The following is a 72089-nucleotide window of genomic DNA, read 5'->3' on the forward strand; positions in this document are numbered from 1 at the left end:
TGTGCAGAGTGTCCTACTGTGACACATTTTCTTTGCCCATTTGTCTCCCTGTCCAAACCAGATCAGACTTCAAAACACGTTGACTCCACTTTTCCTCCCTTTCGTTACTCTATCCTCAAGGATTTCTGAGCAAATGTGTCCCTTCCGCTTCTTTACTAGACGTAAGAACACGTCTATGTTAGAGCAGGTATTTGCTGCACTAGTTAGACTCCAGTTCATCTTCCTGCTAATGTGTATCTTAGGAAGGTAGCAGGTGATTTATGAAGGGCTTGGACCCCTACCACTCACATAGCTTGAGGTTCTGTCTTCCAGCTTCGGCCTGTCCCAGACCTGGCTGCTGGACGCAACTGGGAAGTGAAGCAGAAGATGGAAGATCTCTCTCTCTCCTCCCTCCCTCTCTTTCTTCCTTTTTGCCTTTCAGATAAAATGAAAACAAATGAAAAAGTAAGAATAGAAAGTTAGCATTATTAAATAAAACCAAAAAACAATTGTTATATTTCTAGAAATCTGTTTTTTTTTAGTTGACACAGTAATTGTACATACTTATGGAGTATATATGTGTGTATGTTTCCAAACATATATACAATGTGTAATGATTCGATGAGGGTAATTGATATATCACCCTACACATATATAATTTCTTTGTGTTGGGAACATTAAAAAAAACTCCTACTAGGTATTTTGAAATATTCAATTAGTTGTTGTTAATCACAGTTATCTTCCTGGGCAATGCAACATTAGAATTTCCTCTTCAGTTGTACCCCTGGGTCCATTAACCATCCTTCCTGCTTGCCTTCTCGCCTCACATTCTTCCTTGGTTCTGGTAATCACCATTCTGCTATTTAATTCTATGAGGCCAACTTGTGTTTTATATGTATTTTTGGTAAGATTTATTTGAAAAAGCAGAGTGACAGAGAGAGAGGGATAGACAGAGAGGCAAAATGAGATCTTCCATCTGTTGGTTCATTCTCCAAATGGTCACAATGGCTGGGGTTGGGCCAGGCTGAAGCCAGGAGCCTGGAGCTCTATGAGGTCTCCCACTGTGTGGCAGGGTCTCAAGCACTTGGACTATCTTCAACTGCTTGCCCAGGTGCATTAGCAGGAAGTTGGGTGGCAAGTGGAACATCCAGATCTTGATCTAACACTCCTATGAGATGCTGGTGTCATTTTTTAAAAAGAGGGATTGATGGGAGAAGAATAGCTTCCGTTTGCTGGTTCCTTCATCAGATGGCTATAACTTTCAGGATCAGGCAAGAATGAAGCTGGGAGCATGGAACACCACTCATGTCTCCCATCTGAATGGCAGGGAGCCATCCGCTGTTGCCTTCTTGAAGGCATATGAGCAAGAAATGGGAACTGGGACTTGAATCCAGGTGCTCTAATATGGAAGGTGGGCATTTCAAGTGGTAGTCTTACCAGTGTGTCCTAAAGCCTGTTGCTGAGATGGACTTTTCAGCTTCCTCACAGGATGAGTCAGATCATGCAACATCTATCTTTCTGTGCCTGATTCTTTCATTTGATATGATGTCCTCCCATTTTTCCATGCGACAGTGTACAGTCACATAAACACACATTCCTTCATGGTCTCTGGTTCCTTTTTTTTATTCCTCATGTGTTATGCTCATCTGGGCTGCTGGTTTCTTATTTCCTCCTGGAAATGCCTTTTGTTGTTGTTATAAAAATTACATGAGTTCACTGACATAAAAGTCCATCCACAGGGTTATGCGGAGTCAAAAGTGGGAATGCTATTATTTCAGAGACAACTGCCCTCTTAGTCTGTTTTCTGTTTCTGCCAAACAAATACGTGAGCCTGGGTACACTGAAAAGGAATGTAAAGTCCCCAAACCCAGGAGCCCAGAATTCGTTCCAGATTCTTCCATAAGGGTGACAGGGACCCAAGTACTTTGAAATAACACTTACTTCTTCCTAGGGTATGCATTAGCAGGAAGTTGAAACTGGAAATCTGGGGACTTGAACCCAGACATTTGACATGGAGTGCAGCTCTTCTAAGCAGATTTTTAACCACTACATCAAGGGCCCACTCAAGCAATGTTATTTTTTATGTCATTTGTCCAATTTCTTTAAATGCTGAGTGTAAACCTTTGTCGTTTATTGCAAATATTTCTCCTCAGTTATTTTTAAGGATTTGTTTGAAAGGCAGAGTGACTAAGAGAGAGAAAATGAAAGAAAAAGAATCAGAATTTGTGTGAGGGGTTTTGGGTTGAATATGAAAAAAAACTAAGCAAACATGATTCTTATCAGTTGTTAGACATCAAAGAAAATGAAAGTAACTTTGATAACTGGAAATTTAGTACAAATAAATTTTCAAATGGCATATTTACTAACACCCTGTTACAATCTTTACTTTTCTGAATGTAACAAGATTTTATGGGTACAGGTAACAGAAGCTCAACTCTTCCTATCCTGAACACAAATCTAATTTCTCAGATGAGTTTTTGCTATGTTTCAGGCGCTGTGCTAGATATTGAGGATACAATGGTAAGCAAAGCGAGGAACATGGGTTGGAATTTAGCCCAGTGGTCTAAATCCCAGTAGGTTTGAATCCTATCTCTGAGTCTTGACTCCAGCTTGCTGCTAACAGACCCTGGAAGGAAGGAGTGGAGGTTCATCCTTGGGCTCCTCTTGTCCACATGGGAGATGTGGATGAAGTTCCCAGCTTCCTGCTTCCACTCTGGCCTACAATTTGGGAAATAAAGGATTGGATGGATGGGAAAACGTTTTTCCCTCTTTGCCTCTCATAAAAATGAAGTTTAAAGAATGAAGTCAAAAGTATAAAAAGAGGAATAAAATTTTTAAAGTAACATAAGGAATAGAATAATGTGGAATAAATTAAAATGTAAAATTCTACTTATTAGGATTTTAGAAGTAACTAAATCTGAGAAGAAGCAGGCTTTGTCCCAAAAACTAACTTGATGAAACATGAACCATAAAGCATTGCATGGGTTAAGCTAATAACTACTAGGCAGTGTCCAAGGTCTGGTCTTTGCTTTGTCTAATAAAGCTTACACGCACTTGCAAGGACACCACCAAATTCAGGATTATTAAAAAAAGAAAGCACAGTTGACAAACAATTATCCATGTTCCACTGACACGGCATTTCAAGCAGGACCAACAAATTTAGCCCTTCTGATACAGACAACGGGAAGCAGCGAGGAAACAAAAAAGGGTTGCTGTTTTTCTCTGAAGATGTAAATTCAAATACGTGTATTTGCAAATCCTGGCACACCATAAGTCTGTTGTCTTTCTCGCTGACCTAACAGCCTTACGTGTAAATCGATTGGTCTTAGCAGAGTCACATTGTTTCACTTCCTCTTCTGTGACTGCTTTTCCTGTAATCACTGCTCTGAAGCACAGTGAAGTGACATTTATTCCCTGGGAAGTGCTTGTGAATTGAATTGGAATTATCGCCATTATGACAAACTACTTCTGTAACCTATTTGCTTCTGACTATCAAGGGGTATATGTGTGTGAAGTCAGGGTTGGGCTTGTTCTCATGGAGCCTACAATATGGTGGATGAGATAGCTATTTGTATAATAATCACACAAATAATGGAGAATTACAAATGTGCCAATGGCAAAGAAGGATACACAGACTAGGAGAGATTATAGTCGATATAACTGAAGCTGTGATACTGAAAACTTGAGGAATGAGTAGAAAGTTATTACATGAAGAAGGATAGAACATTTCAGATTGAAGAGCTAGCGATCTCAGTGTCCCTGTTTTGCACAGGAGCAGGTCAGGAATGGAAATGACACTAGATTGCAGAGGAAGATTGGCACTGTAATATGAAGATGTCGAGATAGATGGGGACAGGACCACACAGGTCCCTGTAAGCCTTTTGACCTTTATTATTAGATCAGCAGAAAGCTACTCATGTACTTTAAGGTGAGAGTATAACAGAAACAGAGTCGGAGCTAGAATTGCTGTGCAGCAAGACCAGTTTGAAAGCCATTGTGGAGAATGATGATAACTTGGACTAATACGAAAGCAATCGAAACGAAGAGAAGAGGGAAGAGTTGAAAGCTAGAAAGACGTAAAACTGATGGGCAAGGAAGATAACAGGAGGGAAAGTTGCCCAAGATGACAGCTATGTCCCTGGAGAACGTAAACAGAAAGTAAAGAGAATATTAAAAGAGGTTTCATATCCGTGGTGGGAAATGTGAGTTGTGCTTTGGCTTGTGCTATGATCGGAATGTTTGTGTCTCTCCAAATTCTTGTTGAAACCTAATCCTCAATACAATAATGTGAAAGCAGGGACCTATAGGAAGGCTTTGCCCTCATGGATGGAATTGGTGCCATTATGAAAGGGCTTCAGGGAGTGAACCCATTTCTTCTGTGCCTTCTGCCAACTAAACACACAGCATTTGTGTCCTCTGAGGATGCAATCTTGCAAGAAGAGAGTGAGCCTTCGCCAGACACCAAATACACCAGTATTTTTAAGCTTGGACTTTCTAGCCTCCAGAATATTGAGAAATAAATTTCTATTATTTGAAACTTAGTCTGTGGCAATCTGTTAGAGCAGATGGAATAGATTAAGGCAATTTATCATGTTGGCAAATCATCATGAAGGCATGGGAATTAGGATTGGCGTCATGGAAAGTGGTTCTTTCTGACTGTTGTTCAGCATCTGAATCCACCTCCTACCATGATTACAGAATTTCCTACCTTACTAAGGTAAAATCAGCATCAACTGTTTGCAGCTACAGGTTTGGTTGATAGCAGAAGTTCAAGCAAGAGATAGGTATTTGTGCACTGGTTGTACTGGAAACAAGCACATGTGGTACAGAATAGATTGAGGATCCAGCCTGAAAGATTTATAAAATTTAATGCCTGTGTAAAAGGAGACAGAAATTTCTAGAGAACCATGCGCATTAGATTTAGTGACAAGAACAAATTCTGTGGCACACTGCGGTTGGAAGGAAGACGGGAGTAAACTGAAGAGGAGTCGGGGGAGACAGTGTGTTTTGAAAACTGTTTAGAAAACAGATTGCACAAGAAACTTGATGTTGACTCTTAGGACCTTTAATATTCAGGGAAATTTTTCTTCCCTTCCTCAGCTTTCTGCCTCCCTTCTTCCTCTCTCCTCTCTTCTTCCTCTCTCCTCTCTTCTTCCTCTCTCCTTGCTTCCCTTCCTTCTTGACTTCCTTTTTTAAACTCTTTTTCTGGTAGAGGCTTGACCACATTTAAACCTTATGATAGGGGTTTAATTCAATGGAAGAGATCTGGTCCATGTAAAAGAAGAGGGAAACTTGGCATTTTAACATTCCAGAGATGGCAAGAGGATATGTCACTAACAACACGGGTGAAAAAATTGACTTTAGGTATGAGGAAAGCTAGCTCTGCTGTTATGGAGAGAGAGAGAGAAAAGAAAGATGACAATGTCAAGAGGATGTGTTTCGTGGCTAAAATTTGAGGAAGTTGCATTCTGATAGCTTCTATAGTTCCTTTGTATTGTATGTTGGGAGTTACATTAAGGTTTTTTTAATAATTAGGTTAACTACATTCTGTAATGTCGAAGTTGTTTTGATTCTCATTTTTATATTTGAGACTACTGAAACTCATTTTAGAAACCTGACTACAGTTTTAATAGAACCAGAAGTTAAATCTGGATCTACCTGCCTTCAAAGACTATTTATTGAGTTGATTGGACACATCCAAAGGATATAGCAAAGAGCCAACAAGACTCTACGAATGATTATAATAGATGATGCAATCACTTTAGATGCCATGTTTTGATGTGTTGATTTGGGGAATGATTACTGTTTCACGGAGAGGTGGAGAAAAAGTTGGATTTGGACCAGGTTATGCTGGAAGGGTTGGACCAGGTTGATGAGAAAAGGTGGGTAAATTAAATATTGGTGTTAATTTTTAGTGTAATTAGCCTGAAAGTACAGACTTGGGAGACATAGCACAACAGTGATGCTAAAGCCATTATGAATGACTTACAGGAAGGAATATAGGGAGGGGCAGAGTTAAAGAAAAAATGTTGATAAGGGCCAGTGGTGATGGCTGAGAGGAAAAGAAACAGAAGAAATGTGGTCCAGGGGAGTGTTACAGGAGAGGCAGGATAAACTGAAAAGACCATTAGATGTGGAATGCAACTTGCTTTTTTCTGCAGGGATAGTGGTTACATTTAAGGGGTTGATTACAAGACTGGAGAGAACCTGTAGGCAGAAGACAGATTATAATGAATACGTTTAGCACTAAGAGAAAAAAAAAAGAGAAAGAAATATATGTAATTGACATGGACAGCAGGTGTTTCTTCAGATTCTGATTTTCATACATGGAGCAAAAGGCAACTCTAAGGAGAGTGTGTGTTTTGCTTTAGAGAAATATTTTTTTTCCAGAAAATAACTTGTTAGGATACATGTTCATTTGAGGTAATGTTCCATAATATTTCCAACAGAGCTCTGTATTTCATGAGGAGGAGGATTAAACGTATTTCAGTCTCCAGTAGATGGAGCATCTTTATTATTTTTGCAGAATATTTTCTTGGAGCACGATACATGGTAGGGGTGTCAGAATACAGGTACAATTATGTATATGATTAATTAAGATTAACATAGATGTGAGTTGACATGCAAATAATTTGATTTTCAGATCTCAGTAAGGTGGTGTTTTTAGATTTCTACAGTTATTTTGAAGGAGATCTAGCGTTATAGTGGATCAACTCCTGACCATCAAAATTTCCAGAGTTAACAGCAATACAGTTTCAGCCAAACTAAATAACTTTACTTTTGATATTAATTTCCTATGCTTTCCTAAAGAGGGGTAGTGAATTAATATAAACAAATTTAATAATAAGATTCATGGGCACCAGTGCTGTTGTGCAGCTGGTTAAGCTGAAACCTACAATGTTCGCAGCCCATATGGATGCCAGTTCAAGTTCTAGCTGCTCCGTTTCATATCCAGCTCCCTGTTAATATGTTTGAGAAGGCATTGAAAGATGGCCCAAGTCCTTGGGTCCCTGCACCCATGTGGGAAACACAGGAGAAGTTCCTGGCTCCTGGCTTCTGATTGGCCAGCTCTAGCTGTTGCGGTCACTTGGGGAGTGAACCAGCACATGGCAGATCTCCATCTCTATCTGTCTCTTCTTTGCTTTGTAAATCGATCATCCTTCCTCCCTGCCTCCCTCCATCCCTTCCACCTTTCTTCCCTCCCTCTCTCCACCACCTTTCCTTCCTCCCTTCTTTTTTTAAATTAGAAAAAAAAATTTTTTTTAAAGATTTATTTATCTTTATTGGAAAGTCAGAAACACAGAGAGGAGGAGAGACAGAGAGGAAAATTTTCCTTCTGATGATTAACTCCCTAAGCAGTTTGATGGCTCAATTAGCTAATCACCCCTTTGGAAGCACCAGGATTTCAAAGGGACTCCAGTTCGTATCCCGGCTGCTCCACTTTCCATCCAGTTCCCTGCTTGTGGTCTGGGAAAGCAGCAGAGGATGACACAAAACCTTGGAACCCTGCACCTGCATGGGATCCCAAACAATTTCCTGGCTTCTGGCTCCTGTCAGGTCAGCTCAGTTCCAGTCAATGTGGCCTTTTGGGGAGTGAATGAATGAATGGAAGAGTTTTCTGTCTCTGCTTTTGTCTGTAAATTTGCCTTTTAAATACAAATAAATAAATTTTAAAAAAAAGAAGCCATCCAAATGGAAAACAGATACCTTTAAAAAATTGTCTAACACCACTATCATCAGATCAGGAGTTACCTTATCACACCTAATAGAATGGCTATTCTCAAACAGGCAAAAGTTGAAGAGGACATAACCAAAAGGGAAAGTTGCACACTGTTGGTGGGAATGTCATTGGTATAACCATTACAGAAAATAGTAAGAAGGCTCCCTGTGTGAACGGGATTAGTGCCCTCCTGTGCTGTTTCTATAAACAAACTTGAGGCAAGGGAACAGAAATTAGAATTAGGACCACCATATGATTCAGCAAAATTACATATTCAGAAGATACAAAATTAGTATGAAATTTTATATCTTCTTATCTTTCGTATGTCAAAGAGATACCTACATTCCTATGTTTATTACGGCATAATTCATCACAGCCAAGACATGGACACAATCTTCGTCCCACTAATGGAGGGTCAGATGGAGCAAACGTGACACACACCCATACATGCATGGAATAGGGTTTGACTTTAAAAATGAAGGAACTGCTCCAAATGTGATGGTAGCAGGAGGCCGCGGCTTGGGAGATGTGAGGATGGGGAGGACGGAGAGGCACAAGACAGTGTTTCCATCAGAAGGATGAGTCAGGTCTAGAGCTCTAATGGACAGCGTGGGGACCATAACACACTGCACAAGTGTTTAAACTTTACAGAGGAGCTATTACATGTTCTCACCACCTACACACAGATGGTGACTGTATAAGGTGCTGCATCCATTATACAAATCAGTTTAATTATACGCATCATTTAAATATGTGCCTCATTAATATACAGCTCTATTACTTACATATCCATAAGCCTGGGGAAATAAATAGAATTAGATTTTACACAAATAAACACAAAAGGATCATTTGGCTTCATTCTTACATACCAACTGCTTTAGAGCAAATTGCGGTGTAAATGTGTCTAGTTGGTTGTAGAACTTAAAAAAAGGTCAAACTTTCTATTTTAACAATCCATAAAGCAACATAGTTTACAGTGACATGAGTTAATTTTTTAGATCATTTAGGATTAAAAATATTTCCACCAGAAATATACCACGGATAAAGGCACACCAGGGCATTTAGTTTTTCCTCCACTTTTAATTTGGACAAACAAAGCCTCAGGGCATACACTATCTCCATTTGTACCTTACAGCTTTTTTGGAAATAGAATAGTGTCAAAATATTTAATGAAAATGCAGCTGAATTTATACTTGGTGTTCAAGAAGTTTTTGAAAAAAAAAAACCCCTTTATTTTCATTATCGAGTCAAGCATCTACTGTCATGTTAAAGACGGCTAAAACTTTCTTTTTCTGTTCTCCAAAATATTTTTAAAACCGTGATTGGAAGAACGACTGATTTTCGATAAACCCCTGTCACCGGCGGTGGGGCTGCTGGAACCGCCGGGATTGGAAGGGCGGGTCGCGCACCCCGCCGGCCCCGCCCACCACGTGCTTGCGCGGCCGCGCCAGGGGGCGGGGCGAGGCGCGCTCGGCGGCAAGGTCTGTCGTCGAGTCCAGGGCGCCAGGGCCTGAGGGGCGGTCGGGAAGGAGACTGTGGCCGTTTGGGTCCTGAGGGTCTGTTACAGGTGGATGGGAGGGCGAGCTGGGCGGTGGAGGGTGGTTCTGAGGTAGAGACTGTGTGAGCGGGGAAGGAGGGAGGCGGTGACGGGCTCCCTCAGAGATGCGCCAGGGTCACGGTCGCGAACTTTCCTCGCCTCACGCCGTCGCGCGGCTCCGCGAGACACACTCGGTCGTTCAGGTTGTGGGCGCGTTCTGAGCTCGGGCTGAGGAGGATGGTGGACGGGAGGGGCGGCCGTGGCTCCGCGCTGGGGGGGCTAAGCGGGCTCCCCGAGACCCGAACTCGCCTCAAGGCGTGTTCAGGTGTGGCGAGTCGGTGGTCGCATTGGAAGCCTCGGGAGGGAGGCTGGCCAATCCAGGGATGGAAGCTGGTGGGCTTTTCCCTGGCTGGCGCCCTGGGAAGCTGACTGCGCGCGGGAGCATCTCCACTCGAGGGAGAGTGCGGAGATGTGTTATGATAAATCACAGGCTCTTGACAAATCCGAGTGTCCGCGGACCGTGGGGCTCTCGAAGGCTTAGAGCAGAAAAGCGCTTTGAGTGGAGTGGGACGTGGGGCCACGCGAGGCGGAGACCCCCACCCCCGCGGGTCGCTCCTAGTCCACGTGGTCCATAGCCTAGTGGGCAGCATCTGGGTGTAGATGGCTTAAGGAAAAAAAAATCCGTCCTTATAAATGTTTGTTTCTCCTCTTAGTATCCAGGATGAATGACAGCCTGTTTGTCAGTTTGGACAGGCTTTTGCTAGAATTTGGTAGGTATGAAATAGGACTATAAAATGAGGGGTGTAGGTTTTCATTTGACATTTAATGATGACGTCACAAAGAATTGTTTCGTCTTAGTTTTCCAGTATGAGCAAGACAAAAGTACCAAAGAAGATGTGATTCAGAGAATCAATAGTAAGTAGTTCTGCATAATAAGGATATTTTTGTCTTAACACTTTATGGGATATGAGATGATAGATGCCGACCGGGGACAGTAATTTCTGGTTGGCGTAACTTTTGTGCCAGTTTGCAGTAATGACTACCAATGAGCTGTTTGCCCTAGAAAAAAATAGTTGACTTAAGTCAAATTTTTCAGTAAGAAATTTCTGCATTCAGCATTTGATTATTTTGTGAGTGATTTTGCCTTAGAAAAAAATTTCTTGAGATACAGTATTTCAAATATTAAGTTATTTCAAATGTTTAAAAATTTTTTTTCTGTCTTTTGGAAATCACCAGAAATTAGGGACTCAGATTAATGAATGCCATGTTTCTTGGAGTAACAATCTTAAAAAAATAATAGTGAAATACCTTCACTAAATACAATATTTTAAGGTTCTACATATATGATATTGATTCTCAGTAGTTTAAAAGTTTGTCTTTAACGAGAATGAAGATTGTAAACATTTTCAAGAAATTGTAATTTTATTATGTTTACTAGTAACAAGTGAGTTAAAGGTGTATTTAATAAATTGATTAATAGAAATTTCATACTGATCAGAAAAGAAAGTCATACTATTGTGTTTACATGCTTATGTAAATAGTGTTTATATGAATTCATAGTGTAAGATACAATTGACCTTACATGTCATATAATGTAGCACTATTACATTAAAGATGAGGGACAAATCACATTTATTTCTTGTAAATCTCAAACAAATCCTTCTAGAACTAGGGTTAGTCTAGCCCTGATTCTTTGCTTTTTGGCGTTAGCTGTATGAATCACACTCTTCCTTTTTCTGCCTCTTTTATGTGACTTACAATACTTTAATTTATTTGAAATTTATGACTTCTAACCCAAGAAAGCAAACATTTCATCTTTCCAGAATGTTTTGAAGATATTAAAGAAAGCAGAGCAATTATTTGTAAGATACGTGAATCTATAAATACAACAGACGAAGAAATTGGCTATTACTGTAAGCATAGCAAGGACATTAAAGACAACTGTAGTAAGTAAGTATTTAAAGGAACTTTCAATAAATGTGATTCTTTTAATTAAGATTTTTGTATTTATAGATTAAGATGCCATTGCATTAAAATAATCTATATTATAAGTAAAATAATTAAGCCTTGTTGCTTGTCACTATGGAAAGGGTTTACAAGAGGTTCAAAAGAAAAATGAAGTTAGGGCTGAAGGATTTTTTTTTAAAGATTTATTTATTTTTATTACAAAGTCAGATATACAGAGAGGAGGAGAGACAGAGAGGAAGATCTTCCGTCCAATGGTTCACTCCCTAAGTGGCCACAACTGCTGGAGCTAAGCAAATCCAAAGCCAGGAGCCAGGAGCTCCTCCAGGTCTCCCACACAGGTGCAGGGTCCCATGACTTTGGACCGTCCTCGACTGCTTTCCCAGGCCACAAGCAGAGAGCTGGATGGGAAGTGGGGCTGCTGGGATTAGAACCGGCGCCCAAATGGGATCCCGGTGGGTTCAAGGCGAGGACCTTAACCACTACGCTGTTGCGCCAGGCCAGGGTCAAAGGATGTTGCTGATTAACATCCAGTTGATATAAATAAGCTCAGTATATAAAATAACTCTTACATAAATTTGAAATATTTTTGAAATTTTTTTTGTTTGAATCACAGTTGAACCACAGGAGAGCCAGAGAGGGTGATCTGCCATATGCTGGTTCACTCCCCAAATGTCCACAAATGGCTGGAGCTGAGCTGATCTGAAGCTAGGAGCCAGGAATTTCTTTCAGGTCTCCAACATGGGTGCAGGGTCCCAAGGCTTTGGGCCATCCTCCACTGCCTTCCCAGAACATAAGCAGGGAGCTGAATGGGAAGTAATGCAGCCAAAACTTGAACCAACACCCATAAATGATTTTGGCACTATTGTTCAATGGCACCAGCCCCAATTTAAAATAATCATCTTTTGAGTTTTCAAGATCTTTTATTTGTTTAAGGGAATAAAGCTTTATATTTGTCGTAATAGAAGATTTCGTTTGCAAAATCTCTGTTTCATTCCTTTGCCCATTTTCAAACTGGGATGTTTGTTTTCTTGTTAGTGAGTTGTTTGGGTTTTAATTCAGTCTTTTTTAAATGATAAGAAAGCACCAAAAGTAACCAATGGTGCCGGCATGGTGGCGAAGCAGACTACTTAAGGGTGCAGGTTTGTGTCCCTGCTGATCCACTTCCAAGCCTGCTCTCTGCTTAGGGCTTGGGAAAGCAGTGGAGAATGGCCCAAGTCCTGAACCTGCACCTGTGTGGGAGACCTGGAAGAAGCTCCTGGCTCCTGGCTTTGGATCGTCTCAGTTCTGGAGAGTCAAACAGTGGATGGATGATCTCTCTCTTCCCTCCCTCGCCCATCTGCTGACTTACTCTCCAGATGGCTGAAGCAGTCAGGGTTGGGCCAGGTGGAGCCAGGAACTTCTTCTGGGTTTTGGTCTTGAATAGCAGGTGCCGAAATACTTGGACCATCTTTTGCTACTTTTCCCAAGCCATTAGCAGAGTTGGATCAATAGTAGGACAGCCAGACCATGAAATGGCCCACATGTGGTATGCTCTTGTCACAGGTGGTGACTTAACCAGCTGTGCCACAGTGCTGCCCCCCTAATTAATTTGTTATGCTTATTAAAAAAAAACCTAGAGGACTTTATATGGAGATACTTATAGAAATTATCTTCTCAGTGAACATGTATTTTTGTGTGTAGACATGTTTCCTTTTTCTTTTGGAGAATATTCTCTAACGAAATAGCAGTTTGGTCTAACAAAACGAAGTACAAGTTCTGTGCAGTAATTGGTGAGCGAGGGATTTTGTGTAAAAAAAATCCTTACATATAATTTTCTTTGCTTCAAAAGTGAAAATGTATACTTCCTGAATCTGAACCACTTTTTTAAAAAGCTAGAATAAAAGGAATTATTTGATCTATGTTTAAATGAAAGCTAACATGGCAGACGATACTAGATTTTTCATATTGATTTTTTTTCAAATTACATAGTAGAATTGTGAAATAGATATGTAAGTTTATTCTGATTTTGCTATTCATTTTAGCTTTCGTTTTTAATTTCAGGAGAGTGTATTATCAAGTGCTTACAAGTTTTTTTTTTTTAAGTTTTTTTTTTTTTAAAGATTAATTCATTTTATTACAGCCAGATATACACAGAGGAGGAGAGACAGAGAGGAAGATCTTCCGTCTGATGATTCACTCCCCAAGTGAGCCGCAACGGGCCGGTGCGCGCCAATCCGATGCCGGGAACCTGGAACCTCTTCCGGGTCTCCCACGCGGGTGCAGGGTCCCAACACACTGGGCCGTCCTCGACTGCTTTCCCAGGCCACAAGCAGGGAGCTGGATGGGAAGTGGAGCTGCTGGGATTAGAACCGGCGCCCATATGGGATCCCGGGGCTTTCAAGGCGAGGACTTTTTAGCCGCTAGGCCACGCCACCGGGCCCCTTACAAGTTTTAAAGGGGAATTTTGTTTTCTTTAGCTTTTAACTCTTTGAAAGATCTTGGAAACATAATGATAGAAAGATAATGAGCAAGAATGTGTAGTAGACATGTCAGAGATACAGAGTCCAGCCACGCCTCGTTAGCTCTTTCCCTATAAAAAGATTTTTTTGGTGAAAATTAATGGCTATTAGTATTGAAAATAGGAATGATGAATGGTAATTAAACATAGATTGCAAATAGTAATTTATAAAGAATGATGTATTTATATGAAAGTACACGTGACAGTTAAAGGGAGAGATGGAGATCTGATCTGTGCTGTTTCACTCCCCAGGCAGCTGCAGTGGCCCGAGCAGAATGGCAGCTGCTTTCCAGTTTCCCATTTGGGTGCAGGGGTACAAACATTTGGGCTATGTTCTGCTTTCCTAGGCTCATTAGCGGGGAGCTGAATCAAAGTGGAGCAACTGAGACACAAACAGTGCCTGTATAGAAGGCTGGCACTGCAGGTGGCGGCTTTACCTGGGGGCCATGGTGCTAGCTCCAGGAATACTTTTCCTGACGTAAACTTGTCTTTAAATGATTGCGGTCATTTTTTTACTGTGTCAGTTTATTATTCTGAGATGCTAATTACAAATAATTTTTCTCATAGCTGGAAGCCAACATGCGATGTTTTTCATAAACATGAAGATTATATGCAGGACCAGTTTACTGTTTATCAAGAAACTGTTGAAAAAGACAAGTACAGTACAAATACTAATTTAGACTAATTCATTCCAGAAGTTAGTTTGGCATGTCTTATAAGAATATGAATTAGATGAAGTTTGTACACCACAGGAAGTTTTTTTTTTTAACTACATGTAGTTTGGACTGTTTGGGTACTATTAGAAATTATGTTTTTGATGTAAAGCTCTGTCTGGATATGATTAAATATTGCTTTAGATATAAACTGTTTTCTGGTAGCAATTATGGCAGAATCTTTCAATTAGTAATCTTTATGACTGAAATGTTTAGACATTTAGGGAATAATTATAGGATTAGCTTATGAAAATTTGAAATATTTTAAAGAGTATTTTATTTTTTTCAGACTGCTGACTTAGCAGGCTGGTTGTAAGCTAATAGGGAAACACTAGTCAATGTGTAGATTTATTTTACTATGTGTATAATCACATAGTCTTGCAAATTACATGTAATTAATGAGTATAGTTAAGGTAAGAGACGTCAAACAGCATTCAAGTTTAACTAAAAACTTCAATTTTTTAAATTAAATTTTTTTAATTGGAAAAGCAGATATACAGAGGAGGGGAGAGAATGAGAGGAAGATCTTTTATCCATTGTCTCACTCCCCAAGTGGCCGCAGCGGCTGCAGCTGAGCCGTTCTGAAGCCTAGAGCCTGGAACCTGGAACCTCATCCGGGTCTCCCACGCAGGTGCAGGGTCCCAAGACTTTGGGCCGTCTTTGACTGTCTTCCCAGGCCACAAGCAGAGAGCTGGATGGGAAGTGGAGCTTTCTGGGATTAGAGCCGGCTCCCATATGGGGTCCCAGTGTGTGCAAGACAAGGATTTAGACACTACGCTATCGCACTGGGCCCTGAAAAATGAATTTTTAAAAAATAATTTGAAGAGTTGCAGAGAAAGAGGGAAAGACAAAGAAAGAGAAATCTTGCATCTGCTTGTGCACTCTCTTCATGGCCACGACAGCCAGGGTTGTGCCAGGCCAGTCAGGATCTAGGAGCTACATCTGGGATCCTGTGATGGGTTAGACTAAAGCAATCAAATTTGTATCTCTCTCATAGTATTTAATGACTTCTCTGAGCTAGAGTCAAAACAGCTAACTTTAGTTTGTTGCTTTCATTGTTTAGTTCCTTTCTAAACAGGCCACATAGGTTAATTTGACTGATAACTCAATACTATGCATTTATAAAAGAAAATGAATAAATTTGTTGGTATCATGAATGAAAGAAGGAGGGCTATCAGCTACTTTGTTTCTTCTTCTAATCTCCCATTCCTGTCCCAGGCATTCCTGAAGGTTGGTGTTGTGGGAAACACATAATAATGGTTCTGGATCCATGATTTCATTATGCCTGGTTTTGTATTGGTAGAATGGATATGAATATGAAATATGAACAGAATCAATAAGGCACACTGTGGTCTTATTTGAAACTGGTGACCCAAGCTTTGCTTTCTTTAGATAATTTTCTGTTCTTTACACCATTTCAGTAAGTATTACATAAATGGGATCTTTTTAGATTTATTTATTTTTTATTTTTTTTATTACAAAGTCAGATATACAGAGAGGAAGAGAGGCAGAAAGATCTTCCCTCTGATGATTCACTCCCCAAGTGAGCGCAACAGCTGGTGCTGTGCTGATCTGAAGCCAGGAGCCAGGAACTTCTTCCAGGTCTCCCACATGGGTGCAGGGTCCCAAAGCTTTGGGCCGTCCTTGACTGCTTTCCCAGGCCACAAGCAGGGAGCTGGATGGGAAGTGGAGCTGCCTGGATTAGAACCGGTGCCCATATGGGATCCCGGGGCGTTCAAGGCGAGGGCTTTAAATGGGATCTTAATTAGCAATTGTATATTTAGAAGAATAGGAGCTGCTTTCTCTTGCTTAAGTGGACAGAGTTTAGTAGTATTGAAAGATTAAAACATTGTTAAGTATACATACTGGCCATTAAAGGCTGTTTTCTGTATCTTTCTTATTATGTGGATCATTTGCTTATACGTGCTCTTTTTTGTCTGAAAAGTTAATTGCTGTAATATACTTTAAGAAAGTAGAATGGCTTATCTAAGAATTAAAATATGAAGATGTATTTTCAAACAATTGTGAATATTAGGTTTTGAAGTTAAGTCTTTGATAAAAACTACATAAAAAGAGAATTCAAGAATAAAAGAACTAGATTGAAAAACTTCAGTGATTGGGCCCGGCGGCATGGCCTAGCGGCTAAAGTCCTCGCCTTGAAAGCCCCGGGATCCCATATGGGCGCCAGTTCTAATCCCGGCAGCTCCACTTCTCATCCAGCTCTCTGCTTGTGGCCTGTGAAAGCAGTTGAGGACGGCCCAAGGCTTTGGGACACTGCACCCGCGTGGGAGACCCAGAAGAGGTTCCAGGTTCCCGGCTTTGGATTGACGCGCACCAGCCCGTTGAGGCTCACTTGGGGAGTGAATCATCGGACGGAAGATCTTCCTCTCTGTCTCTCCTCCTCTCTGTATATCCGGCTTTCCAATAACAATAAATCTTTGAAAAAAAAAAAAAAGAAAAACTTCATTGATTTACCTCAGGGTTTACAAACTTTTTTGGCAAGAATTGAATAGATTTTGTGGTCCTTATTTTAATTACTCCACTTTGTTGTGATACAGGGAAATATTAGACAATGTATAAGTAAATGAGTTATCCAGTATAGACACTGAAATTTAACTTTTACATGATTTTAATTTTCCATGAAATACTTTTGATTTTTTCTAATTACCATTCTTTGCTCACAGATTATACAAAAATAGGTGTCAGATTAGATTAGGCTTATATGCCATAATAATTGATTCTTGCAGATCAAGTATAAGTTAAAAAAGTAAAAAGAGGTAATTATTTTTTGCAAGAATTAACTTCCCACTTAGCACGTGTAACTTAAGACATGAATATCCACCAATATTTGGGTTGAGCCAGAGCAGTTTCTCTAAATAATGCTAAGATTGTCTTTGTAAAGTATTTGTGGGGTGTGAGCAAAACTTAATCCAGAGTTGTAACGCACGGGGTGTGGCTTCATGGAATAATTGTAGCTAAAGCAAATTGAAGGAGATGAAGACTAACCCATGGTTTCAGAAGTAACTGAATTGGGACGAGCAGAAACTCAGAACCAAGCAAGAGTGAGGTTCAAGAAGTAGTAAGAGATTGAAAAAACCATATGCTGAGGTGATAATTAGGAAGAGAGTGTAAAGAGATGTTTCAGTTGGACTGATTGGATTTGTGACCTTGGAGAGGATAGTACCAATTTCTGGGAACTGAAGTTGGGTCGGAGTACTTAAGGAGTCGCTGAGTGAGGAAGAGTGGAGTTGAGAGGTGTGGAGAGTTGGAAACAGATCCAGTATTGAGAGAAGTAGGAGTAGGGAGATTTTTTTTTTTTACTTGCTTTGTATGGTTAATTTAGACTTTAGTAAGTGGTAATTATAAAACCTCTGTATCTACTCATGATAAATAGGCATCATTTCTTTTCATCTTAATAGAAAAATGTATCATAGTTATATGTGTGAGTATAAAGATGTCTTGAAGCAATACCAACTAAAATATGCAGAAGCACCCTATTCGCATGAGTATTATGAGAAGAAAAGAGAACATGAAGAAATTAAAAACAGAGTGTTGGCATGTTCTGAACAACTAAAAGTAAATGAAAATATTCTCATGGAATTTCTAGGTATTAACATTTTTATAATGTATTATTTTAATTATGATATTGTTATAATGAAAAATGTAATAAATCAGCCTGAACTGTGACTTTATTTTTCAGCGCCTGCTCCATTCCCATCACTTACTAAATGGACATTACACATGTATCCACAATAGTGTGTCTACTTATATCTTTTATTAGATAAGTATTCTGTATTTTGTTACAGGGCTTAATATCTAAGTGTCAGAATCAAGTTATTTTGGTGAGAATGATATGATAAATGTGGTTGGCATTGTGGCATAGTGAGTTAAACCACTGCCTGTAATGCTGGCGACCTAATGACTGTCAGTTTGAGCCCGAGTGCTTGGTGCCCTTGCTGCCCACATGAGAGACCCCGCTGGAGTTCCTGGCTCCTGGCTTTAGCCTGACCCGGATCCAGCTTTTGGGCCATTTGGGGAATAAATCAGCAGATGAAAAAATCTCTCCCTATCTCTGTGTGTATCTCCCTCTCTCAACTCTGCCTTTCAAGTAGTTTTTTGAATAAATTATATATGTGGCTTTAAAGTCGTGTGTCTTAACAACCAAATCCATGCAAAAGACATCCTGCACTGTCCTGCACTTTGTTTTCAAAGAAGGTTCAGTCAAAACAAGTGATTATTATTATTTGTTAGAATGGGGATTAGTAAGGTGAGTCATAATTATTCATTAGAAATTATTCTAGAGAAATTCATTTAGGGGGCCAGCATTGTGGCTTATCAAGTTAATCCTCCACCTGCAGTGCCTGCATCCTATTATGGTGCTGGTTTAGTCTGACTGACCCTCTTCTAATACACCTCCCTGCTTATGGGTCCAAGTCCTTGGGCTTCTGCACCCGCATGGGAGACCTGGAAAAAATTCCTTGCTTTGAGTCAACTTCAGCATTTGTGACCATTTGCGGAGTGAATCAGTGGAAGGAAGATCTCCCTGTCTCTCCTTCTGTCTGTAAATCTGCTTTTTAAATAAAAATAATTTTTTGACAATTATTTATTTTCCTAAACATGGGTGTAGGATCCCGAGGCTTTGGGCCATCCTCCTCTGATTCCTAGGTCATAAGCAGGGAGCTAGAAGGGAAGTGGAGCAACCAGGACATGAACCAGAACCCAGATGGCATGCTGGCGCTTGCAGACAGAGGGTTAGCTAACTGACCCATCAAGTCAGCCCCCAAAATAAATAAATGCTAAAAAAAGAAATCTATTCAGTACCTAACCCTGTGTCAGGCAGTACTGAGGAAGACATAGGACTTTGTAGAAAGGTGCTCGTGGTTTGGTAGAAGAGACAATGTGAGCAGCTCTGGTGGAGTACCACTGTAATATGTGCTTAGGTCGTTGTTAATTCATCTAAGTCTCACCTGTTTGCCAGAGAGATCTTTCCTGTTGATGAACTTGAAACTTTAATCCTCTCTCAGCCTCCGTAATCCCTTACATGCTTTCCTATCAGATTACAGCTCTGCTGTTTGTACTAAGTCGTCTTTATCCCTGATTTCTACCTTGCTTTCTGTGTGCTTCCTCCTGAACTGTCCTTTGGACCGCTGCTTGCTGGCTCATTTCAGTTTTAGCCTATTCTGTTTTTATCTACTTGCTGTGCTCCCACACATTAACTTCTCAGTGGGAAAGGCCAAAGGGGTGGTAGATGCTGAACATCCTGTAAGGGGAAAGCAGGAGATGGGGATTGATATTTGGTACTCTAGTCAAGTGCTCGGATTCCATGTCTGGCTCTCCTACCAGTTCTAACTTCTTACTAACGCACATCCCAAGAGGTAGCAGGGGAGTAACTGCATTCCTGCCACCTTCCTTGGGGATTCAAACTGAGTTTCAGCTTCCAGGTTTCAGCCTGGCCCCACCCTTGATGGAAGATCTTTCTCTTGTCTCTACCTTTCAATAAAATAAAAAAATAAAAAATAAAGAAAAAATGGAGGTAGAATGAATTGAAGAAATGGATTTAAATGTAGATGTAGCATTTTTTAATTGGTACTTTGATGATAACAGTTCATACAAGCTTTATAATTCATATAATTACTCACCTGAACTTTTGTGTTCCAACATATAAATTGTCTAATTTTGAGACTACATAGGAAAGATCTGATAATTTTGAAAAGCAGGGGACTCAACATTGTGGTGTAATGGGTTAGGCCACCACCTTGAAGGATTTGAGTCCCAGATGCTCCTTGTCCAGTGGAGCTCCCTGCTAGTGTGTCTGGAAAAGCAGTGCATTATGGCCCAAATCCTGTGTTCCTGCATCCACATGGGAGACCTGCATGAAGCTCCAGGCTCATGACTTCATCCTGGCCTAGCCCGAGGCTTTGTGGCCTTTTAGGGAGGGAGCCAGTGAATGTAAGACCTCTCTCCCTCTCTCTAAACTCTGCCTTTGCAATTAATAAAATAAGGCTTTTGTTTAAAAGGGCAGAGCAAACATGAGCATGCATGAGCACGTGCAAATGAGCACTTCCGTTCCCTGGTTCATTTCCCAAATGTCCACACATGGGAGATTGGGGCCCAGAATTGCATCCACGTCTCCCTTGTGGGTACTAAGGACCCAAGTCCTCGATCTACCACATGCTGCCTCTCAGAGTGATCAGCAACAAGAAGTTGGGTTTGTGATTGAAGCTGGGAATGTACCCCAGCACTCCCAAGAGACATCTTCAACAGCCTGGCCAAATGCTTCTCTTGTTTTTGAAGTTTTTGTACACTATTTCTATTCCAATCATCTGAAATTCTCCTCAACAGATGTTGAGATAGCTTAGCAGATTATTTTAGATTATAATCATGTAGGATATGTATTAATATCGGAGATTCTATTTGAAATTGATGTAAGTCTAATTCAAGGAGAAAATACAGGTGGAAGATTCACCTGTCTTCTGAGTTCTGCACTAATGAATAGAAGAAAAAAGAAATTGGGTAAATTTTATGTTGGCTTTGAAGCACAGCTAATCGGTACATGAAGTTTATTTAGACTTGAGTTAATTATGTTTAGTTAATCATGCAAAATGACACAGTGAGGTTGGTAAGAAGAACAAGGGGGTAAAAAATTACCTTGTGATAATGCTAGCAGAAAGAAGAAACCCTAACAATGATTTGGATCAAATATTATTTTAATCTCAATATTTAACAGAAGCAATAAATTATTAGTTTGTCATTAGTTTCTGTTTCCAGATATTGTTAGTATTGCTTGTTGTTACTGTGGAATATACATATAAAGTTACATGCTATTAGTTTTGAAATAGTCTATATAGTATAAATATAAAATTTATTTGCATGACATAGTTCCTTAACATAAAAAAAGAGTTAATCTGAGATGTAAAACCCAAGAAATTCTTAAGCATGCCAACAATTTTATCAAAATTTCGTCTGAATTGAAGAAAGAAGCAGAAGAACTGGAAATAGAAATCAATTATTTAAATCAGGTATACATTTGATTATATATTTTTAATATCTTAGCATATATGTGTAATGGAATGTTGGTTGCTAGTCTTACCACAGGTATAGTTGAGAGTCTAAGTATAGGGAAAGACTTAAGACAATGTATTTGCCTCAGATTATTATTGAAATCAGCTGTGATTTTGTATTCTGAATATATTCAACTTGAGTTTTAGAAAACAGTTTGGTTTTTTATGATGTTTGAAGAAAGAAGAAGAGGGGAAAAATAAAATCTTTAAAAAAGATATGTAACTTAGTAACAATTTAAATGCAGTAAGAGAGCTACAACTGTTTCTAAAAAAAAGAAATTGATCTAATCATGCAAAATCTATGAGTGTAGTTTACAATCTTTAGAGATGTATGCTAGAACATTATAGTCTTTGTGATATAGGTTACAATTACATCTAGCCTTTAAGATTTTTTTGATAATATCTTTAGTGCTGTCCACTGAGTTGTAGTTTTCATTCACATGGATGAGAACCGATCAAGTCACTTTCTAGTTTTGAGAAAAAAAAATTGAGTGTAATACTTAACATTTTGACTTTTATTTTTGGAAGTTCTTTTTTAGTATTTACTTATTTTTATTGGAGAGGCAGATTTACAAAGATACGGCAAGACAGAAAAATCTTCCATCTGCTGGTTTACTACACAAATGGCTGCAGTTTCCAGAGCTGAGCTAATCTGAAGCCAGGAGCCAAGAGTTTCTTCTGGGTCTCCCACATGAGTGCAGGGTCCCAAGGCTTTGGGCCGTCCTCAACTGCTTTCCCAGGCCACACGCAGGGAGCTGGAAGGAAAGTGGAGCTGCCAGGACATGAACTGGCACCCATATGAGATCCTGATGCTTTGCACGGGAGGATTAGCCAATTGAGGCATCATGCTAGGTCTGGAAATTCTATTAAAGATGATGTGTTTATCAACTTTTCTTGAATACCAAATGAAAAAAAAAAGAAGTACCAAGTGATAGAAGCATAATTTTACTAATGAGAATTGGCTTTTTAAAAATGGTGTTTTAAAGAAATATGGAAATAAACAGTTTATTTTGGTGTGAAAGTCTGAAATCCATGCATATTTTTCCATTCCTGTTTTTCATAAACGTTTCTGATGACCCTTCATATGCTTGAAGTTCAGGTTTCACTGACACCAAAATGAATGTTTTAATTATATTTTCTTGAACTGTTTAAAATTTTAGCCCATGTATTTGGTAATCAGTATCTACTTTTCTAAATACTATTCTTTTTTCCCAAATTAATGTTTGCTAATAGAATGTAAAGAAGAGTTAAAGAAATGTGATTTATTGCTTATTTTAACCCTGTTTTCAGCAGCTTTTGATAAGGGTGAATACTACTGAAACTATAAATTATGGGATTATATAGAGATCACATTTATTAGCTAACACACTGCTTGCAGGCAGTTGTTTTGCTCATTCATTTTTCTGTTTCATAGATTGCAAGACTCTATGAAAATAAGAATCTTTCAGAAACTCTGGAAGAAAAGATCAAAAGTGCGGAAAAGAGAAAGGAATTGAAAGAAAGGTAGGGTTAAACTTTAACACTGGGTTTTATGTGAGTAAAATATTCCTTATTCAAAGTTTGAATGTATTGTATCCCAAGCCACTAATATTTACAGAGTTTCTAGATATATTTTTTGTGTCGCCTCATCATGTTCATTTGTTATCAAGAATAACTGAAATATGATGAACTAATCCTCATGTTGGTTTTCCACAGTGTTGTTTGCCTGTAGTGAATCATAGCCCCAAAATTATTAAATGGAAAATTCCAGAAAAGAACAATGCAGAAATTTAAATTGTGCATGGCTCTGAATAGCTTACACCATCCAATTCTTTCAGCTCAGGATCATTCCTTTGTCTGGTGTATCCAGGTTGTATTTCGTGCCTTAATACTCCCACCTCTTGCCATACCACTCCCCCATGTTAACCATGAAATAGCCCCCTGATTGTCAGCTCGGTTGTCACTGTAACACCATGTTTGTGTTCAATTAGTCCTTATTTGACTTAATAATAATCCTAAAGTGGAACTTGGTCCCAGCTTGTATCTGCCAAATCAAAGCACAAAGTGCTTCCTTTTTTGAGTGAAAAAGGTAAAAGTTATTGACATAATAAGAAAGAAAAAAAATTGTGTCCTAATATTATTGATTTCTCTGGTAAAAACACACCTGTGAAATTGTGAAGAAAAGAAGAAATTCATGCTGATTTTGTTGTATCTCAGTCTGCAAGTGTGGCCATAGTGTGTGATAAGTGCTTAGTAAGGAAAAGAGGTTAAATTTGTGTATGTACAGGTATTCACTGAATCCTGGAACATGTCCATCAATGGCAAGCAGAAGGAGAGTTACTGCATTTTTATAGCATTTATTCTGTTTGAATTAGGAAAAATTTAACAAAATTGTTCTTTAAATAGAAAACGTATAAGAGATGTATATAGTACTTGTTTATTGGTCTCTGTATTCATACTAATTGATATGTTTCTGTGTATCTGTATAAATCATTTTTAACTCTGAAATACTAGTGTGGTTAAAATTTTTAATTAGGCAGAAGAAGGGGGTTTTGCAACAAGATTTTTCCTTCCTTTGGTTAACCATGTAAAAGGTCAGAGTTGTCAGGGCTATGCAGAGCAAAATCCAGGAGCCAGGAGTTGAATCTAGGTCTCTGAAGTGGGCTTCAGGAGTCCAGTTACTGTCCCAGGGCATGGATTAACAGGAATCTGGAATTGAGAGCAGAGCTGTAATTTAAGCCCAGACATTTTTCATGGGACGCTGTCATGTTTCATGACCCTTATGTTTTAAAAATAAAAATGGTATACTGGGGCAGGAGTTTGGTGCAGGAGTTATGGAAACATTTGGAGCTCAGGTGCATGAGTTAAGTCCCAAGGTACAGGTGATGGGTCAGACACTTAGACATTTCTGTGATGGGGAAGCATGTGTCTAGTTCTGTGCTTCTACCTTTGGTCTGGTGGCAGGTAAGCCAGCAGATGGAAGGCCTGTTTCTGTCTTTTTGCCTTTCAAAATACGTACATTATATATAAACCAATAATACCTTTAAGAAGTGTAGTATACTCAGAAGAACATTGGACTTTATCAGAAAAGAAATAGTTCTGACCTTGCTAACAATTTAATGTTATCGGGCAAGCCTTTAAATTATCAGCAAAGTGAGAGGTGCTTTAACCATACAGTATTAAATGTTCTTCTGGCCTTAAAATACATCAGCTTTTACTTAGCTAATATTTAATCCATTCTTCTCTTTAGGATTTTTGAAAAAGATGAACATGTGGTTGTATTGAATAAAATTCCTCAAAGCAGTAAATTATTTCTCCCTTATGAATCTCAGAAATTAGTAAGACCGATTAAGATACATTCTTCAGAACCAAGAGTTACAGGTACAGTATATTTATTATTCATAAACTTCATTTTCTTTGCAAACATATAGAAGAAGTAAAAACAGATATTGTGTTACATTTGGTATACAAGAACCTATATGGTCAAAGTATTGTATTCTTAGAGTAAATGCTTTGTTTTTCTCTTTGAAAAAGAAAATGTTCTTATTTGGTTGCACAGCTATCAGAAGAGGGTGAATAATTCTTGCACTTGAGGAATCATGTGTAAACAGTATGAGTTTAAGTGGGACTTGTGTTAATGGTATTTGTATATTGGTTACTACGATATCAGATTTTGTATGTGACTGTGGTTTCATAAAATGGGTTTACAAGTTAGATTTAATTACATTGGCTGTTTTCCCTCCAGCATTTATATCATCACTTTAACTTTGGGTAGCCATAAATGTAGTTTTGTTAGTTGGTTACTCTGTCATTTCACATTCTGATTGTACTAAGTTTTGTGTAGTGAGAAATTAAGAGGCAATCTGTAATTTTATAGTCACTATTTGTAATTTAATTCATGCAGTTCTGATTTTTAAATTATAAGGTTAAATGTTGGGGATGGTTTTTGATTCTGTCTCCAGAATTGATTTGAGGTAGTACTATTTAATAATCTAGATAAAAGCGAAGAAAGTTGTGTGAAGCAGTCAAAGCTTGCCAGTATTGACTTCAGACAAAAAGAAAATGATACACAGGTGGGTATTTACTTTTTACTAGCATAAATTAAATATTTTCTTATATTTAATGAAATAATAGATATACTAAGGAGTATACATGTGTGTGTAAATATTAAATCAACTACTATAAGCAACCTCAGTGTGAAAGTTTCAGTATGATGTTCTGAACATGATCTCCCCTCTTCTAGAAGTTTTCAGAAATATATGAAAAATACCAAGCCCTGTAGTTGGTAGATCAAAACCTAGGAGAAATCCCTGAAAGAAAAACAGGATTGAATTGAGAGAGAAATTATAGGTTGGGGCACGGTTAGGAGAAAACTATTCCATTATATAGAAGTCTAGTGATAATGAGTAGGGAGCTTGGTTGGGTTCCTGGATAGGAGTTAAGTTGGTTAACCTCTGTTCAATCTCCGTTTCCTCTTGCTTTTGATCAGGATCAGCAGGATGAGGACTGCCTGCAGATGAAAACAGTGAGTACGGGACCTGGGTGTGGGGGCAGGTGGGTGCCCTGGGGGGTTCTGGACGTGTGTGAAGAACGAAGGGCACCACCTGGGAAGGTAACTGCTGGTGTCGCACCACCTTTTTCCCCATCCTCCTGAACATAGTCCACGGGGAGTTCTCAATGGAAGGTGTAACTTTTTTTCATGAACTCATAACAGTAACCAAAACATCTAGTGAAACTTAAATCTAAGAATCGTTGTTTTTATTTACTCTAATGTAAAAGAGAAGTATCAAGCAAAAAGATAATCTCTCTACAAGAAACTGGTTTACTTGAAAAAATTCACAATACTTTCAAATTACTTTGGGGTTATTAAAAAATTAAAATGAAATTTACAAATGATTTGAATACTGTAAGTCAAACCTAGCAGAATGCAGTCAGTTGATCTTCAGAGGGAAACATGTATGTGAAAGCAGTGGTATTTGAAAATAAGAGGGACTGAGAACAGATTAGCTGAACTGGCCACTGAGAAAGTGTGAGTGATGCTGCCTGGCCCCGGGAGCACGGGGGATGGAGATGAAACGCTGCATTGTTTCCACTGCTCAAGTTCCTGGACTTTATACATACTTGGTAAGATCTAGTAAGGCAAATCATTTTAAGAAATTAGTAAAAATTCCTGAATTCATCAAGGACAGTAATAGTGAAAGAAAACAAATCATAAGTTAGTCTCAAGAATGGACAGTTGTAAAACTCCATAATAATTAGCAAAGTGAATTGAACAACATTATGTTACGAGAATAATTAACTTTGGTTCACCTAAGGAATACGGTTATGTTTGTGCATTAGGAAAGTCTGTCAACACAATTCACGATGTTAGTAGGTCAGTAAATATTTTAAATTAAAAATAGATGTTTTATAGTGATAAAGTGTAAAAGGTGAGGAAGGTGCACCTACATGTGGGCATTGTTCAGGAATAGAGTGGGTCGGTAAAGGAAAAGGCTGACCGACGGAAGAGAGTGGGGGCGTGCTTCAGTACCACACCTCCTCCAGATTCTGGAAAGAGAGAGCCACCATCGATGGTGTAGAAAGATTGACCGAAGCAGGAGACCTGTGCTTCCGGGGGGACTTTCTGGTAACACTGCTGTTGGGACACCCTTGTTCCTATGAGAGTGCCTGCAGTGAAGACTGAAGTGCCAGCCGCACCCAGGGCTCCTCCAGGCTCAGGCCAGCTCAGTGCTCCCACCAAAAATCCTGAATATTACGTAAGACTTCACACTGATACATTAAAAAATCTAGGTGAGATGGACATTTTTCTAAACAACATAAATTGCTAAATAGGCTGAAAAATAGAACATGAATAAATCAACAGAAAACCTGAAAGATAAGTAAATATCTATTTCCCTCTCTTCTTTCTTACTTTCCCTCTCCCTATGTTTTGGAATCGGTGGTTTAAGCAACTGGGGGTGCTTTAACTTCTCAGGAGGGATCTGACAATCTGGAAATGTTTCTATCATCAAAATGGGGAGGCGAGATGCTGCTTGACTGTAACGTATCTGAAGAAGAGCAGTTACAAAGAATTACCCCGTCATGTCAGTAGCATCTCATTTGAGACATTCTGGTCTGATTATTAAAAATAACACAGAAGCATCTTCCGAGGGGTCTAGGAGCCTAGGGGTGGCAGGGGAAGGAAGAAAATACTTCAGGATATTAAAGGGTTATTTATTTTGTTTCACATAAAAGTTATTTATTTAAGAAGGGGGACAGGGAAGAGAGAAACATGAACAGAAATCCCATTTAATGGTTCACTCTCCTAATGCCCCCAGCAAACACGTGTGCACGCACACACACACCTCCCCCTCCCACATAGTGGCAAATTAAGCCCTTGAAATTCCTGTTTTCACCCATCAAATTAGCAGCCATTAAAAGCTTTACACCATCAAGTAAGGATAGAGTGTGAGTGGTATAATTTGATACCACCACTTGGAAGAGTAGGTAACTACCTAAACATGCATATACTCAGCAGTTTCACTTCCTGGCATGTTCTCATATATATGGATAATTGTGCTAGGAGTCATGTACAGATATATACATTGTTTCAATGAATATCAACAGAGTAATAGCACTTTTTCTTTAAGGGAGATTGACACAATCTAAAAGTAAAATAAAATGACAGAATTAGGGCTGTTATTTTAATAAATAAGACACTTTTAATCTTGAGTCATAAAAATCAGGGATTCAAAATCTGCAGCAATACAGGGAGAATGGAAGACTTCAAATAAGCATTAATAAAGCAATAGTTTAGATACTAATATTAGATATTAGTATGTAATATTTAAATACTTAAAGAATTGAAATGGTGTTTTTCATATGCATTTTCTAAAAAAATTCAAGGGCAGGATCCCATATGAACAGCAGTTCAAATCCTTGCTGCTCCACTTCTGACTCTGAAAGAATGCCCAAGTGCTTGAATTCCTACTACCCATTTCGGAGAGCTAGACAGAGTTCCAGGCTCCTGGCTTCAACCTCACACAGATCTGCCAGTTGCAGCCATCTGGGATGTGAGGCAGCAGGTGGAGGACTCATTTCCTTGTGTCTGTTGGTCTCTTCTTTGTCTCTGAAACTCAGCTTTTCAAATACTTTTTTGTTTAAAGTTCGAGCTATAGTCGTTTTTGTTAAAAGATTAATTTATTTTATTGGGAAGGCAGATATACAGAGAGGAGAGAAAGAGAGGAAGATCTTCCATCCAATGATTCACTCCCTAAGTGAGCGCAACAGCCGGTGCTGCACCCATCCGAAGCCAGGAGCCAGGAACTTCTTTCCAGGTCTCCCATGCAGGTGCAGGGTCCCAAAGCTTTGGGCCGTCCTCGACTGCTTTCCCAGGCCACAAGCAGGGAGCTGGATGGAAAGTGAGGCTGCTGGGATTGGAACCCGCGCCCATATGGGATCACGGTGGGTTCAAGGCAAGGACCTTAACCATTATGCTATCGCGCCAGGCCCAAGCTATAGTCTTTTAATCTGTTGTTTTCCTATGTGCAGATTGAAACATTTTACAGGATAGAGGGGCACAAAAATCAGGTAATCAACTGAGAAAATGAAAAGATTGATTACATTACTATGTAAATGGATGGGATAATATTTTAAAAGGTTTAGTTTAAACTGTAGAAGTATAGCCACAAATAGTTATTACACTTGTCAAAAACATTAGATTCCTTGAGAGTCTTAAACTTCTCATTTTCCAGAATTTGGCTGTATGTTTTGTATGTAATAGGTTCAGTTGCCAGTATTGATAATGATGATGATGATGATGATGAGGATGAAGTTCATAAAATGAAAGGGCACTGAGTTATGACAAGTGAACCAGTTTAGCAAAGTCTGATACTTTTTTTCTTTCAGATATTTAATGACTCTGTGGTAAACAGCCATTCAAAAAGTTCACAAAATTTACTGCAGTTCAGGTATTTTTTAAAATAAGGAAATACCATAATTTCTGGGGCAGTTTATGAATATCTAATTAGAAAATTACTTAAAATGTATTTATTGCATTTTAGACTGCTGACTCCACAGAAGCATTCCAGCTGTAACCAGTGGTTTGAAAAGGAACATACGGGTAGGTACTGTGTACATGTTTTTCCCAAGTAGGGATAATAAATAATGTATAGGATTTTGTACTTTACAAATATTATTTGAATTGTTTATGTCTCTGTTTAACTTACTATGCAAGTGTGGCTTTAAAGCAAGTTTTTTTCTTAAAAAATGCAGTCATTGTAGAAAATTACAAAGGAACCAAAAATATTGTCACCAGCCTTCAATGACATGATATATATACTGATAAATGTTCTCTTTTTCTTCCTATGAGTATGTGTGGTTTGTTCATCTCGCTTCCTAAGTTTAAGTTATACCATGTACATAATTTTGCATCCTTTTTCACTTGATACACATTTGAGATATTTCCTCATATCATCAAGTAGATTTTATTTGTAATGTTCTGTTGTATAGATATGCTATAATTATCCAGCCATTCTCTCACAGTGTTTTGTCATTTCTAGTGTTTAAAACTTAAATAATACTACTATATTCTTTTACACTAATCTTTTTACTATCTTGGTCTGTTTGCTTTAAATAAAATCACATAAATTTACATAATATATATTTGAGTTTATTATTCTAAAATCAACTAGTTGTTAGAGCTTGTGACATACCCTTGAAGCTACTAACACTCTCTCCATATGTACATATGGATACATACAGCATACCTGTGTGCATACCTGCCCGTATATAGAAATATACACATGTATCTATGTAGAGTATGTTATACACATATTTTGGTAACCAAATAGTCCATGACAGTTATGCCATTGATTAGTTTTCACCACTTCTTTTCTGATTACTGACTTATTTTTAGGATGGAAAAGATGTTTCATTTGGTAGCATGAAAATTATGTAAATATATGCATATTAGGAGCAATCATATAACATATTGTGGCTTTATTTCTCTTAGTGTACCTGCCCAACACAATACACTTATTTCACTCAATTTTAATATCCTCTCTTCTTTCTCCTGAGAGAAAAACTTGTATTTTACATTTCCAGTTGATCTGTGCCATTGCTTATAATCCTTCTAATAAAAGGTGTAAGGAAGTTTACATATCTGACTTAGCTCTACCTGCTGTTTAACATACTTACATAGCTTTAAAAAAGATATAATTATTTTGGAAGAACATAGGATTCCTGAAGACTTTCTGAAATTTAATTTATTTGAAAGGGGTGAGAACGGGATAGAAGGATAGTGAGGAAAAGGTTGAGAGGAAGAGAGAAATCCCCTATCCACTGGTTCACTTCCCAGCTGCCACAAGCCGCTAGAGTTCTTAGCCTAAGCTGGGCTCAGCCCCAACTGTTAGAGGCATTTGTACAGTGAACCAGCAGATGAAAACTTACTCTCTTTATGTGTGTGTGTCTGGCTCTTAAAAATATCAACTCATAGAACTGCAAAATAAAACACCAGTGACATATCATTACATACCCACCAATTAAGCAAACTTTAAAAGTCTTCAATACTAAGAATTAATGGGAATATAGGACAAAACAAATTGTTATTAGTAAACTCATTTAATGAGATCAAAATTTAATTATAACTGGCTGATAATTTTGTGCAGAAAGAGTGAATGATTTCTTGAGGGCAGTTCAGGATGATCTCTTGTCACGATAACAATTTTGGCAAAATGTCGCATCTGTCAAAATGAGAGATACACTTATAACTTCATGATTCTGTTCCTAGTGTACATCCTGTGACAGTGCGTGTCAAAGAATGTTTATGGTATCATTGTTGGCAGTAGCCTCAAAGCAGAAACATTCCAAATGCTAATTTGCAGTGGAATGGATAGGCATGCCATATTGTGTTTTTACTGTGGAATATTTGATATCAGTAAGAATAAGAAATCTGTGTTTGGGATAATGTGGATGAACCTCAGAAGCATATGCTACGTGAAAAAGATGTAATGGCACATATTTTATTGTGCATTTTAAAATAGGGAAAAACAGTTGTTTCAGTGGTAAAACTACATAAATAAAGTTATTACAGAAAGTCAGCATCGTGATTATTCCTAAGGAGGAAGACAGAGATTTGGGGTCTTTTGAAGTGCTCATGATACTTTATTTCTTTAGCTGGGTGGTGGTTTTGTGAATGTTCCTTGTAATTTTGTTTAACTGTTTATATTATATTTTCTTATCCTTTTCTCACTGTAGTGGATTGAACTATTAAGTTGCCACTTTTGTAGGTTAAAACAGCCAAATACTGGTATTTTCATGATTCAACTAACATACGTTACAAGAAGAGATAATTTTTAAATATATTTTTATTTTGAATTTTGAATTATGTGGTACAGTTACGTAAAAGCTGAAATTTCCCCCCCAACTCCCACCCCCTAATAATTTGTTTTCAAAAAAACAGATGCTGAGTATGGAGATAAAGGGCCAGTGAGACAATTGAGAAAATCAAAATCTACTTCACAAGTAAGTTAAATGTTTCATTTCTAACTTCAAAGCTAAGCATCCCAATTTAAAACCTTCTGCATCCATTTAAATTTTAGATTTAGTACAATGAGGATTATCAATCTGAGATGTTTTTGGTTTGTTAATCAGGTTTCTGAGGATTCAGATTCCACTTCTCATATTAAAAATGAATCCACAAAATGTTTGTATGAAAATATATAAAATAGTATTATTGATACCTGATGGTATATGTGAAGACCACTACTAAAATGTAAATGATTTGTCATATGAATTCCAGACTAATGATTCCCATAAAAATCTCTTTGAACTATTTTTAGATTTTATGTATTTACTAATTTGAAAGGCAGAGAGAGAAAGGAAAAGAGAGAGAAAGTGGCGCTGTGGCATGCCAAGTTAAGACACTGCCTGTGATGCTGGCGTGGGATTTGGTGTAGTAAGCATATTTGTGTAGTCCCATCTCTGGCTACAAAATAATAATAAAGGAAAAGTGGTATTCAGATTCTTCATCTTTGTGGAGAAAATAGAATATTGAGTTCATAAGAGCAAAATGGTGCAAAAACATGCTAAGCCAGACAATAAGATTGGTTTTAAGATTTGAGTTACTTTTCCCTTTTAAGGAGGTGGTATATGCAATTTTTCAACCAGAGTATAATGTGGCAATTATAAAAGAAAAATCATTCCTAGTCATTTTTCTCTGTCAACTTTAGTATCTTCTGACTGTCATTCACACTGTTTGAGCTAGGAAGAGAACCTAGAGAAGTGAAATTAATTATTTTTCTGTTTCTAAGTAAATATATTAACATCACTTTTATCAATTATTATTTTACTTTGTGAAATAATAACATCATATATTAATATAATGCTTTTACCATATGTTTTTATGTCTTTAATGCAATTTTTATAGTTTTCTGTTGCTTTGCATTTGCAGGCTGTCTACACAGAACATTTTGGAAAACCAACAGAAAATAGTAGTGATGAAGTAGAAGAACAAACTGAGAATTTTTCACAAAATCCTGAAATTCCTATGTTTTTAAGAACTGAAGCTGTGAAAACACCTGAATCATTGGAGAAAATACAGTTTCCTAAGACCCCAACATTTGAAATGTGGGATATTTTAGCAATCATAATAAAATTATCTATTTTGGGTTATAGAAATAATTGATAGGAATTGGAAGATGCCTAAACCTGTAATCTTAACAAGTCTTTATTATGGAGTCATTTTGAACATATATATAGTAAATTAAGGGTGATAGAAATAGTGACTATTTTTTTTGAGAGAAGATTTATTTTGAAGAGTCATTAAGAGATGGAGAAACAGCCCTGGGCTGGGCAGAAGCCTGGAGCGAGGTGTTTGTTCTGGGTCTCCCACGCGGGTGGCAGGGACCCAAGCACTCGTGCCATCTGCTGCTTTCCCCAGGCACTAGCATGGACCCAAGTCAGAAGTGGAGCAGCTAGGATCAAACCAGCACTCCTCTGGGCTGCCAGTGTTATAGGGGCAGCTTTACCTCCTATGCCACAACACTGGCCACCTTCAGTGTCTTAGAATAGCTAGTCATGTCTAAGCATCAATATAAAGTCTGACAGTGTGTTCTTAGGGTACATGATTCATAATTATCCCAAAATTCACTTTTCTACTTTATTAACTTTTTTGTCTACCCCAAATCACCGTTTCTCCATAGGTTTGCTACTTCCTACATTTTCCTACTTAGTTAATTCCCTTCTCTATGTTATTATTAAAGTTCTTATCAGTCTGTGTGATTAACAGTAAATTTTTAGCAAGTTTGATGACTTATTTATTTTCTCTGTAACAGAAACAGGAACGCAATACCTGAAGATCAAACACAAAAGGAATCCCCTGGATTTTCTTTTCTTATGAGTTACACTTCTCAATCACCTGGATTGAATTTATTTGATTCTTCCATATTTGATTCAGAAATCTCATCAGATCAGGTAACATGATACATTAAAGTTTATTTCTAAAAACTGTTTACTGTAACTTTGAGTAATTTTAGTGGTTTAATATCAAACTGGTCTGGGGAACAATAATAAAAAGGCATTATTTTAGAAGTTTGGAGTATTGGTAGTGTAGTAAAGAATACCCCAAATTGACATCAATACAAGAAGAATCTTTGGGTAGGGTTTTTATTTTTATCATTTTTAATTTTTAAAAGATTTATTTTACTTGAAAGAAAGGAAGAGTGACAAAGATATCTTCCATCCACTGGTTCACTTCCCTAATGGCTACAATAGACAGAGCTTGGCAGGCCGGAAGCTAGGAGCCAGGAGCTTCTTTTGGGTCTCTAGCGTGGGTGTAGAGACCCAAAGATCAAAGTAATCATGAGATGAATAAGAAAATATTTCTTAAAAAATAGTGAAAATTCCATGGAGCAAAGAATCAAGTATTGATTTGCAAATTGTTTACTGTCTAAGACAGCAGCATCCCACGTGGGAATGCCTGGGTTAAGCCCCAGCTCTTCTGCTTCCAATCCAGCTTCCTGTTAAGTATACTCTGAGAGGCAGCAGATGCTGGTATTTGGGTCTCGGGGCACCCATGTTGGAGACACAGATTTAGCTTCTGGCTCTAGGCCATAATTTTTGAACTTTTGTAGTTAAAATTTTGAAGCTTTTTCTGGCCCACCCTGGCTATTGTGGGTATGTGAGCAGTGGATTGAAGACTTCTCTTTGCTTTTCTGCCTCCCAAATAAAATGAAAAAATAATTTTAAACTTGTAGGACGTTGCTAAAACCAGAACAAAATGGTGGCTTTAAATATTTTTGTTAATGATTGAAATAATTAATAGAAAAGAAGAAAGATCTTAAATCTGTGACCTGAAATTCTGTCATGAGATGTTGGAAAAGCAGCAGCAAAATAAATTCAAAGTAAGTAGAAAATTATAATGATAGGGACAGAAAGAAAGAGATGAAAGATAAGTGTGAAAGAAAATCAATAAAAACAAAGCTAGGTCTTTGAAGATAATTGAAAAAATTGATAAATTTTTACTAGTTTGTCAAAGAAAAAGGTAATAGCTGTTTATATTAGGAATACATTATAAAACATATAATATGTAAATACGTTTCATATTATATATTGATAATATAATAATACATTTATTAGAATATATTATAAATTTTGTGAAATATGTTGGGACAGAAAACATCCTGTTAACCTAAACAAAACAGTGTGGTAATTGGACTTTTATTTTGAAATGTATTTATTCTCAAGACATTTTATAAAAATACACTATGCATACTAAAAAATGTATATAAATATATACAGATCAGTTAGGATATTTTTGTCACTTGATCTTACTCATAGCCAACACCCAAATAAGGAACAAAACATTAATATCTCAAGAATCTTCACCATTCGCTCCTCGTAATTCCTCTGTTTTTCAGCATGTGTATTGAGAGTATATTGTTATTTACATGATATGACTCAGTAAAGAAATATAAAAATTCATAACTGCCAAATGAGTTGACATCCATACAATTTTTATCCTCTGTATATTGACTTACTTCACTTAGCACAATCATCTCCAGTTTTATACATTTTATTGCAAATTTCAGGATTTCATTTTTTTATGGCTGAGCAATATTCCTTCACATTTATATATACTACATTTCCTTTATTCAGTCATCAGTTGATGGACATCAAGGTTGATTCTGTATTTTAGCTGTTATGAATTGAGCTGCTATAAACACAGGAATGCAGGTAACTGTATTGTTAGCTGATTTAGTTTCCTTTAGCTCTATTCCCAGGAATGGGATAGGTACAGTGTATGGTAGGCAGGTCTAGTTTTAGTTTCTGGAGGAATCTCATACTGAATCCCATAATGATGACACCAGTTTATGTTCCCCTCAGCAGTATTAGAGTACCTTTTTCTCCACATCCGTCCCAGCATTGGTTGTTTTCTTGATTTGTGAGTGACAGCCATTTTAACTGGGGTAACGTGATACCTCATTGTGGTTTCTATGTGTATTTTGCTTATGTCAATGATTTTGAACAGTTTTTCATTTGTCCATTGGCCATTTTTCTTCATCCTTTGCAAGATGTCTATTCGTATCTTTGCCCATCTTTAACGGAACTGTTTTATTGTTGCAGTTTCTTGAGCTCCTTATAAATTCTGAATGTTAATCCCTTATCAAATGAAAAGTTTGCAAATATTTTCTCCCGTTCTGTCAGCTGCCTCTACTTTTTTGATTATGTCTCTTGCTCTACGGAAGCATCTTAGCTTGATGTGTCCCATTTGTCTGTTTATACTTTTGGGATTGTATCCAAGAAGTCTTTGCATAGGCCAATGTCTTGCAGCATTTTTTCCTCTGGTATTTGGACAGTTTCACGTCTCAGGTTTAAATTGTTAATCCATTGTGAATTGATTTTTGTATAAGGTGCAAGATAGGGATCTTGTGTCAATTTCTGCGTATTAAAATACAATTTTCCCAGCACCATTTGTTGCAGAGACAGTTCTTTCTCCCACAAGTGATTCTAACTCTTTGGTCGAATATTACTTAGTTGTACATATGTAGATTGATTTCTGGGATTTTTGTTCTGGTCTGTTGGTTTCAATGTCTGTTTTTCTGCCAGCTGTTTTGATTTTTTTTAAAGATTTATTTTTATTACAAAGATATACAGAGAGGAGGAGAGACAGAGAAGAAGATCTTCCGTCCTATGTTTCACTCCCCAAATGAGCTGCAACGGGCCGGTGCTGCGCCGATCCAATACCGGAAGCTAGGAACCTCTTCCTGGTCTCCCACACGGGTGCAGGGTCCCAAATCCTTGGGCCATCCTCAACTGCTTTCCCAGGCCACAAGCAGGGAGCTGGATGGGAAGTGGAGCTGCCGGGATTAGAACGGGCGCCCATATGGGATCTCAGGGCGTTCAAGGCGAGGACTTTAGCCGCTAGGCCACACCGCTGGGCCCAGCTGTTTTGATTTTAACAGCACTGTGTTATGTATTGAAATCTGGTATTGCGATTCCTCATACTTTGTGTTGTTTAAGATTGCTTTGATTATATTCTTTTGTGGTTTCATATTTATTTTAGTTTTTTTCCCCAATTTTGTAAAGACTTTCCTTGGGATTTTGATTGGGATCACATTGAATCTGTACATTTTTAAGAAATAGAGTGGACATTTGATGATTTTAATGCTTCCAATCCAGGAATATAGAAGATTTTTCGTTTTTGTGTATGTCTTCTATTTCTTTCATTAACATTTTGCAGTTTTCTTTGTAGAGCGCTCTCGTATTCTTGATGTAATTTATCTCAAGTTATTTAAATTTTTAACAGTTACTGTGAATGGTACTAATCTTGCAAGTTGTTTCTCAGAACATTGTTAGTGTGTAAGAATCCTACTGACTTGTGTGCGTTGATTTTTTTATCCTGCAACTGTACCTCTTTATTCTCTTTTTTTATCAGTAATCTCTTAGTAGAGTGCTTTGGGTTCTCCTATATAAAGCTCATGTCTTATGCAAAGCAAGGATAATTTGATTTCTTTTTCTTGTCTTATGGCTATGGCTAAAATCACTGGAACTACACTGAGGAAAAATGGTGAGTGGGCATCCTTGTCTAGTTCTAGATCTTGTTAGGAATGTTGCCAGCCTTCCCCCGTTCAGTCCGATGAAACCGTAAACTGGTAACACATTGCCTTGAATGTGTTGAGGTATATTCTTTTTACGCACAAATTTTAAAAGATTTTTATTATGAAAGTATATTGTTGCCAAATGCTTTCTCTGCAGCTATTGAGATAATCATATGATTTTCATCTTTCCCTTCCATTCTCTTCCCTTCCTTTCGTTCCCCTGCCCGCCCTCCTCTCCTCTTCTCCCTCATCTCCTCTCCTTTTTTATTTTACTTGTGATGTGTCATGTTTATTGACTTAATGTCTTTTCTAGTTTGGGAATTCAGGTAATGCTGGCCTCATAGAATGAGTTTGGAAGGCTTTCCTCTCTTTCAGTAGTTTTGGAACTACTGAAGCAATAAATTCATCTGAATCTGGGAATTTCTGTGTTGGGAGGTTCTTTGTTCCTGAACCAATCCCTGGGTTCCTGGTCCATTTAGGTTTTCTGTGCCTTCATGACTCAATTTTAGTAAATCATGTCTGTCCAGAAATCTGTCCATTTTTTTTTAGATTTTTCCCACTCTTCACACATAGCTGTTTGTAATAATTCCTAATTAATCATTGTATTTCTGCAGTATCAGTTGTAACTTCTCCTTTTTCAACTCTGATTTTATTAACTTGGGTCTTCTCCCTTTGTTAGTGGGGACAGTAATTTATCAATTTTGTTTATTTTTCAAAAAATCAGCTCTGCATTTCATGGATGTTGTGTAAAGCTTTTTAAAAATTGTTTTGTTTATTTCTTCTCTAGTTTTAGTATTTGTCTATTTATTTTGAAAGTCACAATTAGAGGGAGAGACAGAAGCTGGCACAAGGGCACACACTTGTGCACAGAGTCCTTCATCGTGCTGGTTCACTACCCACATGGCTGCAAAGGCATGGCTGAACCAGGCAGAAGCCAGAAGCCAGATACTTGTAAATGGGTCTTCTAGCTGAGTGGCGGGGGCCACACCTGAACCACCTTCCACTGCTTTCCCCAGACCCTTAGCAGGGAGCTAGATCAGAAGTGAAGCAGTCAGGACACAAGCTAGTTATGTTTGTCCTAAATATCCTTTGTTCTGTTATTAGGAGAATTTTGCCTTCACATTTTTTCTTTTTTTTAAGATTTTCTATTTTTATTGCAAAGTCAGATATATGGAGAGGAGTAGAGACAGAGAGGAAAATGAAGCAAAATTCTTCCACAGTAAAGAAAAGCTCAAAAAACATGCCTCTTCCAAACCTGCCTTACAGCGGATACTTAAAGATGTTCTCTTGAAAGAGAAGAATAGCACCCACCAAAACCAAAGGCAAATGTGAAAAACATGCGAATGAAATATCAATAAGCAAAAAAATCTTCATTAGAGACTCGGACAAAGTCTATTTGGTGGATAATTCACTGAACAAGAAATTCAAATGACTTATGTGAGAAAAAACCTTTCCTTGTAATTATCAAAGATATGTAACATGCATTAAAATGTTTATTCAGGTACAATTTTATATTAGAAAGAGTTGAAACAACCTAAATATTCAAAATAAGAGATCTGCTGAAAATGTTTGGTTTGTCTGCGTGAGAGAATATTACACTGCTATAAAGGATCAGGTTTCAGAATAAAATCAGAAAATGTTGACAGTGCAATATTAGTAGAATAAAAGCAATACTGGAAACTGCTGTTGTGATCCTATTTTTAAATTTGTTTTCATTTTTCTTTCATCTACTGGTTCACTCCCCAATGTCCTCAACAGGCAGGCCTGGGTCAGGCAAGAATCAGGACCCCAGAACTCAGTGTTGGTTTCCCATAAGGGTATATAGGAGCTCAAGTACTTAAGTCATCACCTCCTGCCTCTTAGGGTGCACATTAGCAAGAAGTAGAATCAGGAAGATAGGTGTCACTTGAGCCTAGGCATTCTGATAGAGTATGTGGGCATCTCAACCCGTATCTTAACCGTTGTGCTTAGCATCCAGTCCTTTCCTCCATTTTTAAAAAGTCCATATTACTGAGGTAGCAACAAAATTGATATTAACTGGTATGAATCAACTTCCTATTACTGTTTTTTTCGTTTGTTAAAGATTTATTTACTTATTTGAAAGGCAATGTTACAGAAAAAGAGAATGTTTTCATTTGCTGTTGTACTCTCTTAATGGCTGGAATGGCTAGAGGTGGACCAGGACAAAGCCAGGAGCCCCGAACTCCATCTGGGTCTCCCGTGTGGGTTGCAGGGGCCCAGTAGGTACACCATCTCTGCTGCCCGTCACAAGTTCATTAGCTGGAAGTCAGATTGTAGTGGAGCAGCAGGACTCTAACCAGGGCTCGCTCAGGATGCCGGCATTGTAAGTACAGCTCAGATCACTGTTAGAGACACACTATTACGTTCACAGGAAGGTTTGTTAATTTTTTCTGAAGAACAGCAAAAAGATTAATGGAATCTTAGACTAAGATTCAAAAGTACAAGCTAAACTTAGCACAGTGTATATTTTCATATTTTCTTTATCGCCTGAAATCATATCTATGGCCCTGTGTTAGTATAAGTAAATAACAGGTTTTGAAGACAGATCTAGTTTTTAGTACATAGATGCTATTTAGAAAGCTGGCATTATGCGGACTCTAATTCTAAGCTATAGATTCAAATATGAACATGATATGCGTATATATGTGTACACATGTAGTGTTGTCCGGATTGCTTAAGTAATATTTTGTGGTAATTATTTTCCAGTTTAATGAACATTATTCTGCAGGAAATCTAAATCCTGTTTCATCACAACAAGAAATTGGTAAGTAATTTGAAGTTTGCTACATATGAAAGCATGTTAATATTTCTGATTAGTATTTAGTTTGTTTCTGAGTTTCTTTGGTATTTTTTTTTGTTCAAAAATTATCAATAATTGTACACCATTCATTGTTCTTATAAAGCAATTTAACTTCTTATATTCCTTCTTTACCAAAACTTGCTTTTCTTTTTTTTCAAAACTTGCTTTTCTAAATATTGCTAATTGTATTTCAATTTATAAAATAAATATGCCCACATTTCCTCACCCACTTAGAATGAAATCCACTCAGTGGGTCACAAATATGCACACACATTCCCTTACCCGATTGTATTTCTTTGTCTTTTAAGACCAGGGTCTTTGTTACAAAACTTATTTCTCTCTTCAACTTCCCATTCTGAAAATAAGCTTCCCTCACTTTTTAAAATAGTTTTTTAATACTTTAAAAATATTCTGCATTCTGTGATTAGTTATTTATGAATATATCATCATAGATGCTTTCTTTGAGGGCACAAACTCAGTTTTATTCACCTCTGAGTTCTCCACACACTTAGAATCACCATCTTGCATAGTCATGTAAAATTTTATTTTTGATGAGCATACAGGTTACTTAATGATTTCAGATGAAGTCTGAAACCTGAGATTAAGAAACAAAATCAGCTGATTTGCTCAGAAAGATTCAGGATCTTCGTTCTTTTTGCATCCATGTCTACCTTACAGCTATGTTCGTTCAAGTCTTAGGGATGGCTGCTGATGTCAGTGTAAATGTAAAATGAGAAAGGGAGAATGTGTGAAAATCTACCCGTTTATTGCTGTTTGGTCCAGCTCTAGTTAGGGTGAAGTAAGTGAGATTGTTTAGAAATACATAAACATTTCAAAGCGACACAGAGTCATTTCCTTTGCTTAATGTTGTATAGGTTGATTCGTTCTCTTGGGAAAAGTATTGATGCTTTAAAAGACTTGTTTTCAAATAAATCTTATTTACCATGGGTTTTTAATTGCTTAATAGTGCATTAAAATTATGATTAAGATGTTTCAATATTTTATAGTTATAGTTTTAAGTAATGTGATTAGTGAAAAGCAGTATTTTTCCTAATGTCAATCCTAGGAGTAATCACCTAAATAATTTTACACATAAAATTTATTTTAACAAATTTTTAGAAAACTATGATCTCTTAGTTATTCTGTCTGTTTACTTAACAATACCATATGCAAGGGCCCTTCAGAAATTCCAGAACCTGCAGGCAACAGAGGTAAACATTGGTTCACCAGTTAGGACACTGTGGGGGATGTTCCTGGATTCAAGCCCTTTCTCCACTTGCGACCAGACCCCTCCTACTGCACAAGCTGTGAGGCAGCCGGTGAAAAACACATCAGCTAGAGTCCTTGTCTCCCACCTGAGAGAGCCTGATTGGGTCCTGGGCTCCTGGTTTCATCTTGGACCTCCCTTGGCTGTCGCAGACATTTGGAGAGTGAGTCAGTGGAAGGAATATCTCTTTTTCTTTCTGTTGCTCTGCCTTTTCAAATAAAACACACTTTTTAAAAAGTAGGTAAGTATGGGCCCAGCGCAATAGCCTAGCAGCTAAAGTCCTCACCTTGAATGCATTGGGATCCCATATAGGGGCACCAGGTCTAATCCTAGCAGCCCCACTTCCCATCCAGCTCCCTGCTTGTGGCCTAGGAAAGCAGTCGAGGATGGCCCAAGGCGTTAGGACCCTGCACGTGTGCGGGAAACCTGGAAGAGGCCCTGGGCTCCTGGCTTAGGATTGGCTCAGCTCCAGCCATTGCGGCCATTTGGGGAGTGAATCAACGCACAGATCTTCCTCTCTGTCTCTCTTCTCTATATATCTTACTTTCCTGTAAAAACAAATCTTTTAAAAAATAGGTAAGTTTATTAAAAGAAACTTATTTTGGTACAAAAATTTTGAAATCATGCAGGTTTATTTTTAAAGATTTGTTTATTTGTTATTGGAAAAGCAGATTTATAGAGAGGAGAGACAGAAAGACCTGCCATCTGCTGGTTCACAACCCAAATGGCCACGGCCAGAGCTGAGCCTGTCCGGGCAGAAGTCAGGAGCCTCTTCAGGTCTCCCACGTGGGTGCAGGGTCCCAAGGCTTTGGGCCATGCTCGACTGCTTTCCCAGGCCACAAGCAGGGAGCTGGATGGGAAGTGGAGCTGCCAGAACTAGAACACTAGAACAGGCACCCATATGGAATCCCGATGTGTTCAAGGCAAGGACTTTAGCTGCTAGGCTGCTGCATCGGACCCCAGGTGCTTTTGGGTGCTGCTGCTTACAGGTGTTAAGATTAGTAGTTAAGCCACTGTGTTGGCCCACATACATAGTTTTTATACAACTTTTCATGAACATTTTGAAAATTCATTGTATAAATCATTTCTGAATTCTTGCACCAAAATAAATGTCTTAATTCAGTTTCCTCTTGAACTTTTTAAAGCATCTTTGTCATAGTTGAATGAGTTCAGCTTCGGTCGATCTCAGATGCATCATGTTTTTGTCTCTGTTCTCGTTGCTGGGGTTGGAGATGAGGCCAGGCTTTCATCACCATTTTGCAGTGCGATAGACTTTTTCCTATTGGTAATTTTTGCTTTTGACTTTCCAGTCCCAGCCTTTCTTCCTCTTATTTAGTGAGTGGAGCTCATAAAGCAATTAAAATCATTTTATTTCTCTGCTTGAAAACAATGTAATTATTTCATATTTCTTACTAAAATCCGTATTTTAAAGTGGGGCATTCATTAATCCACCCAAGCTCATTCGTGTCTGCTGTTTCTCAGTGCTCTTGCCAGTGTGTGTTGACTTCTGTTCCTGCAGTGCTTGCTCTGTGTACTTGATTCTGCGTCTCATATGCTCTTCAGTTAAGGTCTTTACCCTAGCTTGGCCTGTGCTGGTATACTAGTTCTCTTTATGCTTGAGTTCAGATGATTTGAAACGTTTTAGCCTTTCAGATTCTAAAAATGAACACCATCAACAAAAGAGGAATACAGTTAAATGTGTGCTAAACAGCTGAATGATTCAGTATTACTCTGTTGTATGTAAAAGATGTAATTCAGTAAGTAAGTAAATTTTATATAACACGAATGACGTGACATTATAATATTTCTCTTCAGGAAATTTATTTAGGAAACCGGAAGGAGAAGATGCCTTTACATTTTCATTTTCATCAGATACTTCAACTCGTGCATTTGGAGCTAGAAAAGATGATTTTAGTTTTCCATTCTCATTTGAACAGGATCAAAACTCAATACCCTCTTCTTCCTTGAAGGATTTTTCATCTTCCTCTCAAAATGCACCACAGTTTCCTTTTTTTTGATCTAGTTACCAATTTCTTGAATTATTCTACTACTCTGAAATCACCTAGGGCATAAATTTATTACTGAAAATACCAAGATTGTTTTGTCGGTTAAAGCAATAATAGATTAACATAGTTATTTCATTGTTTTAATTTAAATGTTTAAGTAATGAACATTTCACTTTTGTTTAATGGCAGTAGCTGATGATTATTTGATTTTGATTTTGAATTTTAAGCCATATTTGAGAAGAATGTTTGTTATAGAATTTATTGTTTTTCTCTATTCCTTTTTTTGTGAATGCTAACCTTGATTGTCTCTGGTACCTAAGTTTCATGATAGAAGTATTTTAGATGATTTAATAAGAACAGGAGTTCCTTCAGGCGCTCAACATACTTTTTAGTGATAACTACAGAATTAGTGCTGGGGGTATACTTTAGCAACTAAAACATTCTTTTAAGATTACTGTTTTTGGGCCCAGTACAGTGGCTCAACTGGCTAATCTTCCAAATTCAAATGCCAGCATTCCATTTGGGTACTGGTTTGTTCCCACCTCCAATCCAGCTCCCTAACTGTGGTCTGGAAAACCAATGAAAAATGGCCCAAGTCCTTGGGATCCTGCACCCATGATGGAAACCTGAAAGAAGCTCCTGGCTCCTGGCTGCCAACTGGCTCAGCTCCAGCCATTTGGCGAGTGAATCAGCAGATGGAAGGTCTTTCTCTGTCTCACCTTCTCTCTGTAAATCTACTTTCACAATAAAAAATAAATAAAATCCTTAAAATAAAATTACCGTTTTTACTTATGCTTCACTGTGTCTGGATTCAGGGTGATATTCTATTAATAATTTCAAAGAATTTATGTTATTGTCAGTAAACAAAGTCTTTGTTGTTTTATTGGTTAAATCGTAACATTAGCTGTTGTACTAGTATCTTCAATGAAAGAAAATTTAATATGAAAGGATAGAATAACTTCTGAAAACTGTATTGCTCTGAGTGGTGATCCCATTAGTGCATTTTTTTTTCCTTAAATATCTTTTTGGAAAACATTTGTTTCTTCAACAAAACAATTCATTATTATATTTTATATTTTTGTTGATTATCTTAAATGAAGACATTTAACGTGATAAAATTATGTAAACATGTTGCTCAATATCTTTGTTAATTTTTAGTTGTATTGAGTTATCAAGTAATAAAGAATATGACTATATTTTGTTGTGTGACCACTGATAGAGTTTAAGCCTCACCTCCTTTTTTTCATCTGCTCTCCCATATCTGGTAAAACTGCTTGCTCCCTGTGTCTCCAGCAGGAAGTTCCAGTCATGTATGGAAACTGTTTCCCCCCACATCCCTGTCCCACCGTTTAATCCCCAAAATCACTCTCCTTTCTCTGCTTTCTCAAACCATTTTCAGGCTACATGCCCTGTTCTTCCCAGAAAGCCTGTTTATGTGAGCTGAGTATCTTTATATTCTATTTGGGATATTTGTGGCATTATTAGTCTCAATATGGAGACCCATCCTGCTTCTTTAGAGTGTCTAAGCATGTCACAATTGTATTAAATTAGCCTTTCCAGAGACTTTAAGATGAATATAATGATGAAATTTAAGAAAACTTCACTCAGTCTTTCAGCTGGCTGAAAGACAAAATTTACAGATAAGAAGATGGAATTTTTGTATAAGGTTTTAATTTAAGTATTAATCACTAAATTGATAGTTTTGATATGGTAAGTACATTGAAAATGAGGAAAAATGCTGAATTTTATGTATGTGTTGTTCATTAAGAAATCCAAACTGGTTTTAGCCTTGAGATTTCCAGTGGTTCCATAATTAACTTTTACTTTAGTAATGTCCAGAAGCACCATTATGGTTATCATGTGCCAGTAAGTAAGATAAAATGCGCATTTAAAAAGTATTTTCAGGGGCCTGGTGCTGTTCCATAGCAGGTGAAGCCTCCACCTGTGGCACCAGCATTCCTTATGGGTGCCAGTGGGAGTCCTTTCTGCTCCACTCTGAGTGCAGCTCCCTGCCAGTGCACCTGGGAACGCAGCGGAGCTTGGCCAGAGCCGTGGGCGGCTGAGGCCAGTGGGAGACTCACAAGTTCTTGGCTCAGCCCAGCTTTGGCTCTTGTGGCAGACTGGGGAGTAAGCAGTGGGTGTAAGAGCTTTCTGCTTGTCTCTCTTTAATTCTTTCAAATAATTAGATCCTTTTAAAAGTTATTTACACTACACACGATACCTGACAAAATCTTCCATTCAAGGCAGTTATCTCTGTTAGAATCTAGGAAATAACATAAGCACTTTACAATTTGATAGTTTTAATTAAATTCTAAACTGAGTCTAAGCTAGAAAGGAGACCAAGTGCCATTCAATTAAGAAAGGTCACCTTTGATTGAAAAGCCTAGGAAAAATTTCAATTACAGTTTAAAGGTATGGAGATTGTAAAATTGAATCGGATTGGCATCTTTTCAGTTTCATATTTTTAAATTTATTTATTATTTTATGATGCAGTTCCATAGGCTCCCTCCTCCCCAAACCTCCACCTCCCCCCGATTTCCCACCTCCCCCCCGGTTTCCCACCTCCCCCCGATTTCCCACCTCTCCCCGTAAGGCGCCATTCACAGGCTGTTTTGGAGAAAAGGGAACGTTTCAGTCTCTGACATGGCACATAATGCTTGTGCACTTTGGGTCAATTATTGTCTCTTAAAATATTCGAAGCAGTATCTTCCAAAGTTACTCATGCTAGGGCCTCTCCTGTGCCCCCGTTAGTATGATTATATCATTTACTTATCGTCTAGTTAGATTCATTTCTGGGTATTTACATTCCTTCTTGAGTTAAAATTCCTGCTCAGTGTTTAAAATTTTGGATTACAGTAAAATTCCTTCTTTGTGATTTCTGCAGTTCTAGAGTGTGGGTTTGATAAACAGTTGTACGTACATCCCGCCTTACCACACAGAATTGTTCCACACCAAACTCCCTAGCCATCAACCCACTTCTCTGAATCCCAGCGTCTGAAAACCACGGATCTGCTTTCTGCCCCCAACTTTGGTCTTTCCCAACATGTTGTATAGATAGAAACCTACAATAGATAGGCCTTGTGATCTGGCATCTTTCACTTAGCAAAATGCTTCTGTGTGTACTTCTTGTCATTCCTTTTTGTTGCTAGGTATTCCATGGTAAGCATGTAATACAGTTTGTTAACCTGTTCACAGAAAAAAAAAGTATTTTATTAGCTTTTCAGTGAATTTTGGTGATCATGAATAAAAATCTTTCATATTTAGGTTTTTGTGTTACAAGCAATGACCCTTGACTGAGTAGCTTATAAACAGCAAACATTTCTCATGGTTTCGGAACGTGGGAATTCTCAGATCCAGGCACTGGGAGGTTGGGTGTCTAGTGGGAGGGGCCTTCTGGTTCATGGGCCGTGCCTTTGCTGGGTGTCTTCACATGACACAGGGAGCCCTACTCAGGCCTCTTTAATAATCACTAGGAGTAGGATTTTGCACTGTGTAAAAAGTGTAACACTTTGTAAGACATTACCCTATTGTTTTTCAAAGTGATTGTACCCTCCATCTTGCATCCTGACCAGCAATGTATGAGCGTTCCAGTTGCTTCAAAACTTGGCAACTTCAGTTTTACCAGTTAAATATATTTAGCTACTCTAGTAGATATGAAGTGACATATCACTGAAGTTTTAACCTGTGTCTATCATGTTTAATGACATTAAGCATCATTCCATATGCTTGTTTGACATCTGAGTATCTGTTAATTTTTTTAAAGGAGCTGTTTATCATTGATTTGTACCAATTCTTTGTATAGTGTTGGCCTCTGTTAGATATGTGATTTGCAAAGGTTTTTCTTCCCAGGAGTGGTTCAGTGCTTTAGTTTATTAACAATTTCTTTCACAGAGCAAATGTTTTAAATGTTAATAAAGCAGTCTGTCATTGAGTTAGGCTTTGGTGTCATGTCTGGAAACTGCAAAACCCAAGATCGAATGTATGTTTTTCTATGGTGTCCTTTAAAAGTTTTAGAGTTTCACATTTAAGTCTGTGATCCTTTTCATGTTAATTATTGCCTAATATATGCAGTATGTATAAATGGGATTTTTTTGCACCATTTCTTCAAAAGATTACCCCTTTCAATGGAATTACCTTAAACCTCCGGCAAAAAAAATTTTTTTTGATCATATTATTTTGATCATACTGTTTTGATCATAGTATTATTTTGATCATAGTATTTTTGGGCTGTATCATGTTTCATTGAGTTAAATGTCTGTTCTTTAACCAATACTACCTTGAGTACTGTAGCTTTACAATAACCCTGAAACTGGATAGAGTGATTATTTATAAAAATGTATTTTTAGTAAACCATTATGAAAAACAAGATTCAAGTTCCACAAAAATTAAAATTGCTATATGATCCAATAATTCATTTTATAGCCAAAAGAAATTAAATCAATATGTCAGCGAGGTCTATACCCCCACATTTGTCGCAACATTATTCACAACAGCCGAGGCACAGAATCCACCTTAGCGTACATTAGCTGAGTGGATAAAGGAAGTATGGTATATATATACACAACAGAATGGTATTCACCCTTTTGGTGACCGGAAAATAGGAAGGTGAACTTTCATTATCTGAGTAGATGCTGGAATTTCAGGCAGCTGAGTAGGTAGAGAGCTTTCCTAACTACCAGACCAGAGTGTACTTGCAATTTTGGAATGCTAGTATTTTCACTTTTAAAGTGAAAATTGATGTTTTGAATGAACAAGTGATATACAATTTCAAGATGGTGAACCTGGCATGTTGATGCCAGCTGCTACCAGGTAACTTGCCTTAGAGGCTGGACGGCTCATTGAAACGCATTTCCTTTGCCTTGCTTTCTGCAAAGTCGACACAAGTCACATGCAATCACATCCATCTCCCTCTGCACAGGCTTGTCCTAATGTTCTCTGACTTGCACTCGGGTTGTTTGCAGCTCAGCAGCTCTGCTTCTAAACACATCACTTTTTATTTTTATAAAGCATCTTTAACACCATCATAGAATACATATTTAACCCTGCCAGTTGAAAAAATGAAAACTGAAACATTGTTGCATATAATTAGGTTCAACTATATTACAAAACACGTGTATATGTCAAGATCACAGTGAGTTACCAAAATATTAACAGAAAGTTTATTCAGTGTAATTAAGCTACTCTTTTCATGCTTGCTTTTAGTTTTTCCAATATAAACCACACATTAAATGATATGCTTGTCTAAGGATTAGAATTCTTAGGTGTGATGTTAATTTACTCACGGTAGAATGTTCTTATTAGAAATTACTTACTTGCAACTTTTTCATTTTTTGAGTATTTATTTTTTTGGAGTCTGTACTGTGGTGCAGTGGGTAAAACTGCCACCTGCAGTGCTGACATCCCAAATGGGCATTGGTTCAGGTCCCAGCTGCTCCATTGCTTATACAGCTCCCTGCTAATGTGCTTGGGAAAGTAGTGGAGGACGGCCCAAGTACATGTGGGACACCTGGATGAAGTTCCTGGCTCCCAGCTTCAACTGACATAATCCTGGCTATTGTCATCTGGGAAGTGAACCAGTGAATATTCATTCTCTCTATCTCTCTCTCTCTCTCTCTCTCTCTCTCTCTCTGTATCCTATCTGTCTGTCTCTCCTTTCCTCCCTCTCTCTCTGACTTTTCCCTCTCCTCCTATAACTCTTTCAAATAAATAAATCATTTAAAAACTTTATTCATTCAGGTCCAGTGGTAGTTCCACTGCTAAAGACTTCGCCTTGAATGTGCTGGGATCCCATATGGGCGCTGGTTCCAATCACGGCAGCCCCGCTTCCCATTCACCTCCTGTGGCCTGGGAAAGCAGTTGAGGACGGCCCAAAGCCTTGGGACCCTGCACCCACGTGGGAGACCCGGAAGAGACTCTGGGCTCCTGGCTTCGGATTGGTGCAACTCCAGCCATTGCGGCCACTTGTGAAATGAATCAACAGACGGAAGATCTTCCTCTCTGTCTCTCCTCCTCTCTGTACATCTGACTTTGTAATAAAATAAATAAATCTTAAAAAAACAAACCTTTATTCATTCATTCTATCGGAAAAAGAGGAGGACAGAGACCTTCATGCCCTGGTTCAAGGCCCAGATGCCCACGACAGGACTGACCCAGCCCGAAGTCCGGGTTTGGGCCTCAGTCCAGGCCGCCTACTTGGGGAACAGAGGAACAACTACTTGAGTCATCGCTGCCACTGAGACTGGGAATGGACAACGAGCGCGAACCCAGGAACTCTGATACCGGAAGTGGCATTTCAGAAACTGCTTTCCCAAGTGCCCACCCTTGCAGTTTATTATTTTTTATTACTCATGTATATTGGTTCTTTACTGTGATCCAGTTGTGTAGGTATAGGAGTCCTTCCTCTCTCCTCCCCTTTTCCCTTCCTTCCATTTTCCCCTGGATTATCACAGAAGCATAATTTCTCAGGAACAGTTACAAGTTTAACTTTCGGCTATTTAGATGTATCATGACATGGTAGGTATAGACAAAGGTGGGAAATCGGGTATCATACTGTACAGAGGTATTTTCATGTTTCAAAAAAGGAGTCTGACTTTTATTCAGAAACAGATGCATCCTGCAATGTAATTTTACCTCGCAGTATGCAAGTATCCATCATACAGTTCATCTGTGAGAATATCAGAATATAGTTCATTACCTGGATCCATTGATCTTGTTCTTTACACAAAGGTCACATCGGAGAGAATATGTTGTATTTGTCCTTTGGGGATTGGCTTATTTCACTAAGCCTAAGATCCTCACCTGTCACCTTATCAACTCTAAATGAATCAAGGACCTGAATCTGCACCCCGACATCATCAAGTTACTGGAGGAAAACTATAAGACATGAGCACAGCCGAAGATTTATTAGAAAAGTCACCAAAAGCACAAGCAAATAAACAGCCGAAACAAAACGTGGGACTCCATCGAACCAAAAAGCTGTACAGCAAAGGAAATGATCAACCAAGCAAAGACGCAACCAAAACATCGGGAGAAAATCTTTGCACACTACACCACCACCAACAGGGGGCTAATATCCACGAGCTACGAAGAGCTCCACACACTTGACATCAGCAGAACAACAACCCTGTGAAGAACTGAGCGAAGGACATGAGCAGATATTTTTCAAAAGAAATTCAGATGGCTGATAGACACACGAACAATGTTCAGGTTTACCAGCTATCAGGAAAATGCAAATAAAAGCCACTTCAGGGTTCGCTCTACTCCAGTGCCTATGGCCTACAAACAGACATCAACAGAACACAACCCTTGGTGAGGACGCAGGGGGAAAACTCCATACTCCACTGTTGATGTGGGGTAGACTAGTGCAATTTACTTTCAAATGACATTTCTTTTGGCTACATTTCTTTTGATTATTTAATTTTTCTTCAGTTTATCATAAAATAGACATCAAATAAAGTTTTACAGTCTTAGCCACAATAATGCCCACTTACCTGTGTTCTTTTTTTTTTTTCTGCATTTTCAGTTATTCATGATGAACTCAACCCAAAAATGTTACACGAAACCTTACAGAAACAAGCACCGCATGGACCTGAGGTGATGTGGCCTCCACACCCACTGCTCCTCTGGTCAGCCCACGGCAGTCCTGCTCTGCCTGCCCTCCTGTGGTGGTCAGCCCACGGCAGTCCTGCTCTGCCTGCCCTCCTGTGGTGGTCAGCCTGCAGCAGTCCTGCTCCGCCCGCCTGGACCAGGTGCCATTCTGCCATCAGCATCCCCATGCTGTGGACATTACCTTGCCATTTGTCACTTATTAGCCATTTTAGGGAGAGAAAGACTACACTCACATAACTTCTTCCATTGTATATTATGATAGTCCTGTTTATGGTAAATTTGTATTCATCTCTTCCTTAATTTGTAAATTATATTTTATCATATGTATATAGGACAAAAACACATAAGACAAACATATGAGTTTGGTGTGGTCCTTGATTTCAGGAATACCCTGGGGGCCTAGGAATGTATCCCCTGAAGATATGGGCTGATTACTGCATTACGGATTAAACATCCGTAGTGTGGTACAGCCATAACCACCATCACTCTCCATAACTGTTCATCATGTGCAGCTGAAACTCCATTCCCATCAAGCCTCTGGCAATACCGTTTGACTTCCAATCTCGGATTTTCACTGCTCTAAGTATCTCATATCTTACAGGATGTAGCTATGTTTTTGTTTTTGTGACTGATTTATTTCATTTAGCATGATGTCTTCCAGGTTCACCCATCTTGTGGCATATGTCAGAATTCCCTTCCTTTTTATAAGATTTTATTTAGAAAGTCAGAGTTAGAGAGAGAGAGACTCAGAGAGACTTTTCATCCAAATGGCTAGCAGTGGGCCGGACTGCTGTCAGGAGCCTCCACCACTGGGGCTCATGGACCCGATACCCACCATGTAGGTAGACCCTAGAACCTGGACCAGGAGACCCAGGGTCTTTCGGCCCCCCACCCCTGGGATTCACAGACCCTGGACCCACCATCTCCAGACTGGCATGGCTCATCTTCCCTTGGCATCCAGCAGTGGGCAATTCTGCAGAGTGAGGCATCAGTCCTGGCCCAGTACCAGTGGGTGCTGGAGTTTAGCCCAGCCCGACCCTCCCTAGACTCAGGACACAACTGTGCCGAGTGAGATTGAAGCTATGTTCAGCCCAGGACAAAGCACCGATTCTGGCACTCAGGTTTACCGATGGGAATTCCAGCCCAGCTGGGGAGTCCCTTTTGCTCCCCAACCAGGCCTATTCCCAGCCACAGTACTTGCATGTGCCAATGGAAATTGCTGTTTCATGTGGGTGAGCCCACATATTATTGCCTGGTAGATTCTACCACCAGACCTGATTCACTTATGTATTTGTTGACTTCATGGCCCAGACTCACAGAACCTGTTCCCTTATCTGACACTCTCTGGTGGGTTCCATGCTGTAGCCTTTCAAGTAAAGTTGCCTTGGCCATGCAAGTTCCACAGAAATCATTCCTCACCTGCACCTGACCCCTAAGGCCCTTGCTGATCCCCAACTGTGCCATCTCTAAGACTCCCTGTAAGCCCCAATACCCCAAGATCCCAGAGCGCATTGCCGGGTGGTCTGTAGGCTTCGTGGTGGTGGGTGGTGGGTGCAGCCAATGTTCTGCCTCTGCCCAGATCCTCCCACAGTAATTACACTATTCCTCAGGCCCCGGGACAAGCTCAAAATTTGCCCACTGCCTGGCAGCGGTGACTGGAGCTAGAGTCTCACGCATTGAGCCTGGCTTGGTCTGGGTCCTTCCAGCTGTCGCCGCGTGGCTGGAAGAGTCTCTGACCTGCGTGGAGAGAGAGAATACTTTCTTTGCTTTACTCTCCAAATGCCTGAAACTCAATGTGAGTCTTCCACATTTGGTGCAAGAAACCAGTTACTTGCGTCACCACCTCTCACTTCCCAGGGAGTGCATGAGTGGGAAACTAGAATCAGGGTAAAGCTTCACATTAAACCTAGCTACTCTGATATCGAATGCCAACATGTGTTAGGAGCCACAGATTTTCGGGCCTTAGACTTGGCAGACCTGACAGCCTGCTGCATTGCAAAGCCTGCCTTGGGCAAACAGGACCACAGCAAGCAGGATATTATGACTAGAACATCCCGTGCAAAGCAAGCGGAACAGAACCTCCACCCTTGTTCCTGTTCAAATAATTAGTTCCTCACCTGTTTCAATATAGATGATTAGTTCCTTCCGGGCTTCAATGAAGATAATTGGTTCCAGGAAACCCCTCCCCTTCTCCTCCTCCCCTGGAGAAGAAGGTATATATATGAGGAGTAAAATAAAGGGCAGGGCTCTCTTTTCACTAAGTACCTGTGTTTCTCGGGCCAGCAGCCCAAGAGTTAACAGCCCGGCATTTCCAGTCCACCCTCAGGGTTTGAGCGTTGTGTCCTACTGGACAAAACATCATATCAAGTGTCTTTACTGCTGTAAACAAAAGTCCACTCCAAAACTTTGCTTTTTTTTTAAACAGTTCCACCGTCATCCTCTTCCAGCTGTTGCTGAAACAAAACTATATCATTATATATTGTACGCCCCCGAAACACAAATCGACAGCCATTTGAAATGCATTCTTCTTTGAAACTGTGTAGAAAAAAGATGCAGAGGGCGGCCACACTCAGAGACTGGCACACGTTGTGTTTTAGAGGCATGCGGCAGCGATGGTGCCGTGGAGTCCTGGAAGCAGGTGTTCTGGTTCTACTACGGCACCTGCTCGTCCAGCTGGAGCCCTGGGAGAGCCCTGTGGGGTTGGCATTGACACGTAATACGCCCTTATGTCCCAGCACGGCATGGAGACACTGCACCGCTTTGAAAGTATACAGGGACTAAGATGTGACCAAGATGAAGAGTACCCACCCTAAGAAGTTGAAACAAAACTTCGTCAGACTTCATGTAGCTCTGCTAAATGACACACGTCAACATCAGCAATCTAAGACTACAGTTCCTGAGCAGAACGGGAAAATGACCGAGTTGTGTGTTGTTTGTATTTTTAATTTAAAAACAATCTTACACAATATTTTTGTCTGTTTCACCCTGTAATCTAATACAGAAGTTTCTTTAATCTTTTTGATTTTTTTGAGTATTACCCCGTGGGAGCTTTTTTAGATGTAACACTGAGTACATTTTGGTTGCTTTCTGTTTTAAAACTCAGTCTTTACTTGGGTTTCATTTTTTTGTGTGCTTTGCTATGCCAGTCGTCTGACTCAGTGTGTTTCCAGTGTAGTTCTGTAAGAAGCCACACAATCTGGGGTGAACGAAAGAGGATGGGAGGATATTTCATTGAGAACTACTTACAAAGACTTACTTGAACTGGCAGAGTATAAAATAATGCAATTTATCCGAGCGAGATAGACATTTAGAGATTTGATTATTTTTACAGACTCTGAGTATTCTCTTCAGAAACAGCAGGGTTTCCTGAATTCTTTATGTAATTCAGTATTAACCCTGTGTTTGCAAAGTGAATGGAACCTATGCCATTGTAAAAAAAAAAATTTAAAAGGGAGGGGTGCTGGTGTGGTAGCCTAAATGCTAAAGTCCTCACCTTGCATGTGCCAGGATCCCATATGGGCGCCGGTTCTAGTCCCGGCAGCTCCACTTCCCATCCAGCTCCCTGCTTGTGGCCTGAGAAAGCAGTCAAGGACGGCCCAAACCGTTGAGACCTTTCAACTGTGTGGGAGACCTGGAAGAGCCTCCTGGCTTCGAATTGGGACATAAACCAGTGCCTCTATGGGATCCCAGCACATTGCAAGGTGAGGACTTTTGTCTCTAGGCTACTGCATTGGGCCCAAAAGAGTAACTTTTTAAGCAGTAACTATTTAAAGAGTTTCTTAGCAATGCAAAAAAAAAAAAAAAAAAAAAACACACAAGACTTTGCTAAAATTAAAACAGAGAACATTTCTCCTTTTAAATATTTAATATTTAATTTTTATGTGAGCTTCTTCCCGGAAAATAAGAGAAGATGGTTGTGTTAGGGGTCAGTAAGTAGTGCTATTACATAACGCTTATATAATGTGAAGTTTTTAACAAAAAGTGAATCCGTTTCCTCTGGGGGCCACGAACAGAGCCATGCCTTCTGTTTAGTTCCGTGATTGTGCTGGGTCCTGCAAGTGCATTTTCACATTTGCACTAAGATAAGTTGAGACCATTTGTTAACAACTACAGCAAAAAGCAGCACGATTTTGGTTTAATACTTTCATTCTCTGTGTTACTTTTAAGATTCTATTCGTTCAATATAAAACAACTATTATTTGGATGTGGAAGCATTAAATTTAAAAAAGAAAAATTCAGGTTTTAAAGTTACAGTATTATCAGCTTTGAGACTTTCTTTAAACGTATTCATCTCTTCAGCCATCTATAAAACAAAAAATATAGTCACAAACCACTATCAAAATATTACGGGTTTTGGGCCCGGCAGCGTGGCCTAGCAGCAAACGTCCTCACCTTGAACGCCCCAGGATCCCATATGGGCGCCGATTCTTATCCCGGCAGCTCCACTTCCCATCCAGCTCCCTGCTTGTGGCCTGGGAAAGCAGTTGAGGACGGCCCAATGCATTGGGACACTGCACCCGAAAGGGAGACCCGGAAGAGGTTCCAGGTTCCCAGCTTCGGATCGGCGCAGCACCGGCCCGTTGCGGCTCACTTGGGGAGTGAATCATTGGACAAAAGATCTTCCTCTCTGTCTCTCCTCCTCTGTGTATATCTGACTTTGTAATAAAAATAAATCTTTAAAAAAAATATTACGGGTTTTGAAAATGCCTGCGTATTTATCTTTATTTCTCCATCAGGTTACCATCTAGTATCTTTTCATCTACAAGACTTCCTTGAACATGGCTTAGGGCAAGGATGGCAATTAACTTACAGATCAAATCTGATGAGCTCCTTCAGCTTTTGTTTATCTGAGAATGTTTTAATTTGGCCCCTGGGTTTTCTTTAAAAACAACAACAAAAGTCTGAGTCAGAAACAAAGAGAGATAGTAAGTTCTTCCCAGTATGCTACTCTCTGTTATATAATTTATCTGTGAGTATATGTGTATATACTTGATTACCAATATCTATTTATTTGGTAATTTACCTCAAAGCTATCTTATACAAGAGGAAACATATGATATTTGTCTTTTTGGGACTGGCTTATTTCCCTAAGCATGATGGTGTCCAGTTGGGACCATTTTGCTGCACTGGTATGATTTCATGCTTTGTTATGGCCGAGTGATATTCTATAGAGTAGATGGACCAAAGTTTCTTTATCCATTCCTCTGTTGATGCGTATCTTAGTTCTTTCCGTGCCTTCACAAGTGTGAATCTGCTGCTGTAAATACAGGGATGCGGGTCGCTCTCACATGCAGATTCATTTCCTTTGGATAAATCCCAGGAGTAGGATGTCTCTGCTATATGGTAGGTCAAGTCCCAGTTGTCTCAGCCCTCTCCATCTGACTTCCATAGTGTTCGTGCTAATTTACACCCCCAACAGTGGGTTAGGGTGCCTTTTCTTCCACAGCCTCACCAGCAGTTGTTTGTTGCTTTCTGTACGCAGGTCATTCTCACTGGAGTTAGGTAGGACCTCATTGTGGTTTTTATTTGCATTTCCCCAATAATTAGGGAGCCTGAGCATTTTTTTTTTCGTATCTGATTCTGGATGTCTGTAATCAAACACACATTTTGCAAGATTTGGGAGACTTTTAGCTACTATTTTGAAAATCAGATTGCTGGTTATTTCTTGTCCTCTTTTTCTTCTGTAATTGACGTGAGCTTCCGGTTCTGCTCCGTGGTGTCTGCTGGGCTTCACTCCTCTGTGGGGGGCTCTCCTCTGTTCTTCTTGCTGTATCCTTTCCAGCAATCTCTTCTCCAGATCGCTGGTCCTTTTCCCTGCTGACTTAGTCTGTTGGTGAACCCTCTTGGTGATTATTTTTAGATCATCAACTCCATTGCTTGATACTCTTGAAAACTTTGGTAGAGTCTTTAAAAAAATGTTTTATTTGTTAATGTTCATGCGCTTGAAAGACAGAGTAACAGACACACACACACACACACACACACAGGGTGAGAGAGAGGAGAGAGAGAGAGCTGTCACCCACTGGTTCACTTCCCAAATGCCAAAGCTGGGCAGACTGAAGTTGGAAGCCAGGGGCTCTAGCATGTGGGTTGTCTAGCAACTGGGTCTAGCATGTGGGTTGTCTAACATCCGGGTCTAGCATGTGGGTTGTCTAGCATCTGGGTCTAGCATGTGGGTTGTCTAGCAACTGGGTCTAGCATGTGGGTTGTCTAGCATCTGGGTCTAGCATGTGGGTTGCCAGGGCCCAATCATGTCAACCCTCAGTCCATGCCTTCTAAGATGAAGCTCAATAGAAAACAGGGACTCAGATGGAACAGTACGGGAAGCAGGCATCGTAAGTGGCAGCCCAAACCACTGTGCCACCATGCCTACCCCCTTTTTAATACGTTATACCTCCTTTTGAAATTTAGATTTTGTTTATGCCTGGTACTGTTGACTTGAGTTAATATCTTCATGGCAGTTCCTTTGACTCTCTGACGGGTAATTCAGATAATGCCAGCTCATCTGGGTCAAATTTCCAGTGATTTTTCCTCTTCTTTTGTTGATTTTATTTTTTTTTTAATTTTCCTTGACTCTTTTGGTTTGGGCATCTACTCATTGGGCAACCCAGGCGCCCAGGGCTCTGGGCCTAGTCTCATACAAAAGATAGCTGATGAGCCATGCTGCCCAGAGCTACCAAGGGCCTCTACCAACACACTCCTACTCCAGGGGAATCAAGCAGCTTTGATGCTTGACTGGTCATCCCTATAAGGCAGAGTGGAGTGTCGATGGTACGTGCCAGTCCTAACCACCGCTGATGTCACCCAGAAGGCTGGGAAACAGCCCCAAGACTAGCAAGACAGAAGCTTGGTTCTCAAGGGACAGTTGCCCACCCAAAAGTTGAGTTGGAAACACAAACCAACTCCTTTGCTCTCCTGGGAGAAGCTGGAAGCTGGGGGAATTGTTCCCAATTGCACAACAACGTGGGAGGGGTAGGGCTTCCAGCAAGATGGCGTCCTACCTCCTTCTGCTGGTTTTGATGAGGTTCATGTTGCATTCCCTCAGGGTGCAGTTGTCCATCAACAGTTTCTCACAGGAGGAATCTGCTGCCCGGCGCCGACATCAGCGTATTGAGTAGTGAAGGTGATTTCGTTGTGCTCTTGTTGCTCCCGGGATGCAATGCTTTGTGCTCAGACATTAGGACATCTTACCAAGACTCTACCTCTCACATGTTATTTCTTTAAGAGGGCACCTTTTAAATTGGAACATGATACTCTTAAAAACTTCATCATCACTTTTATTTTTTATTTTGAAAGTGTATTTATTTGGGGGGTAGTTCTATGGCACAATGGGTAATGTAATTTCAGCATATAGATGCTAGGACTCCTGGCTGCTCCACTTCCAATCCAGATCCCTGCTAATGCGCCTAGGAAAGCAGCAGAGGATGGTCCAAGTGCTTGGGTTCCTTGGGTTCCACATTGGCGACTCAGAAGAGGCTCCTGGCCCTTTGCTTTGGACCTATCCATTGCAGCCATTTGGGGAATGAATCATCGGATGGAAGATTTTCTCTCTCTCCCCCTGCCACACTCTGTAACTCTGACTTTCAAATAAATAAATCATCAATATCAATAAATATCTTTCTATATTCTTGAAAAATATGAGGAAGGGGAGGGAGTAAGGGAGGGAGGGAGAGATTTTCGATCAACTGATTCACTCTCTAAATGTCTGCGATAGCCAGGGATGGCAAGAACCAGGAGCTTAGACTCCAACTAGTTCTCCCACAAGTACTGAAGCCGTAATCTGCTGCTGCCTTCCTGGGTGGGTAGCAGGCAGCTGGACAGGAAGTGTGGTAGCCTAGACTCGAACTGGCCCTTCCATACAGGAGTCAGGTGGTTAAAGCAGCAGTTTAACCTGCTGGCCATAATGTCTCCACCCCATAGCCATTCTGCTTTTAAAAGACAGATTTTCCAAAGTATCAACTCGTGTGTGTGTGTATGTTTTCATGAAGTATTTGTAGCTCCAGACTGATGACTCACAGAGGAATACAGCAGGATGATGGATGGAATATTGAGTAGTGGCTAACAGTGAAAACCCTGGAACAACCCAAGAATTCATGTGCAGACATGACCCTGGGTAAACTGCTTACCTTTTTCGCATTGGTTTCCTCATTCTACAAAAAAGGAAATTCCTGGCCTTTTGTGCTGCGCAGGACTGCTGTGAGTATTAAGTGTGTTTGACACCGTGTCAAACGCTTTACATATGGACCCTGTTTAACGAATCGTGGTCAAATTTGTTCCAGAGAAAGATGACAGGGCTTTTTCTTGCAAAATTGGAATATGTAATTTGATATTTAGACTTTGTGTAAGCCTTGCTATGGAATCTTAAGCTCTTTATATAATTAATTCAATGACAGTGACTGTTTGTTCAATGATAGAGCTGATATTTAATAGGAAAGCATTTTCTACTAATTCATTTGGAAGACCACATCCAAAAGAATCTAAAAATAAAAGTATTCAAAAAATTATGCATATTTTTCCTAGTCAAGCAAGTAATAATTACATCTCCCAATAACATCATAAAATAGCAATATTAAAACCTTTACTCTAGAATTTCATTTTTTTCTTTCACCCTTTCACCCTTGATTTTTTTTTTTTAAAGATTTATTTCACTTTTATTACAAAGTCGGATATACAGAGAGGAGGAGAGACAGAGAGAAAGATCTTCCGTCCGATGATTCACTCCCCAAGTGAGCCGCAACGGGCCGGTGCTGTGCCGATCCGATGCCAGGAACCAGGAACCTCTTCCAGATCTCCTACGCAGGTGCAGGGTCCCAAAGCTCTGGGCCGTCCTCGACTGCTTTCCCAGGCCACAAGCAGGGAGCTGGATGGGAAGTGGAGCTGCTGGGATTAGAACTGGCGCCCATATGGGATCCCGGGGCAGTCAAGGTGAGGACTTTAGCCACAAGGCCACTGGTTCTAATCCCGGCAGCACCACTTCCCATCCATCCCTGCTTGTGGCCTGGAAAAACAGTCAAGGGCGGCCCAAAACCTTGGGACCCTGCACCCTCATGGGAGACCCAGAAGAGGCTCTTGGCTTCTGGTTTCGGATCAGCACATCACCAGCCCTTGTGTCCCCTTGGGGAGTAAATCATCGGACAGAAGATCTTCCTCTCTGTATATCCGACTTTCCAATAATAATAATAATAATAATAATAATAATAATAAAAAGTAACCAGAGATTTGGCTCCAGGTCCGATTCACGTCACTTCCTCTAGGAGGCCCCTTTTCCTGCCTGGAGAGTGCACAGATCCCTGTTCGTATTGCGCCCTGTTGGCTTCCTTAAGCGCAGCTGTAATATCTAAGAACTGTGTACCTGATTGTTCAGGGTTTACTGCCGCCACTAGACCTTAACTTCCAGGAAGCAAGGGACCAAGTATGTCTGATTCACTGCTATCTTCAAACCCCCAGCAACAGGCTTCTTGTATCATTGGTGCTCCGTAGATATTTAGTTATTAGATATTTAATTCACAAATATTTCACTCTTTCAAAAGCAACTAAAATCATTTTTGTAAATGACTGAATCTTCCAAGCCAGTAAAACTTAGGGAAGCTGCCATGAAGTGTTTTACTGCGTCATGAAGTGAACTCCTCTACTTCATTAAGAACATTCGCTCTACTTCTTAGGAGTGTCCACCTACTCATAAACACGAAGTGTCCTCTGGGTTAGGTCATAAGGGAGAACACACGCGCACACACGCTCATGCACACCCCTTTCTACAAGGTGTCTTTCATTTGCACAAGTTAACCTTTTTCATAATCTCTTTCCTCCTGTGTAGGGAGGAACGAAGAGATTTGTGATTTCAGGAGACGTGAAATTTATTTTTCCCTTAGTTCCCAAAGGAAAGAATACTTAACAAGTCAGATAATCACATGCTAAGCTCATTTTTCTGTACTGACATATTGTAAAACTATTATTTGAATTTCTGGTTTTCGTCTTTTTTTTTTTCTCACAATAATCACTTTGACAAGGGAATGCTAAGGGCTTAGCAATTTTTTCCAGGACTTCAAATACAGTTACTTTTTCTCTGGGCTATCAATATATGAGAGATGACATTTGATGGTCAATGCTTTTACCACAACTTCGTAAGTTCAGAAATAATATTAGATACAAATGCATGTATTCTTGTATGGAAATAGGCACAGATTTAAAGACCTCTTGTACAAATCCTTTTGTACTGTGATGACTCCAAATCCAGTATTACAAATGAAAATAAATTTTTAAAAAAAGGAAATTTGTTCAGATTCAGTCTTACAAGCAGGTAGTTAACATGTGCTATTAAGTGTGTTACTAGTCAACCATGGGAAATGCTAAAGGGTAGGATATTTCAGAAAATATTGGGTCAGTTCTTTTTATAAATGTTATTCCAGCAGTTTAAGAAATTCTTTGTTGGGGCCAATGCCATGGGATAGGCTATGCCTTTGATGTAGGCATCCTATATGAACACCAGTTGGAAGCCCTGCCTGCTGCAATCTAACTCCCTACTTAGGGATTGGGAAAGCAGTGAGAGGGCCCAAAGTCTTGGGACTCTGCATTCACGTGGGAGACCCAAAGGAAGCTTCTGGCTCCTGGCTTCAGATTAGCTCAGCTCTGGCCATTGTGGTCATTTGAGGAGCAAACCAGCAGATAGAATGAGAGAGCTTCTCTTTCTGTCTCTCCTTCTCTCTGTAAATCTGCCTTTCCAATAAAAATAAATCAATCTTTTTTTTTTTAAATGAATCTTATGGGGGGTGGGAGAGGAAGCAAAACTGAACAAATTAAGGAAGAATGGGAACCGGGAAAATTCCAGGGCTCTAAAACAAGTTCAACTGTGTCTCCACCTTCTAGCACTAGGTTCAAGATTCAAAATGCTAACAACACCTGGCTGGCTGAGCCTGGGCCATCCACTCCATCTTCAGCATTTATCTGACTGCCTTTGCCTCGTCACAGTTTCTTCATTTATTCAGCAAGTATTCAATATGTACTATACGCTAGGTCAGGCAAGGAGGGGATACTAGCCTAAGCAAATAAACTTTGGTTTCTGTATGACACCTTGAGAGCAAAAATTAGCTAATTAAAGCAAGAAGAAATGTAATACACACACTTCTCTACACTCTGTCTTCCTTTGCGCTATCAGATTGAGCTCCTGGTGAGACACAACACATAAGATCCACCCATGCCCTCCTTGTCCAGAAGCAGCGAACCGGAGCGTTTTTTCATTTTCAGCCTACTGATCCCTACATGTTTTGTCAAATTTACACCTGCGCATTTATGTTATCTGCAGATATTTTCTCCCATTCTGCAGGTGGCTTTTAGCTGTTTGCCATGTCTTTGATGCACAGAAGTTGTTTGTTTGTTTGTTTGTTTGTTTTGCCTGATGGTAACTTTTGCTGTTGTTGCCTGTGCTATTGGAGTCATATTTAAAAAGCCATTGCCAGATGTAAAGTCATGAACCTTTTTTCTCTTTTCTCCTGCGGATTTTAAAGCTTGTGCAGCTGACATCGTGACAAACTCGGTAAACACCTGCCACCTATAATGCCGGCATCCCGTAGGCACCAGTTCTTACCCCAGCTCCTCACTTCCGATCCAGCTCCCTGCTAACGACCTGGGGAAAAGCAGAGGATGATGGTTCAGGTGTCTGAGCCCTGTTACCCACATGAACTACCTAGAAGAAGCTCCTAGCTCCTGGCTTCTGCCTGGCATAGCCCCAGTCATCTGATGTGTGAACCAGGAATTGTGAGTCCCCCAGCATTGATGTAATCCAGAATTATCTATTTGGAATCCATTGTGATTCCAAATGAATTTTAGGATGGATTTTTCCATTTCCAGAAATACTGCAGTTTTGATAATGGTCACGTTGAATATCAGATCATCTGCAGTAGTATTGGCATCCTGACAATATTGGTTATGTCAGGGTCTATATTGTGGAACAGCATGTTAAGCTGCCACCAGTGACGATGGCTACCTATATAAACACTAGTTTGAGTCCCAGCTGCTCCACTTCTAACCCAGTTAGAAAACAGTGGATGGTGGGTGAATCAAATGTTTGGGTCCCTGCCAATCATGTAGAATGCCTGGACCAAGTTGCAGGTTCCTGGCTGCCGTCTGACCCAGGCCTGGCCTTTGTGGCTGTCCCGTGGGTGAATCAGCAGATGGAAGATCTCTCTTCCTGTATTTGCCTCTCTAGCTCTACCTTTCAAATAACTCAGTCAATCTATTTTAAATTTTTTTAATATTACATCTTTTAATCCATGGACATAGCGGGTCATTTAATTGATTGGTGTTGTCTTTCAGTTCAGCTATGTTTGTAGTTTCAGCGTATAAATCTTTTATTAGGTTTACTCCTAAGTGCTTTGTTTTCTTTTATGCTATTGTAAATAGAGTTGTTTACTTTACTTCTTTTTCAGATTGTTCTTGGTCAGTGTGTAGAAATGCAGTTGATTTTTTTTGTTTGTTTGTTTGTTTCGCAACACTACCGAACTCAAGTGTTAGTCCTTCCAGTTTGTGCCTGGGGACAGGAGGGGTCTTCACAATTTTCTGCGGATTAGCTAACATCATCTTCCAACAGATGTTTTTACTTCTTTGTTTTCAATGCGGATTACCATTAATTTCTTCTCACTTAGTTGCCTAAGACTTCCAACACTATGTTAGACAGAAGTGATAGAAGCAAGAGCCCTTGCTTATCCCTGATCTTGGAGGAAACGTTTTCCAGCGTTCTCCTTTGAGTATGATGTTTCCTGTGGCATTTTCATATATTTTTTTTCGCAGGTTACGGTAGTTGTGTTCTAATCCTGGTTTGCAGAGACGAATCATTATAATGCAAGCCCTTGCAAGGCAATCCAAATTTATTGAACTACTGCTGCTAAGTTGTACAAAATCACATCACTTTAATTAAGGCTTTTAGTTTACATTTGGCCGCCTCAAAGTAGTTGTAACGTTAGGTTGGTCAATTTAAATGCCGTGGCTCCCTGTTGGATAGACACACAATCTTTACACCCAAACGTTAATGCATACAAAGCAACAAGGCATTGTTAAATAAAACAGCAGTAATTACTGCAAATTAGGCCTTGTGACCAATTACACATGATTAAAATGACTTTCCACATTCACATCCACAATACTTGTCGACCATTTAATCATTTAGCATCAGCTACCATTTAACAGCACAAACAGGCGAAAGTTCTAAACCTGTGTATCTGGCATTGCAGATAGATACACTTGTGCATGAGCCAGCAAGAGATTGAGAATCTGCAGCTGCAGGGGCCTGAAAAACATGCACAAAAACTGGGAAATCATCTTTGAAAAAGTTGGAAGAAATGCACTTTTTGTTGTGCTTACAGTCATAAACACTGTTCCCTATGTAAACAAACAAACAAAAGGAAACACATCATACAGGGATTTGAAAAGTCTGGACATTTCCGTCCCAACCAATATTTAAAGACAACGTCTTTAAGATATTATACCGCAAGTACCATCACTTCAGCGATAGACAAGAACACTGTCTTTGTCTCCACAGCTTTCATATGTATATTAAACATATAGTGTACATAGGTAGATATGTATATATAGCTGTGTTCATCGAAGTGCTCTTTACAAGGATACAATGGTACTTATACAATGATACTGACGTTGAATTTCTTTTTTAAAAAATCACAACAATCTGCAAGTATCATTGAAGTATTTGGAGTAGTCTGTATGGGAGCGTTGGAACTTTTTTTTACTGTGCTAAAGTAGTGATGCTTTTGCAATTGACATTATTGTACTCTCCAATACAAAACACAGAGCATGTTAAAGTATGCAGTAAACCATTTTCATACATACACACACTGGTGGGTAGACAATGGCCTCTCAGCAGCAATGCGGAAGATAGTCTCTGTTTGTTTTAAAGATTTATCTGTTTTCATTGGAAAATAAGATTTACAGAGAGAAGGAGAGACGGAGAGAAAGACCCTGCATCCGATGATTCACTCCCCAAGTGGCTGGCATGGCCAGAGCTGAGTTGATCCGAATCCAGGAGCCAGGCGCCTCTTCCGGGTCTCCCACTTAGGTGCAGGGTCCCAACGTCTTGGGTTGTCCCCCGGGCCACAAGCAGGGAGCCGGATGGGAAGTGGAGCAGCATGGTCACGAACCAGTGCCCATATGAGATCTCAGTTCATGCAAGGTAAAGACCATAGCCACTAGGCTACCATGTCAGGCCCTAGTCTTCGGTTTTACCTGGGCTATTATACAAATAAAAATCTCTCTTGTGTTTCTGAAAACTGACAGAATAGCTGTCATCTGCCTACTAAAGTGGCTACTATCATAGAAAAACGCATTGCTCATGCTTGTAGGTTTAAGAAGATTGGGATGCTGGCACTGTTGATTTGGCCAAACTCTGTATATGAAGCAGCCAACCTGCTAACATTTGCCAGCTTTCCTGGATGTTCATTTTTTTGTTTGGCAGAATATAGTTGTTCTGTTGTCTTATTGGATTTCGACCTTGGTCCTCTCCTACACCTTGCTTCTCCTCAAGTCACTCTTCTAGTTACAGGACCGTCGTCAATGTCTTTAACAGGAAGACGGTCCTCTCAGATCTTGCAAATAGTTACATGTAGACTGTGCGGCGACAAAATCAACTAGCACGAAGCCTTGTCTGTTTTTCACGTACAGATCCCTCTTTGCTATAAATTGTTCCATTCCGTGGTACCCAAGAGGTCAAGGTACACTGCTGGGCATCTTCTTCAACTTGCTTTTCATAAGGATCTTCTATCATAGGATCGTGTTTTTCAGCAAAAGTCGCTTGAACAGACTGGATGGTGAGAGCTGGCTTCGCAACACCTCCTGGGCCAGAGATGACTTGGTTATATTCACACGTGATGCACACTCGTCCAGTGCAATGCCTCTCAGCCTGCGACTGGGTCCTCAGAGCCAGCGCCGTCCCAGGCTCTCCACGCAGGGCTGTGCTGCCCTGTCCCTGCTGTTTACACACTCTGGAGTCTCCTCATGATTATGGAATCGTGTTGAATTTCAGCAAATGCTTTTCCTGAAGCAATTCGAATGATTATGTGGATTTTGTCCTTAAGGCTGATGATGCGACGTAGCACAATGATTAGTTTTCATATATACAGTTATACTTGGATACTGGGGGCAGAGGGAATCCCACTTGGTCATCACATCTGATCCTTTTAAGGCGTTACCAGATCGGGTGTACGTTTGAAGATATTTGTGTCTGCATCCATCAGGGTTATTGATCTGTGGCTCTCTTGTCTTCGTCCACCTTGGGTTTTAGGAAAATGGTGGCTTCATAGACTTTGTCTGGAAGGGTTCCCTCCTCTTCACTGCTCTGACAAGTGTCCCAATGATTGTTACGGACCCTTTTTCCCATGTTTGATCGAAGTCTCTGATGATCCCATCAGGCCCTGGGCTTTTCATGTCAGAGGTTTTGAATGACTGAATCTCTTCACTAGTTACAGACATGATCAGATTTCCTGTATCTTCATGATGGATTTTTGGGAGATTGTTTCTAGAATTTTGTCCCTTTCACTTATGTAATCCAAATCATTGGCATGCAGTTGTTCAGTGTATTCCCTAATAAACATTCTTATTTCAGTGGTATCAGTTATAATTTCTCCTTTCATTAACAGGTTTAATTATTTAAATCTTTTCTCATTGTTTTTTCTGGTTTAATCCAGACAAAGTTCTGTCAACTTTATTGTTCCTTTCTCTTTTTTTTCATGTCAGGGATTTATTTTTCCTTCTGGCAGGAATACAGCAAACAATTAACAGTTGTGGGGACAAAAATGGAGGGATTTTCATGTTCTTCCGCATTACTCAGCTTTTGACATGCACAGAAAACCCCTGTGGTAAGATAGTAGTGGAGTCGAGCGAATCAAATCGAAGCACAGAGTGACATTACTGAGTTTTTTATGTTTCTTTCTTTACTTCTTTTTTTTTAATATATATTTTAATATATTATTTATGTATCTGAGGTGAAGGGGGATATTGAGGGAGAATCCCCACCCAGTCTCCCACCCGCCCAAGGTCCCAGATGTGGGGCATGCTGAGACACTTGCTCAAGTGGTCTTAATAGTCTTCCAGTTATGGATCGCTGCCAGTCATATCCCTCCCAGCTCGATTAGGTCATTGAAGAAGCCACTGATTGTCACAGTCCATCATGGAGTCTTCATTTGCCCAGTATTTCGCTGCCCAACGTTTAGCTCAGGTGGTTGATTGACCTGTTCCGTCCTCCGTCCTCTCCTAGCCAGGGCTCTGAGTCCAGCAGTTCGATTGGGGAGATCACCAAAGAGACTTAGAGGTATTCAGATTCCCGCATGTTCCAGCTAGCACCGGTTCCAGCACAGTCCATCGCCACAATCAGTTGGTGGTTGCAATCGCTGGGCTGGCTCCGTTCTCAGTCCCGACTTGCACTGGAACCAAGGGTGTTGCAGTCCAGCCTGGTTCTGCCCAGCATGCACTAGACTCTTTCATCAACCAGTGGGGTCTGCAGCCCAGTCGGGGTGACCCACAATAACCCCCACCAGGCCCGCCTCTTTCTTTACTTCTTTTTAAAATCATTATTATCATTTTTATGATACAGTTCCATAAGCCCTGGGATTTCCCTTTTCCCCTCCCCATTCCCTGCACTGAGTTCCCCTATATTATTACTATAGTACAGTTCTTCATACACAGTCATATGTCCCTCATTGCGGGCATGGACAATGGCAGAGAGTCCAGCATCCTATGACCAAAATATATATCCACCAGTTCCATTGGGAGTCCATCTTTGATCTGGAAGTAGAGATGTCTACTGTATTGTATCCTCACATCTGGATATGACAGTCTCCATTACACAGCTACTATACATCCCCTTAAATGAAAAGCCACAAAACAAAAATCAACAACAGGAAGAAAGAAGACATTAACAACAACATGAAGTTAAAGAAAGTGCTCCTGAACGACTAATGTGTTGCTGAAGAAATGAAAAAGAAAAATCAAGAGCTTTCTTGAAGAAAATGATGCTACTGTATGACCTATGAGTCAGCAAAGAATATAATGAGAAGAGTTTGGATGAGTTGAGACTAACCAAAAAAATAAAATCAAAATCCATGAGATATAATTTCTGCTGATCTTTGTTGGTGAAATGTGTCTCCTATGGGCAACAAATTGATGGGTTTTATTTTTCAATCCAGACTTAAGCTTGATTAAGCTTAAGGTGTTGTGTTAGGTCTAGGCCTCCCCTGGTAAGACACCAAGGCACTCAGCTGCCCCTCAGAACGCCAGACAGAAGCCATTTCTAGCTGCCCTGCTGTTTTGGGGGTGTTGGGGAGCAACGGTTGGGCTCTATTTTCCCCAACAATGTGCTCTCTTCCCATCATCACTTGTCAGCAGACATGCAAGCTGCCGTATTTCAGCGACGTGTTTTAAAAAGAGTCAAAGGCAGAGTTAACACCTGCATAAAGCGTGCAAACTAGGCCATCACATTAAAGAGTATAAACTGATTAAATGAAAATGTAGCAAATGACATCCTAATGGTCCCTGCTCTGGCTCCCTCATCCTCCGAGCGCAGGCTGCTTTTATCCACCCCTGAAGCAGGGCCATCACCACCTACCACTACACCCGGTTAGGATAATTACAGCTTAATGCTTTCCAAAGATGTCCAGCGTAAAAAGCCTGCGTGCCCTGCCTTTTCTTCATTTACATGGGTCAGATGGAGCACTTTGTCTAATCCAAAAGGTAGGATAACCTTACAGGACACACAGAGTGTCTGCCCTTTAGGAAAATGTACGTTTGAGCTAAGTTTGGTGCGGTCCTCTGTCGTGCACAGATTGAGAACTCGGGAACCTGGAGGAGTTTGAGGACGAATGCAATCAGGTGATCATGTGGCTGTGAAAGTCCTCGGTGAGAGGTGTCTTCAATCTCCACGTCCTCTTATTTTTATTCACCAGGAGTACGCAGTCTTGTCTTCAGCCATGGAATGAAATGAGTCAGATGACTGTTCTGGGAGGCCAGTAAGACTGAAGGTTTTACATGTTTTAGTCCCATTCCATGTAAGACACACACCTGTAATAGGACAGGCGCGATCATCATTGCTATTTTAGACATGAAGAATCCATACAGAGAAATTAAGTACCTCAGGTCACATGACATGCAAGTGGAATACCTGAGATTTACTTATTAGTTATTAGTTATTTATATTTGTTTGAAAAGCAAACAGAGGCAGAGAGAGATGTTCCACCTGTTGATTCACTTCCCATATGAACACAATCATGAGGAGCCAGGAATTCCATCCGGGTATCCCATGTGAATGGCAGGGACCCACGTTCCTAAGCTGTCATCCACCACCTCCCAGCGTGCTAGAGTCCTAAGCCAGGCTGGGAGTCGACCCAGGCACACTAGCATGGCAGGGAGGAGTCCCAGGCAGCATCTCACACACCTGCCTTAAGAATAACTGGGATTGGGTCCGGCACAGTGGCCTAGTGGCTAAAGTCCTCGCCTTGAACGCACCGGGATCCCATATGGGCGCCGGTTCTAATCCTGGCTGCTCCACTTCCCATCCTGCTCCCTGCTTGTGGCCTGGGAAAGCAGTCCAGGACAGCCCAAAGCCTTGGGACCCTGCACCTGTGTAGGAGACCTGGAAGAGGTTCCAGGTTCCTGGCTTCGGATCGGCACAGCACCGGCCGTTGCGGCTCACTTGGGGAGCAAATCATCGGACGGAAGATCTTCCTCTCTGTCTCTCCTCCTCTCTGCATATCTGACTTTGTAATAAAAATAAATAAATCTTAAAAAAAAAAAAAAAAGAATACCTGGGATTTAAACCAAGGCCGTTGGCAAGTCACCAGGCCAAGTCTTTGGCCTATCATCCTGGCCAGCCATTAGAAACAGGAAGCGCAAGTCATCACCTTTTGTACCTGTTAAGGGATTATGTCTTAGAAAACAGAAGGTCCAGGACAGTCAGGGAGCCAGGAATGGAGCCAGCCAGGAGCAATGTTGCCAAACATGGCATTGATCTAGTCTCTTCAAGCCACCATAGTTCTCCCTCTGGGCATAACATCACATTCATAATGGGCCAAACCCAGAACCGATTCTTTCAGATGCAAACAGCCTGCTTTGCATCCCTAGCCCAGCCTCCTTGGCTGATGCAGATCACAGGAAACTCTTCCTGCAGGAACGTGAAGAGGCCACACATTCGTTTCAGATGACATGGTTGTACACGTCTTAGGGGAGGAAGCGATTCTACCACACGGAGAGGCCTTGACAGCCCAACCACTCCGGCGCAATCAGGCTGCGGAGCTCAGGGGTGGATTTCCCGTGGAGATTAGCAGAAGGGATCTGTGACCATACAACCTGGGAAATCAGGACGTAGCCACGGCTTCTCCATCTTTCCCCTCGCCGCGCCACGGGTCTCCCCTCGTGTGACGCTAATGGAGGAGAAATAGTTTGTTGTTTGAGTGCAAAGGCTAAATAATGCTAAATTGGCTGCCTGAAGTGCAGTAAGGAAGAAACAAATGGATGCGTGGCATTAACAGAGTTAATTATAGATGCAGATTAAAAGGCAAGATTAAGTAGTGGAAGAAAGGCAGAGTCACCTTCGGCCCTGGCCCGGGAGCAGCAGAGGCGGTCAGTCACCTAGCAACAAGTTTCCTGTCCCTGCTGTGCTCTTTAATGCAGCAAATCTGCTCAGGATGGCGGGCTGTTCTCCTGACAAAACACATTATGTGGGAGCCCGAGGGACACAAAACTGCGCTATACGCAGGCGGCGCTGCGCGGCCCATTGACCACCCAGCCTTTCTCTGCAGCCACAAAAGAGGCGCGCAGAATGCCCTCAAAGGAGAAGAGTCTCCCCAGAGAAAACATTGGCTTGTAATTGAGATTGGCTATACAATGAAAATGATGTTCTTTTTCAAATTCTGCTTGTGGAGGCCACACTTTTTGTCTCCTGGCACTCAAAACACATCCCTGCTGGGAAAAGGGGCAAACATTGTAAAAACTCGAAGCTGTGATTTCCCGCCCCCCCCCACACCCCACCCCGCTTGCCTTCCCTTGCATTGAAAGCACCCATTCTGTAAGGGAAAAATGGCCAGGTTCTCTCTCCTTAAAACTTAAACAAGCAACAAGAAGGTAAACAGGAAAACTTCTATTCAGAGCTGCTGTCACAAACGCTCGCGCTGCCCCGAGAAGGGGCGAGCTCATTGATTGGCACGGCGACTGGACAAAAGCGAAGGAGAGGATTTTGATTTCTTGATTGCGCCTTCTGTTAAGAAGCCATCCATTGCTGCCCTGCGCCAGTCACCGCTGCAGATGTGTGGGCTCACACGTGCACTCACGCTGTAACCAAGCTGAAAAGCAAGGCGGAGAGGCGACGGCGAGGGCACAGAGCCCACCTCTTGGTCCACAGGACACAGTTAAAATGACCTGTGCAGGGCTTAAGCTGATGTCCCTTGAAAAGATTATGTGTGGCTTTGTGGAGACTGATCCGGCCTGTCACTTGTCTTAAAATCAGATCATTGGATGTATTCATTTTTAAATAGCATCGAAGTGATATTAACAAGCATGATCATACCCAAGAGGACTTCTAAGAGTTCAAGGAATATGGAGTGGAAGGATAAGTTCATTTGGTTGCAAAAAAAAATTTAAATCTATCTAGTATTTTTTTTACGCTATCATAATGTGCATTGTCTATGAACTTTTCTGAAATGCCTCATATTCACCTGGGGTTCTTCTTCAAGGATTTTATCAGACACTCTGGGCTGACTTGCACTCAGTAATAAATGGTTTCCCACTCGGTAACAACATGTCTCTCCTGAAACATGCATTTCACAAGAGCACATACTTGAACCAGGCATTGCTGGTTGCAGAGATG

The 72089-nt window shown here is 39.9% G+C and overlaps 1 protein-coding gene across 1 annotated transcript; it reads left to right on the forward strand.

Moving 5' to 3' along the window:
- Nucleotides 1–9944: 9944 nt before the first annotated feature.
- C26H14orf39 (chromosome 26 C14orf39 homolog) lies at nt 9945–43881 on the forward strand. Its single transcript, XM_058655348.1, has 17 exons — nt 9945–10006; nt 10095–10151; nt 11060–11186; nt 14269–14358; nt 17834–18021; nt 18115–18157; nt 21313–21433; nt 22890–22978; nt 24705–24835; nt 25451–25527; nt 29342–29403; nt 29497–29555; nt 31896–31957; nt 32886–33061; nt 33769–33907; nt 40261–40318; nt 43437–43881. Exons 1-17 carry the CDS (start codon nt 9958–9960, stop codon nt 43637–43639), a joined length of 1731 nt encoding a protein of 576 aa, XP_058511331.1. The 5' UTR covers nt 9945–9957; the 3' UTR covers nt 43640–43881.
- Nucleotides 43882–72089: the final 28208 nt, after the last annotated feature.

Source organism: Ochotona princeps, chromosome 26, assembly GCF_030435755.1.
Source record: "Ochotona princeps isolate mOchPri1 chromosome 26, mOchPri1.hap1, whole genome shotgun sequence".
Taxonomy (NCBI): domain Eukaryota; kingdom Metazoa; phylum Chordata; class Mammalia; order Lagomorpha; family Ochotonidae; genus Ochotona; species Ochotona princeps.

Bases quoted from the DNA above. Each gene is read 5' to 3' on its own strand.
- C26H14orf39 (XM_058655348.1), top strand. From the start codon at position 9,958: ATGAATGACAGCCTGTTTGTCAGTTTGGACAGGCTTTTGCTAGAATTT. The intron at 11,187-14,268 runs GTAAGTATTTAA...TTTTTCTCATAG, and splicing joins ATTAAAGACAACTGTAGTAA to CTGGAAGCCAACATGCGATG. The intron at 31,958-32,885 runs GTAAGTTAAATG...TTGCATTTGCAG, and splicing joins AATCAAAATCTACTTCACAA to GCTGTCTACACAGAACATTT.